The sequence below is a fragment of the Lactuca saligna genome, chromosome 9 (genome assembly GCF_052625555.1).
Source record: "Lactuca saligna cultivar CGN05327 chromosome 9, ASM5262555v1, whole genome shotgun sequence".
NCBI lineage: Eukaryota > Viridiplantae > Streptophyta > Magnoliopsida > Asterales > Asteraceae > Lactuca > Lactuca saligna.
Window position 1 is genome coordinate 11,557,575 of NC_136425.1, and position 63,465 is coordinate 11,621,039.

A 63,465-nucleotide genomic window follows, 5' to 3' on the forward strand; every position below is an offset into this window, starting at 1 on the left:
AGTAAACTTAGATTTTTTATGTGTTGTGTGCACATCAAAATTTTACAATTTTTTATCTTAAAAAATATAATTTTTTAAACAATTAATTCATTGTTATTAATTTTCTTAAGGTTATTACTGTTGGTGTGTATCAATTATTTTTGGGTTTCATCAACCTCTTATTTTTCCTAACACTTAATTAGATATTTAGATTATACACTTTATCCTTTATACATTTATTAGCGTTCAAAATGGCACAAAAATATAATACTAAAAACATAATTACCATATAATAATTATATTGTCTTTTATTAACTATATTTTTGAACATACATATTATATCATAATGAAACAATTATTAAGTATAATTCCGACTTAAAACACAACAAATTAAATCATAATATTTTATCATTACAAACAAGGCATAATTTTTAATAACATATATATTGTATATGACTATAAAGTTTAATGGTTTTATAATCCTTAATATTTATATCAGTGATATTCATATCTATTTTTGACATAATAATCTAAAATGTCACTAAAAATTAAGTCTTTTATGTCATACAAATTAGGGCGGTCAAAAAATATCACAGAAAACCACCCAATTTATTTCTAACACACATACACACACAACTGTCGTGGATTTTATTTGTTCGCTGTTTATTTAATAATGTTTGTTATGATGATGTTCTTTCAATTACCTTTTCGTAAAATAATTAATAAACAGAGAAAATGATTTAATAAAAGGAAATTGAAGTAATAATAAAAAAGATAGAAACTTAATTTTCCAAATATGTAGTTGGTGGGGAAGCTCATGAAAAGCAAGGGTTAGACGTGACGTGGCAACAACCATATGACCGCACATGGTTTCCATTGACCATTTCTGGATTCCTTGGTGGGCTGTAATTAGTAATTACTAATTACACATTTTCAACCGACCGTACATATTTTTAAATAGAGAAATCAAAATCCACATACTATGTAATTAACTAATGTTTGAAAATTTAACTTTTCTCAATTTTTTCACACATAAATATCGAATTTTAAACATTATTAAAATGAGAATTAATTTGTACGCAATATTTTTTTTTCAATATAGAACAATTTGTATATTAAAGTATTATATTATAAAATTTCATAAAATATAAATTGTTATGCATAAAAAAAAATATTATGTACAAAATAATCACATATTTGTGTTATTTTTTGGAATATTTTTCTTTTTGATATATAATACTATAAGGTCATCTACAAAATTATCCTTTTGATACACAAAATTGCAAAAATAATCTCTGTGGTTGTCAAAAATCTGTAGTTTTGATCCAAAAATGTTTGGTGGTGTATGACTAGTCCAATTTTGGATCTTTTTAGTGATTTTGATCACTCTACAGTTAAAAAGACAAATATACGCTTACAATTTATATTTTCCATTTTATTTAATTGCTGAAATACATAATTTAATTTAATTTATTTTTATTAACTTAAAACAAAAAAATAACCCAACCCCCTCTCAGCTTTATAGATGAGAGAAGCCCCTGTGTCACTACTTCAACCCTTCATCTCCCTCACATTGATTCTCTGATAAACTCTACCACATTAGAAAACCACCACTACAAAATCAGTTTTCATCGGAAATCAGTTCTATTAAAAGCGACTTCCACTTACCTCATCTCTCATTTTCTTTGATGAACTGTCTCGTCGATCTAGGAACGGACGGGTGGCAGATGTATGTAGCAACGAAGAAAGCAAACAGAGGTGGAACTAAAGAACGCAGATAGAGGCAAACGATGCAAGTGGAAATGAAAAGGAAGGCGGCGACGATGTTGGACCGTCAATCTAGGAACCAAAACAAGCGAAGGTTCATCCGACGGTGGCAGGAGACGCAAGTGGCGATGAAGGGGGAAGGTTTCGACGTCGTTTCTACCTTCACATGAGCCACCAGATTTGCATTTTGCCACCGGATATCTGCCATCAACAACCTCCTTATGCCACGATCTGAAACCATTGGGCCTCTTCTCGCCGTCGGATCTAAGGTAGCGGGAGTCTTCATACATGTATCTTATTGTGGATCTCGCAATGGAAGCTGCCACCGGAGCTAGGGTAACAGAGTTGTCGCTGGAGTAGTGATGATGGTGGTCTTATTTTAGGGTGTGGTAGGTGTGACTTAATTTGAATGGGTGGTCCGGTGATGGTGTATAGAGAGAGAGAGAGAGAGAGAGAAAGAGAAAGAGAGAGAGAGAGAGAGAGAGAGAAAGAGAAAGAGAAAGAGAGAGAGAGAGAGAGAGAGGGGGGAGAGAGAGAGGTGATGATGGTGGTCTTATTTTGTTTTTGTTTTTCAATTTATTAAAAGAAAAATAAAAAATAAAAGAAATTAAAATATAATTATTTAAGGGGCATATTAGTCATTTTAGGTGAGATGTGGACCAAAAACACAAGAAAATACAATCACATGGACCAAAATCACACAATGTATCTAAAATTGGACTAGTAGTGCACCAACATTTCGTTTTGGACCAAAACTATAGAATTTTGACCATAGGGACCATTTTTGCAATTTTATCTTTTTGATATATAAGACTATAAGGTCATCCATAAAATTCATCACTATTGTTGGGTGTCACCTTATCGCCACTACAACAATGAGATAAAGCACATTATTTCACATTATTTTTTTATATTTTTTAAATTGAAAAATACATTAAAAACATATATTTTTTTAAACTAGTTTTTCAATGAATTAAAATACCACATTACATTAAAAAAATTACATCACTTAAAAAATGCAACGTTTAAAAATAAACCATAAAGAACTACCATTTGTTCCTATATCGGGTTCGAACGAATTCTTTAATTGCCAAAAATATCTTCAAATTGTCGCCTTCGAGATCGTCCGCTTTCATTTTCAAAATATCTATATCGATTTTTGTTTGGAGCGTTGTTTTGCGCCGCCTGAAATGACGTTGGCGCGTCTATCATTCTAGTTCCACCCGACACATAATCTACCTCTTCGATTCTTGAATTTGGACATATCGTTCAATTTTTTCTCCAAAATGATTGATAACGCTAGATCACGAAGCCGACGAACACGCTTATTTGCTTTTTTTCTTCCAACTGGCCGACGAAGAGGTTGTTCGTCTTCAAGATCCATCGGATCATCGTTGATGTCGATGTGTATTCGTCCATCCGATTGTTGTGAAGTTGCACCAGGGTTTCTTGAACACTTTGAATCTGAAGATGTTTGTGAGTTCCTTCTGTTTGCTCTTTCCATTTCAAAGCATCTTGCAATTTTAGCCACAGTTTCACATATGGAAAACCTTTGCGGGGTGATGTTATTTTTTTCAAGTTGATCCAAGGTCGCCTTAAATATATCGAAATCGTTTGACCTGCTTTTCTGTAAGTTTTTGACGTTTCTCAAATTGTGCCACTTCAAGCTAATTTGGTCGGGATTTCGAGTTTTGACCTCCTACTAACTCATAGAACACACTTCGAACTTTCTCCTAAAAACAATTATAGGTTTGTGAATCTCCTTCAATTAGGTCTTGAGAAGCCGATACTCGTGCCTCCGCTAGCTTCTCTTCTTCCTCTTTTGTACATGGTACCCTTTCGAGTGTATTGGTTCGGACCAGGTTTTTCCTTTTTTTAGTTGAGGTGGTGGTGGTGAAGGTTGTGTTTTCGAAAAAAATTTCGATGAATGAAGGGGTTGTTACGCTTGTGGTTGGAATTATTGATATTGTTGGAATTGTTGTTGATAGACCGGGAAATGTTAAAATTGTTGTTAGAAAATAGATGTTTGTTGAATAGGGGAGCCGGTTTGGACCAAATTCACCATACCACCTTGAGATGATTCCATGGTCGGGAATTGACGAGGAGTTGTATCTAACGCAAAAACATTATCGGGTTTGTAGTTCAATCGTTTTTTTTTTTTTTTTTTTTTGGGGGGGGGGGGGTGGTATTTTCATTGGGATCCATGGTTCTTTGTTGTAAAAATATTATGTGTGATTGTGTAATAGAGAAAGAAAAGAATGGTATAAAAATGAGGTTGTATAGTAAGGTATTTATAGGTAAAATTGTAGTGTAAAAAATCATTTTTTTGAAAAATCGGCTACTGGAACCGCTACTAAAACGATCAAATTCACCAAATGATCTCATTGGTCGTTGTCTGGCGTCTTCCCCACCAGAATCCCCACGAAAACGGCCGACCACGATTAGCCGGGTTGTAACGCCCGCAGATCCGGGATAGTCAATTTAGAGACAGTGAGCATCAAAAATGAGTGTTTAATGGAAGATTATTTTGAAGGATTAATCTTATCCAAGTTTTATTATATGTCTCAAGGGCTCCGTACATATAAAAAACGCTAAAATCTGAGTTATAACGAAGAAGTTATGATCCGTCGAAGTTTTACGGCAAAACCGGCATGGCACCGGAAGACGTAAATAGTGAATTTTTGATAAAGTACTTTTTAGCCTTAGTGATCTAAACAAAATTTGTAGTATACGTTAAACTGAGAACATACAAAAAAAAAAAAAAAAAGAACGCCCAAATCTCACTTCGTATGAGGAAGTTATAAATTTTCTAAGATTTGGCATAATAGTGCACGATCTGAAACTCGAATTTTAGTTCGAGCAGTTTTTGGCTTATGCGAACTAAATGAGAGTTTAAAATCTCATTAATAGGAACTCAACGGTAAAAAGACAAACGAAAACGAAGTCTGTATGAAGGAGTTACGAATTTTTCACGGTTATTTAACAGTCTAATCTTCTCGTACGGTTAAATTTTAGATCGGTCGAGAATTAGCCGACGAAATCAAAATGAAAGTTGTAGATCTTATTTTTACCTATGCGTGGATATAAGGAACGTCAAAAACGGAGCTCGTATGTGAAATTTATGGATTTTAGAAGTCGGAAGTGTGTTGTGCGAAAATGAGTGACGTGGCACAATCTTGGTCATTGCTTTCTCCCCAAGTCTTGACACTAGATGGTGACATGTGGCACCAAGTTCATAAATATTTCACCCTATAAATAGAACCTTTCCACACCCTCATTTTGTTCACATATTTCCCATTCTTTCTTCTCTTTACTTTCTCTCTATAACCTTTCTCTAGCCCCGAAACCCCCCGAAAAGCCTAGGGAACCTCCCTAGCACGAGGCGGAATCCCTAGAGTGCTCAACGGCTCCGAGAAGAAGAGTTTTTTTGGCTAGGGAACGATTCTCCAAGCAAAGTCCGATTTTCTATAAAACCCGTTGTAAGTGAGTTACGCCTATGCTATTTTTAATATAGATTTTATTTAATTATAGTAACGTTAACAGGAACTTATAATAAGTACTTGGGCTACTATTATGGGTTATATAAGTATTGTTTAACGCTTATATAATAGTAATAATAACTAGACTATTAATTAGTCTCGACGAATAATAGACTAAACTCTAGTGGTAATAATACTAGGTTTCGTCGAAGGAAATTATTTTTTAAGAAGCGAATCGCTGTCTGAGTTCGAAATCACCACCTTTTCAAGTGAGTGCATAGTTACTTTCATCTGACACATAGATATGAAATATTTTATATAAATTACATGTTATGTGTGCATATTATCTGTATACTTGTTATCTCTGTTGGATGAACGATTTTTTATATGTTTTATATGATTTAAAATGTATATGTATTTATATCTACATAATATGTTGGCTAAAACATGGGTAGATGAAATATGAGTTAGATGATGAGTTGAGAGGTGATATAGACCATGAGGTAAGGGTGAGAGGTGGACGATGTGAAAAGCCTTGTTCCCAAATGTTGGCCCCGTCATCTAGTAGAGTATGGATAACAATCACAGATTATTCTATACAGTCCAATGGAACACTAGTAGGCTCGCAACCTGTATGTGTTGTGAACGATGTGTTCACCGGTGTACTCTAAAAACCCATTGACATGTATTGCGAGTGGACTCTCGAAAACGATATTATCAATAAACGAGATAACCATAACAGGTGTGCTCGAAGGAAAATACTGGCAGTTACGCCTCATATAGAATGTCACAATTATGGCAGTTGCGCCTAAGTGATAGAACTAGCAGCTGTGTCATTGACAACGATGGACTTCGTATCTATTCCTTAGGTAAATCCTTAGGAATGAATGAACGAGAAATAGCTGATTCTTAGGGTAGATCCTTAAGAGTAAAGAAGATAATGGGGATGGGTAATTGTGTTAACTGTTTGATGATTAAACATAATAATTATATTATTGTGGGTTGAAAACCCTATGTACTCACTAGGTTTCCCAACCTGACCAACTCAGTTTGTTTATATCACAGTTTGTTTATAATCAATGTAAGTTCTGTTTATGCTTATGTCTCTATATTGACGATGGCATCCCAATGTTTTAAATGAATAAAAGTACATTTCTTCGGAAATGCTTTGATAACGAATTTATCATGTTTTATTGGGTACAAATTCCGCAACATTTTTTATTAAAAGAAGTACTCTGATTTTTAAAAAGCATAAACAAAATCGGTCTTTTCTGGCCGTGAAAATGGGGATGTCACACGGGTGGTGTGCACGAACAACGATCGTGGCCATGTAGACCACAAGACAGTTCGTGGTCGGTGTTTCGGATGGTCTAACATGTTCAAAATGGAACTTAGAAATGCACATCAAAATTGTTAAAAGCCATCCTAAGTATAAAACATGGGTAGACTAGCAATTCCCAAACATGCTATAAGATCCCAAAAATCAGAGTAAAATTTTCATTTTTAAAACCAAGCCCAAAACCACAATTGTTTACAAAACATTGTTTCCAAAAGTTATAATTACAAATCAGAGTATCCCAAAATCGAATATCATAAAATCTGAAGGATGTGGACGATCAAGCCTTCGACTTGCCTTGATCATATGAAGTACCTGAAACCATAACAAACAAGTGAGCCCCCTCTCCCCGAAGTACCACCACACTTCATATTAAATATACAATCATGCATGATGGGTCCAATCAGTCATTATATTGGAATACCCTCGGGTCCACAACCTCCCGGTTGGATTACCCCCGGCCCACAACCTTCCAGTTGGAATGCCCTAACCCAATCAATCATCATACTAGAATGCCTAGGTGTAACGGGTCCAATCAGTCATCATACTGGTATACCCTCAGGTTTACAACGTCCTGATTGGATTACCCCCAGCCTACAACCTTCCAGTTGGAATACCTCGGCCCACAACCTTTTGGTTGGAATGCCCGGGTTTGTTGACTAGCAGCACAAAACAACACAGTCTCAAACCCAACCACACTATGGTGAAAAATACATAATATATAACACACATCCAGTAAACAGATAATCACATAACCAGTCAACAGATTAACAAACAGATATATAGATCACTACTACATAGCAACGTCCTATATACCAGGATACAGATCTAACAAATCGCTACAACATAGCAACATCCTCTCTACCAGGATACATAATCTAGTGGGATGAAATTGGTGCCTTCGACCCACAAGTACAGTGAGGAAAACTCACATGCGTTGAAGAAACTTGAAACACTATGATACGCTCCCTTCTACACTACTTGTTCGCTAGAATCAACTAACACCATAACCATATAAAATCTTAATCAATATTCCAAAATCCTCAAGGTTGACCCTGAATCAAACTTGGTCAAAAAGTCAATGATCAATAAAATTCAAAGTCCATGGCAACTGAGTACGACCAATGTACTTAACTAACGCCCAACGTACTCGATCTCAGCCTAATACGCTAAGCGTACTCCCAGGTACGCCCCCATGTACACGAACCGATTCTAATATTCCCATTAAGCACTTTATCCTTTAAGGCCTTTGTCCAGAGCTTAAATCTAGACTCAAAACATCGACTTAAGTCATAAATTTTCCACCTTTATGACTTTCCATGGCAAGAAAATGTCCAAAAGCTAAAGCCTTAACTTCTTTATCCATTAAGACAACTTAAATCTTGCATGGAAGGGATAGAAGGACCAAGATCACATTTTTATGGTTCCTAATAGCTCCATAAAGGATAAATTTTCCAACTTTATCCATTAGAATGATCCAAACAACCAAGATCTAGCCTTTTAAGTTTCAAAGGGACCAAAAATGCAGCTTTCTTAATTAATCCATTAAGTCCAAGTCTCTAACCTTCATATTTGAATCAAAATGATGTTTAGATGGATAAAGTTTCTAACTTTTTCCATAAGGAGGTCACAAAGTTTCAAGATCTAAACATTATGCACTAAAGTGACCAAAAGCTCATAACATCCAAATCTAGCTAGATCTAACAAATGCATCATCAAGATTCAAGCTTTATACCTACATAAGAAAGATCAAGGCGAACAAGGTCTGGATGTACAAGCTTCAATGCAACTAACATTTCTTCAATGAGCTCCTTCCTCTCCAAGATGCATCAAGAACAATCCAAAGCACTCAAAAACTCAAGGATATCATAAATAAGGCTAGGATTTCAATATTAGGGTTAGAGAGGATGTAGGCTAAAAGTAATAAGGGTTTGGGGGAAGTTAAGGAGCTTAAATAGGGCTTAAAACCCCTGAATTAGTGTTTGAGTCTTGGTTGCGTATGCCCAACATACTCCTAGTACTCCCAGTGTACCAAGTTAAGCCTTCGTGATCTGGCTTGCCTATTACACACAATGTACTAGGCTACACCTACAACCCTCCAAACTTTCAATGGTCAAAACTTCTTTGTTTCAACTCTGATTTTGACGATCTTTATATCTATGGAAAGGTATTGAAGAGACCCACAATATTATCTAAATATCTTGGACTAAAAACTTCACGGAAAAAAAATGCATATTTCATGCAAGAAGTTCGAAACATCACTTTTCGAGTTTTACACTTTTAATCCAAAACACAAACCAAGGCCTTGGATCGCATAACCAATATTATCCACATCCATCTTGTCTTCCACGTGTCGAACCTAAAGAAGTGTCTCTCCGATGAGACACTTGTGATTCCTCTCGACGAGATCGAGTTGGACGAAGGTCTACAATTTGTGGAGGAACCTGTTGAAATCATGGACCGAGAAGTCAAGCGTACGAAGCAGATCCACATCCCGATAGTGAAGGTTCGCTGGAATGCCAAGCGAGGTCCTGAATTCACTTGGGAGCACGATGATTCAATGAAACATAAGTACCCTCACCTCTTTCCTAGTTCATGATTTGTACTCTATTGTTGAACTTTCGGGATGAAATTCCCTCTAACGGGGGGATGATGTGACAACCCGGAACTTCTCTCTTGTACATTTAGTCAAACCAATCAATATTCAACTTGTTTTGTTGATTTCTTGTACTGTTTAAGGGTTCATTTAAGTGATTCTAAGATCGAGTATGATGAAGGTTGAGGTTAGGAATGAGTCAGCATGTCGTATAGCGAGAAAACTGGGCCATACACACCTCTAAGAGGAGTGTACGGCCGTACACATGGGTGTGCGGCCGCACACCCCCTCCTTGGCCACACACTCACTTTTTGGCAGCACTCTCTCCCTTATATAAAGGGTAGCCCTTTTCCTTTCATTCCTTTGACACCTTGGCAGCACACAACACTTTTCCTCTGAAGTTTCTCCAACCACAAACCATCCAAAGCTTCAAGAACGTGAGTAATTCATCCTATAACTTGATATCCATGAAAGATCACTCTATCTAAGCCTTAAGTGTGCAATAATTGACATGTTCTTCGTGTTTGGAAGTGAGTGCGGCTGCACACCCTTAAAACACCCTCCAAAGTGAGAGTTTAACTTCCATATTGGAGATAGACATGCCCCTAGCCTTGTTGCACCTTCGAAAGGACATTTTGGACATTATTTTATGGGGTATACGACCGCACACACCCTTGTGAGGCATCACACTCCTTGTGTGCGGGAGCACACTCTAGTGTGCGACCACACACTCATTCTAGGGTCGCAAACCCACTTATAGAACCCTTAACATGCACTGCAACTGAGTATAGACCTAGAATACTTCATCGATGCAAGTATGGACCTTGAGAACACTTCAAAGGGACCCTCTTTCATGAGTGTATAGCCGCACAACCATTGGGCCACACACCCATGGCCGCACACACACTCAAAGTGGACATACACTTCCTTTACTCAATCCTACAAGGTTCTATCACTTGGTGCAAGTAGTTCCAAGTCCCTAGAGCGATTCTCTATCGTATCTAGTGGTGAAATACCTTCGTTTGACTCCTATGTGTGTCATTACATGTTATTAGGTTCGAGTTGAGTTTGAGGTTTCACTTGACAATCAACATCCCGTACCGGTCTTTCGTTCAAACCACTCGCTCAAGGTGAGTGGTGTTTTTTATGTTTTCAGGGGGGTGGGGGGAATACAAGCCAAACTCAAAGTATTTTTTAAGATTTAAACTTATTAATACAGTTAATGATTTCCATGTGTAATAACATATTCAAATATTTTATCCCTTTTTCTAATATGATTTGGAAATCTTACTTCATCAGAAAGGTTTTTACAAAGCATTTTCTATATCAACTCTAATAAACTATAATGGGTATAGTTTGGGATAACACTCTAGGCAGTCTCTACCAAATCATACTTCATAAATGAATATGTATAAACTATGGCAGATTTAGTTTATGTTATATATTTTATCAGGAGTATAAAGTAAAATTATTCATGAGTAATTATTGTTTTCGCGCTAGTGAACTAAATTATACCAAATTGTGAGGCGCTACTTCAATACTGTACCCTTAGGTGTATATGGATAAATCATTTTAGTATAACCAGAGTCTCCTGGAGTGAGATTTGTGAATAAATCTATTCGGGACTGACAATCCCACATCTGAACTGCTAGCTACAGTTAGGCAGGCATGCCTGGGGTGAACAAATATCATTTTGCTTAACACCTGAAGAACGTTATAAAGGTCTCTCGGTCATATCAAATATGGTTATACGACTCGCAAATAAGTATAAACTAACTTTGGTTTACGGACTCTACTCTTCTTTGTTTTATTTTGAGTAATAAAACTATCTTCATAAATACACTGATAGTAATAAGGGATTTCTAAACTTGCATCTCTACCTCTAGGACGATTAACCTGTTTTTAGGAAAAATATGGGATTTTTCCAGGATAACACCGGTAGTTCTAAAATTGATGGTTTATTTCCTACTAATAGATACTCTCTCAACACTACTTTTCATAAGAAAATATGGGATTTTCTTGAGGAACTCCTTTCAAAAGAATCAAAGAACATTTTTCCATTAAAACTAAATGCTTATGAACTCACCAGCTTTTTGCTGATATTCTTTCAAACTGCTTGTATTCTCAGAAAATCGGTAGACAGGTACTTCTTGGATTTAGAGGAGCCAGAGCAATAAGAGTCATTTTTTTATATATATATTCTACCTACTTTTGGTGTAATTAAAACAAGTTTGAGACTGATGTAAACATCTTTCATATATATATATATATATATATATATATATATATATATATATATATATATATATATATATATATATATATATATATATATATATATATATATATATATATATATTCACTGTAATGGTCGTGTTACTATGATTGCTATTGTACAATGGTTGTGATGCTAAACATGACGTCCTCCACGCCGAAACAATTCCACCATCCTAGTTTCGGGGTGTGACAGATATTGTTTCATTAAGTTGTTACGGAAAATGACAATTTCATGGTAATGAGAATGGATTATATAACTACAAATTTTTAACAAAATTCATTTAGTATTTTCAATATTTAAACTCTTTAATAATTAATAACGTTTTAGTTTCCAAAAACATTAATTATCAAAGTCTATGATCCAAGTTGCAAATCCAATAAATGGTGAAGTGACCTTTATCTAGAATCCAACCCAGTAGATATTGATTATCAATTATATCTTGCTATATAATTTTTAGATTTATGGGAACACTAATAACAAATTTAATTAGACATGTTTGATCTCATCTATGCCTCAGAACTCTCTATCTTAGATAACCTTTATCATAAAAGCTTTCCGATCAAATTATCCAATTTGAAAAACATGTGTAATCGGCCTATAACTTGGTTATAGAAATCGCGAAGATATCATGACCATAAAAAAAATAACACTAAGTGTTATGTGACCTTTATCCCACTAGTGCATACAAGAGACGTGAGAGTGTTTTTTAAAATATAGTGCATAGATTTGAGGTTTGCAAGGGGTCTTTTATGTTTTATAATTATAGTTTTAAAAACATATGATATCATGATTATTACATACATATAATAAGTCATGGTACCAATTTTCAAAAAAAAAATCACTTTTAAAGGTTCTATATAAAAAACTAGTTTTTATATAATTTTAACACAATTCAATTTTAATAATCGGTATTAAGTTTGAGTACATTTGAACTTTTTATATTTTTAATAAAACTTCCTTTTATTACTTATATATTTGGAGTTTGTATAAATTACAAAAATCATCATTTTAAAACTTATAATTGAGTATTTCAAAATTTAACGTTATTAACTTTTTTATAAAACCAAATTTTATTTTAAAACAACTTGTTACATTTTATATCCACATTATAAATTTTAAAAAGCAAACTCCATGTGATGTTTATTTTGTTAAAAATTATTTCAGCATGTGAAAAATTAATTTATCAACCACACATAATATTTGTATAAAATAAACAACACAAACATGAATAAAAATATATGTGCATAAAAATAACTAACTAATGACATTATTGTGAGCCAACACAAAAATACCAAATCCATTCCTAAAGGGACATTTTAAGGGACAAAAAAAATCTTCTTGTAATGTTGTTGTAGAAGCTCCCACTCGAGAAAAAAATCATTGCTTGCAAAAGATTGGAAAAGCTTCTTTAAAGCAATATTTCAACAACTGTAGCCAAAAGTCCAACAACCCTTAAAAACAATATTAGTGACACTTTTCAGAAATTGTCACTAACTTTCAGCATGCTTTTTAATTTCGAAAATTGCTCTTTGGTCTTCAAAAAATGGCTCCAACTTCATTTCTTGTTACACTTTTATATAAATAAATTATTTCTAACAACTGATCTAGTATTTACAAAAAACAAACCAAGAAAACTAACATATTTAATTTATTACATACCATACGAATAAATAAACTATTACAACCATTTTTATAATGAAAACAACAAACACAACAACACAACAAACACAATGGTCATTTGCTAGTTTAAATAACAAAATATGCATGAAACTTTTGTCATATAAAAAATAACAATAATATTGTTGTCATAGAAATATGTATCAACTTATTTTTAAACAAAACCAAATTATCCATATTCTCTAAAAACTATGATTTTCAAAATCAGAAAATCTAACCAAACTTGCAAGGTGTCTCTTTTACCAATTGTTGGTTTTTTATTCAAAATTTGTTTCAAAAACATAAGATTTAGCAATAGAAGACTTTATAATTAATAAAATCATTCTATACCCACCAAGGATCTTCGTGGAAAGTTCGGAAAGAAAATAAGCACCAATGACGAAGAAGAGTTTAACGACCTGTGTAGACTTTGGACCCTCTAAGGGAGACTTGGAAGTTGATGGAGAATGTGGAACATTTAAGACACCAACATGAACTCAATTTGATTTAATATGTTTCTTTTAAAACTCTTAAAACTCCAAAGCTTAAAGTTCATATCCAAATATGAACTTCAATAGAGCAAAATGCAAGCAAGTGATCTTCAAAAGATAAAACAAGTGTGAGAGAGCGCATCTACACTACCTGTTATGTTTTTTTTTTGCATGTCCAAAAGAGAAATGAAACTGCAAGCCTCATAAAACCAAAACTTTACACAAAAGGTTTTCCACTTTTATTCAAACCATGCACATAATGTTTCTCATGCTTTCTTAATTTTAATTAAACTAATCAAAACACCATAACTTGTCTCTTAAAGAGAAATCAATCTTTTTGACTTGTAAGAAATATTTAAAGTCTGTAAATTTTATAAACTCTTTTAGAAAATATAAACTTTAAATTTTTGGTAAAAGATAAAATAGTCTTTCTAGTCCAAAATAATTTCCAATTAATTATAAGATTGTATTGAATATTTATTAAAATCAATTTCTAATAAATAATCAATTGTATCAAATTGTTATTAGTGTGACTCATTAGTATTATATGTTATTTAGCAATATCACTTTAATATGATTCTTGAGCATACAAGATCCTTGACCAACATCCCGAAAAAAATCACTATTTGGAATCAAAGTTCTGTTCTCGAATTTATTAACTTTTGCAAAAATTTCTATAAGTTACGCATCACTTTCTACATTTTAAGTGTAAGTTATATTTATGTTCATAGTGGTTACTATGAACCTGTAAATAAGATTTATTAGTGATTGCAATCATAATACTGATCAATCTACTTACGGGAGTGATGTTTAGGCTAGATCTATGAAGTGTTTAAAGTGGATTTTCCAAACGGTATACTCTGTATACCAAACATATCCTACCTCCAAAGCAATCTTACCTGATTATTCCTTATTTGATAGAAATCGGTATTTCTTGGGATTATTAAAGAATCCAAAAATAATGAGTATAACCTTATAAATACGAACAAATACTAAGACATAATAATATTCATATTTATGTTGTTTTAAAAGAGAAAAAGCTTAAGTGTTAGGCAAAGAACTAGCCTAACCGCGGATCTTCCACCTCAATCAAGTGAGTACATAGTTACTTTCATGAGCATAGTATAATATAAGTATTGAATAGTTAAATAATTATAGACAAAACTTCAAAAATGGTCCCTGTGGTTTTCGAAAATATCAAGTTTAGTCCCTAAGTTCAAAAAACCTCACAGATGGTCCCTATGGTTTCAAAACTTTTAACAAATGATCCTTTTCGCTAACTCCGTTAACATTTGGCCGTTAAGTGAAGGGCATTTCTGTCATTTCACAATCACAGGGACCATTTATGAAGTTTTGCTTTATTTATTTAAAAAAAAAAAAGAGAAAAATATATAATTATTTAATATTAAATGGTCTCTCTCTCTCTCTTTCTCTCTCTCTCTCTCTCTCTCTGTGTGAGTGATAGCTTATTTTATTTCCTTATTTTTATTAGTTTATTTTAGATTTTTAGATTTTTTTATCATTAATGCATTGTATTTTATTTATTTTTCTTTAGTATGGATCGTACCGGGTGCTTGTTATGTTGCACAAGATATTTTGTAGGTTTTTCGGTGCTTGTTGCGGTTGCGGGTTGATTGGAGACGGGCTTAGTGGGCTCTCGAGGCATTATTGGGCTTGGCGGAATCAAAGAGGAAGAATTGGGCTTTGAAAGATATTGGCTTGGATTATTTGGGCTTGTGAAGATGGATCATAAAATTCAAATTTTGGGCTTGGAGCATCCATTTGGTGGCTAAATGATGATTGGTGCATTTCAAATTACATGGACAAGGAGGGGGGACCAAAGGAATCTTTGGTAGTGGAAGGGTGTAGTGGCTTGGTGGACCAATAGCATTACAGCAACATTTGCGCGGGTGGAATTTCCGTCGCGCGGGTACCCGCGCAACTGCCCAGTTTGGGCATTTTGGTCATTTGGCTTGCCATAACCCTTGGGGATCAGATCTGGAGGCTCATTCACGATTTTCCACCATTGGAGACCTGCAAGAGGCGATTTTGGGAGCTAGAAACCATTTCCTTTCATCTTTCCAAATCTTAGGTAGTTTCTTTATGCAATTAGATTATTGTTCTTGTTACTTTGTTGCCATGAGTGGCTAATACTCTTATTTGGTTAACTTTGGCTGAAAACCAATGAATGTTTGTGGGTTTTGAAGGATTTATGTTGATTATCAATTTATTCCATGTTTATGATTCTAGTTTGCAATTCTTATGCTTATTTGATACTTTGATCATGAGCTTAGTATTTGATTGAGCAACAGTTGATTTATTTCATTGATTTTGCATTGGATCATTGAATTTATCTAGAACAAAGGCTTTATGATGGTAGAAATCATCTCTAGCTTGTGAATCATATCTCCTTTATGGATGTGTAAGCATTTGACATCCTCTAGGAGTTGGGGATTCCTTCATTCTTAAAGCTAATTGATTTCTTGGGATTAATTGCTTCAATTGACCCTTGATCTTAATTAATAAGGTGTGTTGTGGGCTTCCCCAACCTCCATACTACCTATGAGGAATCTTGGCATATCATGCTTCATGATTGCTATAACTAATTTGGGATGAAGGATAAGCTTTGTATTAGATCCTAATGATAAACACACAAATGTTCATTGTGTTGAATTGCGTTAGTTAACCAATTATTCACAACCTTTGAGCATCTCATCAACTTCCTTAATTGCAAGGTTTTTAGTTATTCAAGTATTTTAGTTTTCAAGTAATCAAACACCCCCCTTTTATTTTAATTGTAGTTAGTTAGTTTAATTTCACTAGTTCTATTGAATTGCATTGGTGATTGAATACAACCATTTCCCCGAGGATCGATACCCCTTTTTACCATTATATTACGTTTATTTAGCAATCAAAGGGTGTAATTTGCTTGGTGGGCTTGACATCCCGACCAAGTTTTGGCGCCGTTGTCGGGGAAATTGGTTTTTGTTATTTGATTGTTTATGCCTAGGTCTACAAGAACCGGTGAACTACTCTACAATCCGGAAATTGAAAGAGAAGCAAAAAGGTTGAAAAAGTTAGCCAAACAAGCAAAGCAACAACAACTAGTTCAAGCTTCTTCCTCTTCTCCACTAATCAACATAGAAGATCAAGTTCATACTTCAAGTGATACCGACACCGAACCGAGTTCTCCAATTGTTGGTCATTCCTTTGAAGACATTCCATTTGAAAACCACATAGCCATGAATCACACTCCACCTCATAATCCCAACCCAAACCCAATCAACCAAGATGCCAATACCCCTCCCCATCAACCAAGACAACAACCACAAGAACCTCTCATTGATATGCCACCTTGGAATCAAGCCCCTCCTCAAAACCAACCCAAATATCAACCACCACCACAACTACAAAACCAACACTTCCACCAAAACAACCAACCTCAAAACAATGATTTTCAAGTTCAACGAGTACATTACCCAAATCAACCTAATTACCAACCCCCTCCAATGTACCAAAACCCAATGTACCCACAACAACAACCTCCTTACAACCAATACCCTAACTACCAACCTTATCCACCACCAATCTACAATCCCCAACAATACCCATATCCACCTTACCAGCAACCACCCAATTACTTGCAACAATATCCCAATAACCCCAATCCACCCAATCCTCCTCAAGAGTTGACACTTAGACAAATGATGGAAACGGATGTTACTCATACACCTCTTGCTATTGTTTATCCCGCAAACCGCCGAGGGATTGAATTGAAGTCAAGTTTCATCCATCAACTTACCAAGTTCCATGGGTTGGATAGAGAAGATCCTCAAAAGCATTTGAAGTCCTTTCATATGATATGTGTTAGCATGTTGCCCGACAATGTGACATTGGATGATTTCAAGTTAACCGCATTCCCGCTCACATTGGAAGACAAAGCTAGAGAGTGGTTATTCAACTTACCACCGGGATCTATTCACACATGGGAAGAGTTACTCAAGGCCTTCAATAGCAAATTCTATCCCACCTCCCGGATATCAAGTCAAAGAAGTGACATTTTGGGGATTCGTCAAGGGGAAAATGAAACATTTCATGATTTTTGGGAGCACTTCAACAATTTGTGTACAAGTTGTCCTCAACACAATATACCCGAAAAACTACTTCTTCAACAATTTTATGAGGGTATGAATGAAAAAAATCGGAGGATGATTGATGCTTCAAGTGGTGGTGACATCTTCAACAAAACCCCTCACGAGATCCGATTACTTTTTGGTACCATTTCTCAAAATCAAAGGAATTTTGGGTGTCGAAATGACATGAAGAGAAATTCTACACAAGTAGTTGGTGAGGCTAACAACACTCAACATTTGGAATCAAAGCTCTTGGATTTGACTAATGTATTAAGTCAAATGGTGGTGGGAAGTCATCAACAATTGATGGTATGTGGTATTTGTGCAATGACGGGTCATTATACGGATAAGTGTCCCACACTTGGAAGTGAACCGGAAGATGTGAATGCAATGGGCGAATATCAAAGTCAACCAAGACCCATGGGATTTCAAAATAACTTCAACCCAAATTGGAGGAATACCCAAAACAACCCTTATCCACCAAAGCAAAATCCACCAAATCTTTTGATGAGACCCCAACATCCACAATACCAATCCCAAAAACCTCCATATCCACAAAATTCTTATAACCCTCCACATTACCAACACCCTCCACAACAAGGTCAATCAAGTGGTAACCCTCAAATGAGCCTTCAAGAACTTGTTACTTCTCTTGCTCAAAGTCAAACCCAATTTCAACAAGAAACCAAGAATACTTTCTCCAACATTCAAGCACAAATTGGAGACTTGACAACCGCTCTCAACAAGATAGAACAAAGGGGTAAACTTCCATCACAAACCGAGAAGAACCCCAATGTGAATGCCATCACCTTGCGAAGTGGGAAAACACTTGGAGAAAGTCAACCTAAAAGAGTTTCAAGAGAAGAAGAAGATGAAGTGATCATCGTGGAACCTTCAAAAGTTATAACTCCCCCAAAGGAACCGGTTGAGCCAAACGTTGATCAACCCGACTCTTCCAACAAACCCATCAAACCATTGGTCATACCACCTCCCTTCCCTTCCCGGTTAGCCTTTTCCAAGAAGATAGAGGAAGAAAATGAATTATTTGAAACTTTCCGCAAGGTCCAAATCAACATTCCACTATTGAATGCTATTAAGCAAATTCCAAGTTATGCAAAATTCCTCAAGGATTTATGCACCAAGAAGAAAAAATTCAAGGCAAATGAAAAGATTCAAGTCAATGAAAATGTGTCTACGATTATCCAAAAGAAGTTACCTCCCAAATGCAAGGATCCAGGAATATTTGCTATCCCTTGTACCATTGGTGATTTGCATGTCGAAAGTGCTATGTTAGATCTTGGAGCCTCGATCAATGTGATGCCATATTCGGTTTTTCAATCTCTCAATGTTGGACCTTTGGAAGAAACTGGAGTAATCATTCAATTAGCAGACAAGTCAAGTGTGTCTCCAAGAGGAGTGTTGGAGGATGTGTTAGTACAAGTTAATCAACTTGTTTTTCCGGCGGATTTTTATGTCATTGATCTTGAAGAGAAGACTCCTTCCAAATCATCTATGATCCTCCTTGGAAGACCTTTCATGCATACCGCTCACACAATCATTGATGTCCATAAAGGAAAGATAACTATGGAGTTTGATGGAGAAACCATTCACTTCAACATCTTTGAAGGAATGAGGTACCCTAGTAACATTTCTCCATTGTATCGGGTTGATGTGATTGAACCAATAAACAGGATAAGCCCTAATGTATGCACAGACAAGATAATCATGGAAGATGATTGTAATCCTAAGAGGGAACCTCAAAGAAGATTGGATCCTCTAATGATGGAAGTGGTCAAGAAGAAGATAATTAAAAGGTTCAAAAGGTGCAAAGAGAAGAAAAAGGCATTTCATGACAAGCATATAACCTAAAAACACTTTATTCCAGGTCAAAAAGTTCTTCTTTATCATTCACGCTTAAAACTATTCCCGGGAAAGTTGCGATCTCGATGGCAAGGACCTTTTATTGTCATAAAAGTGTTTGATCATGGTGCGATTGAAATTAAGAGTTTGGAAACAAATCAAATATTCAAGGTGAATGGGCACCACTTGAAACCATTTTATGAAGGCTTTGATACGGGAGAATTCGACAACATAACATTGGAAATACCAAATTACGAAAGTTGATGGAAGCGGGACTATGTCTTGGCAAAGACGTTAAATAAATGCAATGTAAATAAATAATGTCCGTTTGAAGTTTTGGGTGTTTCTACATTTGAATTTGACCATAAAAAAAAGCATATAGAAGCCTTCCAGTGATTTTGGTGAAGTTTGAAAAATTCCAAAAATTTGACTTTCGCGCGAGTTCCAAGTTACACCAACATGGGGTGCTTTCTGATTGCTGCGCGCGGGTGCCCGCGCAGCCGTTGCGCAACCGGCCCCCATCCGCGCAGATTCCGATTTCCAAATTACCCCAACATGGGATGTATTCTGACATGTGCGCGCGGCTGCCCCCCACCCGCGTAAAGTTTGCGAGGGTACCCGCGCAAATATGTCATTTCATAAGAAAATTTCGAGCCATTTCATATGCGTCCTTTGCACGACCAAGCTTTCATCCATATGTATTTAGGCGGCCAAGAACTCTATCCAAGCATCATTATGTGATCCATGTGTTGCTTCCATACCATCCTCGCGGGCCTCCTCCACCTTGATCCCGGTATGATCCTTCCTTACTCTCATCCTAAGCATTGAGGACAATGCTTAATTTTAAGCTTGGGGTGAGGTATTCTAATCTTTTATTTTTATTGCATTTAGGTTGTATATAGTTGCATTTAGAGTTAGTCATTTAGGGCATTCATAAAAATTGCATAAAAAATTCAAAAATATTGCATATTTTCTTTCTTTCTTTTCTAATTTTCATACTTTTTAGATGCATTCTAGTTTAAGTTCATGCATTTTTGTTCTCTCTTGTCTTCTCATCCCTACAGGTACCATAACACTGAGTCATAAGTATTGAATCATAGATTGGTCCTGGGTCTTGATATGGAATTCCTTGTATTTGATTAATGGGGCACGTTTTGAGCCTCACAGACCACTTTGAGACCGCTTGTGTGGGGGTCAGATGCAAGTAGCTTGATTGGGTCTAGGTGCGGAGGGATGTGGTTGGTCATGCCAGTGTGTGCGAGCAAAGACTAGCCCGGTAAGGTATTTTGAAGACATTAAAGATATTGAAGACTCGCATCTTGGTTTTGGAGGGAGTACCCCTTAGTACTCCCGAGTCTCGTCCGAGCCTTGTTTAGTTAGATTCTCACCGCCTTTTTAGGATAGGTTATCATTTTTCTAGGGGTCTAGAATAGATAGTTAGATAGATTTTCTTTACCACACCTTGCATTGAGGTGTTTGATGAACTTTGAAGTGGGTCCCCCAATTCACATCTTTTGGGACCAAGTCTTTTCGGTAACACCCATTTTTGAGTCATTTCCCACCCTTTTTAGTTGATCTTGGCACATTGTCAATGATCATTAGGTGTTCATATTAGCCTCCATCTATCACTCAATTTTCACTATTGGAGTCCTATGTTACTTGGTGAAAATCCTTAGACCTTCCAAGAAGCAACACAAAGAATGAAGAAATTTGAAAAAGTGAAGAAAATAAGAGCCTATTAAAGATGATTCAAGAAAAGCAACAAAAAAAAACAAAGAAGAAGAAAAAATGAAGAAAAAGAGCAACACAAAAAGAAGAACAATATTCCAAGTTCAAGACTTATGTTATATATCTAGTTTGAAAAAAAAAAAAAAAAAAAAAAAAAAAAAAAAAAAAAAAAAAAAAACTAGATGTCAAGCAGCAAATGTGACTGAAGACCCAATAACAGAAGTTCAAGATTGAAGATTTAGGTTGTTAGGTTTAGATTTAGGTTAAGTATAATTTTTATTATTTTATTTTATTTTTGATTTTTGGTGAGAAAAGGCCCCGACGATGAGACGGTAGACTGTAAAGGACAGTACAAGGGAGAAGCCTCTAAAACCGGATGTTTGCCCGGAGACCGTGCTACAAAACCCTATTTCGTTATTATACACTTTGGCCTGACAAATGTAGGAATCATAGTGTGTGAAGAGGCGCCTTTCCTTCGTGCACTATGGTCTACATTGGTGATTTAAAGTGCCCCCACTAGGCGCATCTCTGTTTCCTTTGTCTTGCACACCGCGACCGCATCCAGCCCATGATCTATTTGCCCATCAAGTGGTTGAGAATGTGGTTTATGGCTCTAAAGCGGGGAACATTTTGAAGATGCGTAAGGTCCATTGAAGGACTAATTCTGACCATGTTGACTGATGTTGACCAAGTTCTATGGTATCTTTCTTTTTCCTTTTTAGATAGTTCATCCCGAGCTTATTTTTAGTCTTGTTCCAACTTGAGGACAAGTTAGGTTTAAGCTTGGGGTGATTTGATAGCTTATTTTATTTCCTTATTTTTATTAGTTTATTTTAGATTTTTAGATTTTTTTTATCATTAATGCATTGTATTTTATTTATTTTTCTTTAGTATGGATCGTACCGGGTGCTTGTTATGTTGCACAAGATATTTTGTAGGTTTTTCGGTGCTTGTTGCGGTTGCGGGTTGATTGGAGACGGGCTTAGTGGGCTCCCGAGGCATTATTGGGCTTGGCGGAATCAAAGAGGAAGAATTGGGCTTTGAAAGATATTGGCTTGGATTATTTGGGCTTGTGAAGATGGATCATAAAATTCAAATTTTGGGCTTGGAGCATCCATTTGGTGGCTAAATGATGATTGGTGCATTTCAAATTACATGGACAAGGAGGGGGGGACCAAAGGAATCTTTGGTAGTGGAAGGGTGTAGTGGCTTGGTGGACCAATAGCATTACAGCAACATTTGCGCGGGTGGAATTTCCGTCGCGCGGGTACCCACGCAACTGCCCAGTTTGGGCATTTTGGTCATTTGGCTTGCCATAACCCTTGGGGATCAGATCTGGAGGCTCATTCACGATTTTCCACCATTGGAGACCTGCAAGAGGCGATTTTGGGAGCTAGAAACCATTTCCTTTCATCTTTCCAAATCTTAGGTAGTTTCTTTATGCAATTAGATTATTGTTCTTGTTACTTTGTTGCCATGAGTGGCTAATACTCTTATTTGGTTAACTTTGGCTGAAAACCAATGAATATTTGTGGGTTTTGAAGGATATATGTTGATTATCAATTTATTCCATGTTTATGATTCTAGTTTGCAATTCTTATGCTTATTTGATACTTTGATCATGAGCTTAGTATTTGATTGAGCAACAGTTGATTTATTTCATTGATTTTGCATTGGATCATTGAATTTATCTAGAACAAAGGCTTTATGATGGTAGAAATCATCTCTAGCTTGTGAATCATATCTCCTTTATGGATGTGCAAGCATTTGACATCCTCTAGGAATTGGGGATTCCTTCATTCTTAAAGCTAATTGATTTCTTGGGATTAATTGCTTCAATTGACCCTTGATCTTAATTAAGAAGGTGTGTTGTGGGCTTCCCCAACCTCCATACTACCTATGAGGAATCTTGGCATATCATGCTTCATGATTGCTATAACCAATTTGGGATGAAGGATAAGCTTTGTATTAGATCCTAATGATAAACACACAAATGTTCATTGTGTTGAATTGCGTTAGTTAACCAATTATTCACAACCTTTGAGCATCTCATCAACTTCCTTAATTGCAAAGTTTTTAGTTATTCAAGTATTTTAGTTTTCAAGTAATCAAACATCCCCCTTTTATTTTAATTGTAGTTAGTTAGTTTAATTTCACTAGTTCTATTGAATTGCATTGGTAATTGAATACAACCATTTCCCCGAGGATCGATACCCCTTTTTACCATTGTATTACGTTTATTTAGCAATCAAAGGGTGTAATTTGCTTGGTGGGCTTGACATCCCGACCAGTGAGACCATTTTTTGGTGAGTACTTTTCCTTTGGTATCACCAACAACCACTGTTAGTCACCTCCACAACCACCATTAGCCACCACCTGAACCAACTCAAACAAAAACAAAACCAAAGAAAAACCTGCAATCAAAATCAAACTTGTGTGCATTTTGGGCAGTAAAAATCAAACTTTAAACACTTGATCCACCACCTGCATCTAAAACCCACTACTACCTCCATTCATTATGCCTTATCACCGCACTTCAAATTACCCACTAATGGATTTCTCAAATTTCAAAACCCATCAACAAAAATCATTTCTCTATACAGGCTTATTCACATTTGATCTGATTTAATGAAAACAACCCCAAGAAACGCACACACACAGATGATGGAGAAGGTGTATGTTAGTATGTAGCAATCGGAAATGACGTACCAGAAGGGTCAACAACTCTCAAATGGACACTATGAAAATGGTCTTCTTCTCAAATCTTCATTTTTATCCTTCATTCAGACATCAACTGGGACTACGTTTACACATACTGTAAGTTCATCGTACAGTTCTTAATTTTCACTTTTATCTATAACTGTTTGAGGTTATGATTTAGATGAGATTTTTCTTTCGAGCATTTCATCGAACATATCTTGTGCAAGACTCGTTTTCCCTTCTTTTATCAGTTTTATGCACATGTGTTGGATCCATCCTTGTCTTTAAATATTCAATTTAGTAAACATATGTTGATCTACATATTCAATCTGATTCCAAATTGTGAAACATCAAATCTAAATTCGTATTAAGAGATTTTGGGTTATTTTTTAAAAACAAAATTTGATTATGAATGAATCAAGTATGAACTAGAATCACTGGAAGTTGATATATTCAATGAAATTACCCAGGAGAACAAGTGAGTGAGGAACGGACAACCACGATCCAATAAGCAATGTTTGAATTAACTGGTTGATCTAGTTTTGCAGGAATAGTCATTAAACCAGTCGATATAGTTTTAATCCAGATTTGATATGCGAGCTCGAGACCATCAGATTAATTAAGATCTGCCTTTATTGAGCTTACGATGATCAGGCTCTGGTCGATGGTGGCTCGTCCGCTTAGGTTCACGTGTAGGTGCAGCAATCGGCAATGAGGATTGGGAGGAAAGAGAGAGAGAGAGAGAGAGGGAGAGGAGAGAGAGAGAGAGAGAGAGAGAGAGAGACCATCTAATATTAAATAATTATATATATATATATTTTAAATAAATAAAGCAAAAGTTCATAAATGGTCCCTGTGATTGTGAAATGACAGAAATTCCCTTCACTTAACGGCCAAATGTTAACGGAGTTAGCGAAAATGATCATTTGTTAAAAGTTTTGAAACCACAAGGACCATCTATGAGGTTTTTTGAACTTAGGAACTAAACTTGATATTTTCGAAAACCACAGGGACCATTTTTTAAGTTTTGTCATAATTAAATATGTGTTGAAAGTTTGTTTATTTGTATTCTATGTTGATAGTATACTTTATATGTGAATTAAATTCCTTCTATTTTGGAATATGTGTAAGTCTATATTTGATAATACTACACACTTTATGCGAGGCAAAGATAATTATATAAGTGCTAAAAGTATTTTTAGTTATACCACGTGACAATCTTATTACATGTATTATTACTTAAAAAGATATAAGATATAGCCAATACTTACTAGTTGAACTCTGTGTTGATTATAAATGCATGTAAGATAGAAAGTATTTCATAAAACAAAAAAAGGATTTTGGAAGTTAATTTCATGCATCTTAGTCCTGTCAAGATATAAAGTAAGACTTATATAGGATGATTCGTTTGAACTATGTTGAAAACATAGGTAGTAATCATACAATGGATGTATGCGATATTGGAACAAGTAGTATAGCTCTTTTCTATGACCGTATTATGTGTTGGGGTGCGGGTTACATACCAGAGTTACCTAATAAGTTTAATATTGGATAGTCATAATTTGGGGTGTGTGTGAGATTGGAACGGAGAGGAGAGTTCTGTTTCCGTGTCATTATCACAAGCCCGGGAATAGATTCGGTACAAGTCAATTGTCGGAGTAAGATGAGGACCACTAAGCATTCTAAACAATCTAGTGGAACACTAGCAAGCTCATTACCAATATGTGTTATGAATCATATTATGTGGGAGTATGGATTGTGTGTTAATCCGGGTACTTCATATCTTTCATGCTTTTCTTTATGATTTACAACGGCCAATGAATCCCCAAGCTGTGTAGTCAAACCGTTGTTTTTAAACGATTCATCAGGTAATGTGATTCTTCCAAATAATCGTTGATTAGGATTCATAACAATTAATTGGGCTGGGTATGCAAGAGTATATTTTTTTTAGAGATATCTTCATTGGGGTATATATCTATAGTGTTTGGTAAGAGTTGGTTTTGTAGTTTTTATGATTATGAATTATTATCACAAAATATAGTGGGATTAAAAACTCTATGTATCTTACCAAGTTTTCCAATCAGGCTCACTCAATTTATAAACATCACAGGTAGATGTGTTAAGAGTTGAGACTGTTGGAAACTGGAATAAGATGTTGAGCGATTAAAAAAAGGTTTGCAAGAGTATTCATGATTGTTAGGTCTTTACGTCGTAACTTTTGTTATGTATTTGTTATGACATCCTTAAGGGTTTGATATTTTAAAACAATCATTTGTACTAAAAATGTTCTAATATAATAGGATATTTTGCAAACAAAGATATTATGATTTTGAAAACATAAATATATATATATATATATATATATATATATATATATATATATATATATATATATATATATATATATATATATATATTTGTTTGTTTTAGAAAATAAAGGATATCACAGTTGTTGTTACTATGTGTATAAACAACATTTTAAATATGCACACATCACAAAAAGTACACATGTACATTTGAGTTTATGCATATGTGTTAGTTGGCTTTTAATTTTTTCTAGATATTTTTTTAAAAGCATCCTAATTAGCTAAATCACTGTTATAAAAGGGGATTCCTTAGAAAAAATAATTCAAAAAAAATATTTTTTTTTTCAAGTGATTTGCATATCATGCAAATTTTTTGTTATACGTAAATGAGTAATAAATAAAAAATAAATATGATTTGGAAATGGCTTAAAAAATTATAATTTTACATATTTTTAGTTATTTTTTCAATAGAAGATAAACATTCAAAAAGTGATTTTAACGATTTTAAAATAGTTATTAATCTAAATAGATCTCTCTCTCTCTCTCTCTCTCTCTCTATATATATATATATATATATATATATATATATATATATATATATATATATATATATATATATTAAAATAGTGATTTAACAAGAAAATTTTATGATTAATATATCAAAAATAAAAGATAAACTGATGGAGAAAGAGTACCTCATGCAAGGTGGTGAATGAACAATTATCTTCATTTTCATATTTGAATAATTTATTGTTTACATTTTATTATAATATACAAAGAACTGAGAAAAGAAAAAGAATAAATTTTAGCATTAAAACGGGACCACAATCAAGTGGACTAAAAAGATTATAGAATTTGTCTTTTTTTGATAAGGCATATAACTCACGAGTTTATGCTTATATAAAATTTAATTATTGTTATATATATATATATATATATATATATATATATATATATATATATATATATATATATATATATATATATATATATATATATATATATATATATATATATATATATATATATATCCGATAAGATTTTTTTTAGTAGAAAGGTAAGAAGTTTTTTTCTACATGTTTTTTTGACAAACAAAACAATGAATTACTAGATGAATAAAAAATAACATGATTTATAAAAAAAAATTCTCAAAAAAACATCTTGATAATTCATTTATACAATGATTTTGTTGTTATTCATTAAAATTATCATAAAAGTGAACTTTCTTAAGATCATATCTCATGTCGTGAGAAGTGTGGAGCACTCTCACATCGTGATGCTTACTATTTGTATTCTAGCCTTGAGAAGTGTCCTGGAGCACTCTCACGTCGTGAGAATACATACTCATGTCGCGAGCTATGACAAATTCGGGTTTCTGCCACGTGTCATGTTCTCAGACTGCTAGATCTTCGGAAGATCATATCTTTTGCATACGAACTCCGTTTTCTACGTTCTTTATATCCACGGATAGGTATTTCCAAGTACTACAACTTTCTCTTAGATTCCAATAACTAATTCGCACTGTATTTTAATTTCTTCTTATTATAGAGATTTATAGTGTTAGAGTTTATCATAACTTCTTCATGCGAAGTTAGATTGCGATTTGTTAAAAAAAAAAAATTGGAATTTTATGGATGTGTACTTTGATTTATACCATAAGGTATGTACGAAAGTTCATATTTTTATTAGAATTTGCCATGAACTATAAAGTAAGTTTATTATATTACTTGTTTGATGTGATCATATGTGACACTTGTCGACCTATTTTGACTGGTGTTACAAAAAGAGGTTGGAGTTTTCTCCGTGCAATTTCCTGGTTTTCGCTAAAACCTCTATAAGTTAAGATGCACTTATTTTACTTCAAGTGTAACTTATATTTATATTTATAGTCGTTCTTAAAAATTTATAAATAAGATTTATTAGTAATTCCAAGTCATTATAACTTGATCAACTTACGGGGGTGATGTTTATGATAAATTTAATGAGATGTTTAATGTGGGATTTCCAAACAGTATACTATCTATAGTTGTATACCAAATGGATCATACCTCGATATGATCTTACCTCGTTGTTTTTACTTGATAAATTTTAATGTATACATTGAGATTGTTTAGGAATTGTATTTAGATGATATTTTTATGATTATATTAATGATATTTATTAAAGAGAATCACAAAAAAAATCCCAAAAAATGATATATAAATTATCATTATTGTTTTTTTTTAATAAAGAAAATATATGAATTTTTTAGTGAAAGGAATATAGATGATATATTTATTTTATGCTTTTTAATAGGATACACCATGATAGTGAATGTTGTAACATCAATTTTTTCTTTGAAAATATATTGACATTAATCTAAATGTAAAGTATAAAACTTATTAATTTTGATATGTTTCATTATTTTTTAAACAATAAAAGTGTACAAAACCAAAAATATTAATTAATTTCTCTCTCTCTCTCTCTCTCTCTATATATATATATATATATATATATATATATATATATATATATATATATATATATATACACACACACACACAACCTTATAAAAGAAATCTTACTATTTCTATAAATAGAATCAATATAATAATAATATTTTTTTAAGAAGTTCAAGCCTTTAAACTTAAAGTACAACCAACTATTAATATAATAATATTATAATATATATATATCTTACAAATGATAATGTTAGGGATACAAGTATTAAAAACACATTTAAATTAGTATTTCCTTATTTTTAGGGATTGAATTAGTATTTTCATCAATTTTAACCTAACTTGTACTCCTAAAATATCTCTTCTCTGGTATCTGGTGCATTCGAAATCTGAAACACTTCTTTTCGAGAAATCGTTTGAAATTTAAAAGTTCATTCAAATTGGAGTCCCTAATTTTTTGCATAAAATATAGTTGACTGCAGACTAATTCAAATCTTCATCTCCTTTTCGTCCATGGAATCGACCACTACAAGATTTTTTGGTTTTGACATTGCACTTTTTATTTTTGTGAAACCGATCGATAATGGTGCAAGTGTTTTTAGAAATATAACATGTCTCAGAATGGAACTAATTGCTTGAAAAAAAACTATTCGCCGCCGCCGCTTTGCGCGGGCAAACGGCTAGTGTGTATATATATATATATATATATATATATATATATATATATATATATATATATATATATATATATATATATTACATAAATTGTTTTTGGAAATTCATCATTATATTTCTCCTATATCTTTTCATTTGTAGCGGTAGGATATGAAGCCCATCAGGTGGTATTCGATAGAAAGACGTGATGTAAAAAAAAGATATTGTTGAAAGTCCAATGATTTTGGAAGTAATCAAGTTATATGGTTGAAGTTTAAAAACCTTAGGCAATTACAATGTAAATATGATACAAACCGATGTAAATTATGGAGTTAGGTACCTAAGCTTATATAAGGTTGTTACGTATATTCACTTTATATATATATATATATATATATATATATATATATATATATATATATATATATATATATATATATATATATATATATATATATATATATATATATATATATATATATATATATTTCATTGACAATATGTACCATGACTAAGGATATAGTGTTGATGATATTCCCTTAAGTAAGATACACTAAAGAAAAATTCAAATTAAGGCGACTTCACTATCATTTCACTCGGATCCAATAGCCACGCCATTTATTTTCATGGAATTCAACGAGAATTCATCTTCATTTTAACTTATTTGATCAAATGAATAGATCTAAACAAATTTGAGATGCAACTAGATCAAAAAAAGAGGGCAAATTAATATTTTTAATTTTGTACCCCTTTTTTTTATTGTTTTAAAAATAACCAAACATATAAAATTAATAATCTTTGTATTCTATAATTACATATTAATATCGATATATTTCTTCATGTAAAACAAAACTTTGTTATAACACTCATAGTTTAATAATTATAGTTTTTATGAATTTGTTACTGCTGTAACATAATATTTTTTATGAAAAAATATTGATTTTGATGTGTACTTAATAAAATTACAAAATTAATAGATGTCATATGTAATAGACAAGTGCTAAAAAATATGAATTAAAAAAAATGTGATTTCAAATTGTGAACTAAAAAAGTTATGAAAGATAATTAACTATGTAAAATGTCTTGAAAATGTCATTAAACTAAAAAAACATGAAAATGTAACAAACTATCATTTTTCTTTTTACCCGAAAAAAAAGGCTATTGCATGATACAATGATATTTTAAAAACAAAAATTAAAATTTGGTACCTTTTAAATACGTTTTTTTTAATTGATAATATTTCTAAATCAATTTCGATAGTTGAACCTATAATCTGTAAAAACCACGGTTATAAAAATAATTAAACTTTTATAGTAAAAACTCATAATTATTAATAAATTATTTTCAATAAACTATTAAATATTAATTAAACATGATTTTGTAGGATTTTCAATATAAAAATATAATTAATTATCGGCAATCATAATTGAAACTTATTCGATACGAATTTAAATTTATCCTAAATATCAGGAATCAAATAAATAATTGTCTAATTTATTATCGACCAATACTTTTTAAAAAAATAAAAAATGATGATAAAATGATTAGTGTCATTTTTATACCAACATTTGATAAAATGATAACTAGGAAAGTAAAATATAATAAATCTTGAACTATTGTCATAAGTAAGACATAATTACTATTATTATACACAGCTACAGTTAAATAAATCGTGTCACATCCTTGGCAACATTTACTTATAAACGAGTCATACGTTGAACTAATTTCTATCATGTAATTACTTACTATCTGGACCATATAAAGGGGACACTATCCTCCCCGTGTTTAGCTCTTCCCATTGACGCACTAAAAAAGTTACTCAAATTTAAAAATCACATTTAATCATTCATGGGTTGACACTCGAATCCGTTTGTGGGATGACATAATACAGTAAGTCTCTGATTCGATAACCACTTCCCCAAAAGGACGCCAGACAGAGTCCCATTATTGCCATTGCAACAACCGAACACGCTGGCGGGACCGCTTGGGTGCTCCCCAAGAATTGCGTAGCAAGAAGCCCCGCCAGTGTGGAGCTTTGCATTCCCGTGCAAAGTGATATTGTTCTGCTTACATCTTCCTCTTGCCTACAAAAACATTGATGAATATCGTGAAACAGACCTTATGGATACAACACTTTATCCAGATAGACATTATTGCTGATTCAGCCACTTTACCCATACAGGAAAAAGAAGAAACAGCCGTGTATATTTATTTACCTACAAAAGGGAAGTTTGGAAATCCAATAACCGAAGGTAAATGCGGCAGTGTGAAATGTCAAAACAGGCCAAATCAACTTGAGACCTTCTGCAGAAAGAATTTGGCTCTGGTTAATAGCCAGAGGGCTTCCAATACAAATGGAAGTACAAAACATAGCAACAAATGGCATCGCAGGTTGAACGATAGATACAACTGGTTTTGCGTATGTGTTGAGTACTAAACCAAGTGTAACTGGAAGAAGAACAACCTGAAAAAACTCGGAAATCAGAACACGTGGAGATCAAATTGGATCATGTTCATTAATATGTACGTATTAAGTACCTGCAAGATTGATTTGGACATTGCAATAGCGTCCACTGGGACAACTGATCCGATGAGAAGACCAGTTAAAAGAGGGGTAACAAGAACAGAGGCCATAGTACTTGAACTTGTTAAGAGAATGCTTAAAGCCACATCCCCTTTGCTTAAAAAGCTAGCATAGCTGGACAACTGAGCTCCTGCAACACACGACATCAAGACAAATCCTGCATAGAACATAGGAGACATCCCGAAAGATCTTGCTACAAACACACCCAGAACAGGTTTCAATACGTATTGAGCAAGAAACCCTATAGATAATGGTAAAGGTCTGCAAACACAGATGAAAACAATCAAAATCCAAAACTTGGAATCGGGATTGATTTACAATTGTTAGTTATTGGAAGCAGAGACTGACCTCTTAAACGCAAGTTTGAAATCTTCGATTGAAAGCTTAATGCCAATTGACAACATGATTCCACCAAGAGCAGGAGCATAGAGTTCCTTTGACACCCTGTAATCAAGAACATTACATGAAGTAACTAAAAAAAGATTATTTCCGATTAAAATATATGGTAAAACCCAAATATTAAACCTCAGAAGAACAAATGTTAAAACCCCAATACATAAACCTCAAAACTGGATTAAACAAGTAGTATTTTATTGACATTTATTAAGCGTCATGATAGTGTCAGTGGTTCATGTAAAAAAATACTAAAACCTTTTTAAGTTGACATAAAGGAAAGAGATAAAAAGTGTGTGATTAATAAACAAATGATTACCAGGTGAAGGTTAACGGTTGAGTTAGTGCGGCAATTGCGGTGAGCGCCACCACAAAGGGAAGCATCGCCGAGAGAATTTGCGAAACATCAGCTTTTACGGCCATCACGGATCCAGTATTAGGGTTCGTGCCGTAGGATAGTAATATGAAGTTGCCTTCTCGTCTATGCAGCCCGACTTTACCTATAAAAGGGTACGACGTGGAGCATGCGGATGCCGCAGAAGCACCGGCGCTGATAGAAGAGGATTTTCTAATTACGGAAGAAGAAAAACGAGGGTTTTGATTGATGGGTTTTAACGAGATTGAATTTGTGGGATTGGGGAAGAAGATGAGGGGGTTGTGTATTGGAGTGTTTGTGTGTGAATTGAGTGGCGGCGTTACTGGAAGGTAGGGGATTGACGATGCCATTTTTAAGGGTTTAAAGGTAACTGTGGTGAAGGTTTCTCGCCGGTAGATAATTTGGGTTTTTTCCGGCGAAGATGGGGGGAGGGGCGAAGAAGAATGAAGAAACGACGATAAGAAGATAAAAAAAATATAATAAAAAAATATTCAGTTTAAATTATTCAGAATTTTGATTGTATTATTTTTGGTGCTAATAAGGGAAATTAGATTCATAGTATGGACACGGAAGGTGCTTCTGTCTATGAGAGAAAGGTGTACACGTGGTCGATTTATGTTGGCACTTGATTGAAGGCGAAATACATGCATTTTTTTAATATATATTTTTAATTAATATTTAAAATCTATTTTTATAAATTTTCATATAAATCAAAGAATAAAGATGCAGCAATTTAAAGTAACTTTTAGAATATTGGTAACTATATAATAATTTCACAAGGAGTCATTGGTATATATTGTTATGTCGTGGACAGTTAAACGATAGTTTTCAAAATACAGTATTAAATTATAGAAGTATATATTTTACATACAATTTGATTTTCACTCTAGCATACCAAAAAAACGATCTACGAGATTTGCTAGAAGTATCTTAAGGAGTTATATGTTAGAGTTATACGCAATACTTATGTTTGGTCGTTTTTTTTTTTTTTTTGAAACAGCAAATCTAACCTACTCCTAAACTACACCTTAAATCCACCTATGTCCACGACAGGACTTGAACCCTCAACCTCAAGTAGGGAGGGCAACACCGGATACCGCTGGGCTACAAGCCCTTTGGTCTATCACATGTGTCTGAACCATTGTAGGCGGAACAAACACTCTCAAATTGAATGAGCTTCATAATTAATGGGTGTCTTCTAGCCCTTATATCTCCATGTTGTGTATGGACAATATTTATGATGAAATTTAAGAAGGGATATCATCGTGTATGTTTTTTTTAAACGATTTTGTGTTGGTGGCGGAGGCTATTATATAGCTAAATGCTAGGTTTGGTACTAGAAGATGTCTTTGGAAGACTCTTTTGTATGGGTGCATTAACGATGATGGAATGTTGATCTAACTCTCATCAATGGTGTGGATCCAATTGACACACCACCCCCTTAAAACACTTTGTTGTTGCTGGTTGTATGCTCAAAGTCTCTAACCAGCAAAAAAATGGTCCTTTAACCTTAAGTTTTTATTAAAATAAAACTAAAAAAATTAGTTCTTCCCTGAAAATAGGTGTGGTGGATGTCTTCATCATTTTCTACAACGGTGATAATATGACATGTGAAGTGATAATTTTTTGGTGTTATAACACCGACCCATACTCACCAACCGAAGTGAATAGAGTATGGATGGCACACTTAACTCTCTCTCTCTCTCTCTCTCTCTATATATATATATATATATATATATATATATATATATATATATATATATATATATATATATATATATATATATATATAGAGAGAGAGAGAGAGAGAGAAAGAAAGATTCTATGGAAAAAAACCCCTAAAAATGTATAAAAAAATAATTAGATATCACAAATCTTTTTTTTAGTTTATATTCATAAAAATCGTAGGTTTTATTATAAATTCATTGAAACTTTTTTTTGAAAAAAAAAATCGATTTTTTAATTTTTTTTCCAGATAATTTATAATAAAACCTACGACTTTTAAGTATACAAAATAAAATAAAATAAAATAAAATAAAAAAAGATCTCTAAGTATTTCTTTTATGTATTTTTATGATTTTTAGGGTTTTTTAGGTTTTGTTGTTTTCATATAACCCTTCCATATATATATATATATATATATATATATATATATATATATATATATATATATATATATATATATATATATATATATATATATATATATACTAAAACAATATTTAAATAAAATTGTATTTATGTTTTTTTAAATGCTATTTTTATATACATTTTTTTTGCCTATTTATACATCTAAAACATAAAAAATACTTATTTACATTTTTATAAAATGGTGAAAAAGTAACATTATTAAAATCGTTTTGTTATGTAATTTAGAAGTAAAAATATATTTTTACATATTTTTTTGCCTTTTTAGAAGATACAAATTATATTTTTTGAAGTATATATATATATATATATATATATATATATATATATATATATATATATATATATATATATATATATATATATATGTTTATTAGAAGTAGAAATATATTTTAGAAGCGAAATATAAACTATTTACAAGTATAAATACATAATTTTATGTTTTTTGAAGTTAAAATAAACATTTTTTTTGTCTTTAGAAGTAACAAAAACTTACGTCTTTAAAAGTATAAACATGTTTTAAAAATAGGTATTTAAATTCTAAAAATATAAAAAATATGTAAAAATGTATTCATACTTCTAAAACCGTAGAAAAATATTTTTAAGAATTTGGTTTTTTCACCATTTTATAAAAACATAAATACGTATTTTTATGTTTTTTTAGAAGTAAAAATACATTTGTACGTCTTTAGAGTTATAAATATGTTTTAAACCATATGAATAGACAAAAAAAAACATATATAAAGAAATAGCATTTTTAAAAAGAAAACATAAATATGATGTTTAATTAAACAACTTTTAGCGTATAAATATATAAAAATACATATTTATGTATTAATACATATGATATGAAGAAAACAAAACATAGTTAAGATAAAAACTTAAAAAAATTGCAAACTTGACAAAGTTTATTTTATGATACGATGGAACATATAATAACATATCACATGGACAACAGTAGAAAACTTCCCATTTTAATGCACTTAAAAATGACCCACCCATGACCCATCAATTAATCCGACCGGTATAACCCCATTTTCTTTCATCACCCCTTACTTTTACATTAGCTCCCACCAAAAACCTAAACCATCGACTGTTAATATGTTATGAACACCTCCCTCAAAATCACTAGTCAAACACCCACCAGCAACTGTTAATGTAGTTGAGGTTTGTTCTAAATCAAAAAATCAAACAAAAAATAAATATCTCTATTGTATGGATAATACTAAACTAATGGTTATTGATTTGTTTCACAAATTTAAATAGACTTTTAACTGTCCAAAGTACCGAATAATATATTAATATTACACCAAAAAAAGGTTAAGTGTACTTTAACAATCTAAATTTGTGAAATAATATTCATGATTACAATCAAACACACTTCATAAAGTTACTCCAGTAAATTAAATAATTACATTAAGCACACTAATTATCATGTGTTAGTGGTGCATGCTAAATCGCTAATCATTAATGGTACCCGATTGTTACTTTTGGTGTACATAATTTCCTTTCTTTTGACAACAATCATAATGAGATTTACATAAGAATATCAAGACCATAAACCAGTTAACGTATCTTTATTGTGAGATATTACAAAAACAACATAAATAAATATTGTTATTGTACTTAAACTTAAACTTCAATTGCAATTTGTTTTACTAAATAAAATCTCAAATATACTTTTCCGTCCCCTTATTTATATAATTTGAAAGTAGAGTTGCACCTGAAGCAACAACCAATTGTGTGGATACCTACAAATATAGTAAACAATCAACAATTGGCAAGCCACAAGTAGGTGAGTATATCTACTAACCACCCACTTTTAAGCTCTAATTCTACATCACAACAATTTTCTACATAAATTTCACATCACTCATGCATTAAATACTTTTACATCATAAGTAAAGAAACATGTAGTAAATGGTTGATGATGTAAACAAAATATATATACTCCAATATATTTCTTATTTATTCGATCAAGAAGTAGGTATGACTTAGCACTTAACATTACAAAAACAGAATTCATACATGAACGAATGGTTTTATGATTTTAAATATGAATTAAAATAAACTCGTATGATCACCTGATATACAACCTTTGATCCCTTGCTCCAATATGTATACTTTGAAATTTCACTTTCTTCTGCATTGTGTTCTTCATATCCTTTCAAAAATGTCGATTTGCGACTTGTTTGCAGACTCTATACTATTATATATATAAAGAACACCCAAAACCAAGAACACCACAAGATCTTCGGATCTTCTAAAAAAAACATGTACATACAAGGAACGGAAATACCCATAACTTGATTTGAGCTGTTGTGCCATTTTTAAATTTAATCATCGTTATGCAGCCAACAACTTCAAATTCACAAAACTGCCATTAAATCTTCTTGAAGGTGGTGATTTGGGGTCCGGAGTTTTCTTGATAGCCTCTGAAAATCAGAAACATGATAAGAATTTTACTTCAAGTGCAATTCGTAAGCTTTCAAATTTCGAATGCCAAGTCAAATCAAGCTTTTGATTAGGCAATTGGTTGATTATTAGAAAAAAATAAAAGATGTTTTAAAGATTCTTTCAAAACCCAATTCTAATCAAGAAAATCAAGAGCATGGCATTGAAAAAAACAAAGTCAAAGCTTTAATTAAAACCCATTTCAAAATTGAACATATTACACAACCCAGATTTCAAGTTCTTGAAATACATTGTAATCGGTGGTCAAAGTATCAAACTCTATAGCAAAAAAAGTCCAAATTAGAAGAAAGTCAAAGAAAAGTTAATTCTTTTTACCTTAGGCACACTTTGAATGATGAGCTGATTATCAACAGATATAGTAGAAACCAAACAATCCCTTGGTGTATCAAACGACGACAAAGAAAACTGTTTATGCACCACACCCACATCAAAATATATCAAACCGGTACTGGGAATATCGACCCGGATTTCCTTAACGGTAAACCACATGAACAAATCCTGGGCTGAAATACCCGAGACTCCGTCGATCTGGCCATAAGTCAACGTGCCGGAAACATTCCGATCGTAGTGAAATTCATTCTCGAACTTGGAATTACAAGCTTGATCCAAGTGAACCTCAAACCGACCCGAATCGTCAAAAGTGAAATTGGTGATGCCTTTCGGTAACAAACCCATTGGTAATCCGTTTGATCTAAGGATATCGTAGATAGTTGCCGATTGTTTAGAGGATGAGAGACAGAAATGAGTTGAAAGTGAGAGAGTGAAAAGGGCGCTAATGAAAAGTTGTTGAAGAAGAATGTTTGCCATATTTTTTGAAGTGGGGTTTTCTAGGGCATTGGAGTTTGGGGATTAATTGTAGTGAAAAAAATGCCTTCAGGTGTTGGTGATTTTATGAGAAGATTAGGGTTTAAGGGATTTTGAAGGGGAGAGGGGGCGGAGGGTTGCCAGCAAGAATCCAGAGTGGATTAGGAGAATGATCAATTATTGGCCTTGTAAGGAGGGCCGCCTCCACCCAATCAGCTGTAGCCATGTGGCTGGTGGTGCAATTACATTCTTGATTTTTCAAACAATAATTATAATTATATTGTATGCTCTTTGCTGTTTTTTTGGCTTAATTATGTGTGGTTGGATTTTGATTTAAGGAAAAAAAGAGTTCATATTCTCAATAATCTGAGTCCCTTTCTTCTAGTGTGTGTATATATATATATATATATATATATATATATATATATATATATATATATATATATATATATATATATATATATATATATATATATATATATATATATATATATATATATATATATATATATATTTATATATATATATATATATATATATATATATATATATATTTATATATATATATATATATATATATATATAGAGAGAGAGAGAGAGAGAGAAAAAAAAAAAAATGATCATTTGAGAACTCATAGTATCCCGATAACTAAAAGTTATTCGTTAGATCAAAAAAAAAAGATGATCAAGATGCTTTGTGACATTTTTGTAAATAAATGAGAAAGTAAATGAACGGGGGTACTGAAACAAAATTGAATTGGGGGTATTTTAGGGATATAAATATTGACTCTGTTTAGAGAAAGTCATCCAAACGCCTTGTTCTGAGTTTTGAAGATGATACCTTCTGGTGGATGATTTCTCTATCAACCCTTACATGACTGCCATGGAGTTCGTCAATCTCCCCTAGAAACCACATCATCGCCATCACCTCTTGTAAGACCTACACCATCGCCATCTTCTCCTACAAATTGACGATCTCTTCTCCTTCCTCCCTACATCGGTCTACTATTCTTCCAGTCAAAGATCTTCCACATCAGCCTCCTTCCCTCTCCGTCGACCATTAACAATTCATCATTAATCACACGGTGAAGGTAATTTTCTTATGATCATTGAATTTTCTAGTTTTTGTTCGGTTCCTAAGATCCAAAAATGACAGCTAGGGCATATATCAGGTTTCAAAGTTCTGAATTCTCTACCTTGCTTTATGCATATATCACGTTTCAATTGATCGATTTCGTTCCATGGATCAATTGATCTAATTCATGCCTGAGTCTCCATTATCGCGACACACCTGCACTTCACTCACTCTCACTTCTTCCTCCCTTCTTACAAACTCCTCTTAACCGCCGCTCCAGAACCTCGCCTTTGTCAGTTCGGCGTCCGTCACCACCGGTGCCTCCTCATCACAGATTGTGCTTCGTCACCGAATGAAACAAGGTTTGCAATTTGTTGCTTCATTTTCAATTGCATGTGTCTCTGTATGTATTTGTTCGTGTTGATTTTTTTACCTAATTCGAGGTTCGTTAAACGAATTTTGTGCTTTAGAGTTGCCAGCAGGAAACCGACGAGGACCAATGCAGATCTCTGCAACGATTTACGAGAATTTATGTTCGATGTTGGGTTTCCTGATGGACATGTTTCTTCTTTGAATGAGCTTTCGCACCATAGCAGGTTTAGTTTTTGTAGCATTATATTACTCTTCTTTATTTCCAATTCCTTGTTCTGCACTTGAATACATGTCTGCTGACATGTATGCTTTACTTATCATGGAAAACATTCCTGACACTAGAAATTGCTTGCATCCTTAGTAACAAATGGTTAGTAGGAATCAGTCAAAAAATTCGTAGAGCTGCGACATGATATAAGGGTGTTTGTAAATTTTTCTATGATGAAAATCACTTCTTACCTGGGTAATCATGGAGATTCAATGGAAATTTATCATATTAGCTTAATAAATCTATATATCATTTGATTTTAGGTCTATCCTCACACTGTATTAAAACATACATTTCATTAGAAAGAAAATTATATGTTTTATGTGTAACATCCAAAAAATTTCAACCAATTTAAACTTTTCAAAAACAACCCATATTCATTAATTCATTACAAAAAGGTTTTCAATTCATTGATTATCAGATTATTTCCCACAACCACATCATAAATACATATAACACAATGAGCGGTATGATCACGCCTTCGCCTTGCCACGATCTCCTGAAGTACCTGAAACAATACACTGAGAACTGTAAGCCCGAAAGCTTAGTGAGTTACCCTTAAAATACCAACCACATATACCATACACATAACATATCATATCATAAACGGAACAGCCATGCACTTCGGGTCTACTGTGTGACTAGTCCGCCGCACCGGGCCTTCAGTCCACCTGGTCCACCCTCCGAGTCTAGCCATATACATCGAGTCTGCAGTGTGGTTAGTCCGCCCGCACCGGGCCTTCAACCCACCTGGTCCACTCTCTGAGTCTACAGTATGACTGGTCCGCCCGCACCGGGCCTTCAGTCGGCCTGGTCCACTCTCCGAGCGTCGGCACATCCGGTCCGCCCTTATGGGGCCTACAGTCTATCCGGACCGCTCGCTGGGCCTTCGGGATATCCGGTCCGCCCTGGGTATGTTGGCCTACAGCACAAAGCAGGACCAGCCTCAACCTAACCCCAGTCAACCATGTGCACATAAACATATAATCATATAGCAATTCATCACTAATCAACCGATCTAACAGATCACATACATAGCACACTCTAACCAGGATACCGACCTAACCAGTCACTAATATAGCATCATCCTATATACCAGGATTTCGACCTTAACCAGGTCTCTAACATATACCATCCTAACTACCAGGATGCAAACATATAGCAAAGGAATAACATAACAACTACCCGGATTTCCATCTGATAAAGGGTCGGCCTTGGTGCCTTACACCCTGTCGATATAGTGAGGATAACTCACCTGCAACTGCCGACTTGAAGAAATAAGACCACGCTGCTCCGACCACCGGCACGAACTCCACCACTGATCATTACCAAATAACCAAAACCAATAAACACCATTAATTACCAACATACCCGTGGAAGTCAAACTGGTCAACCCTTGGTCCAAGTCACAGTCCTCAGTCAATGTGACATCCCCATTTTCACGGCCAGAAAAGACCGATTTTGTTTATACTTTATAAAAATCAGAGTTCTTTTTTTAATAAAAATGTTGCGGAATTCGTTCCCAGAAAAACACGATAAATACGTTATTAAAACATTTTCGAAGAAACGTATTTTATTCATTTTAAAACGTTTGAGATGTCATTGTCAATACAGGAACATAAGCATAAACAGAACTTACATTTATTTACACTAGTGATCTACATCTCTTTAATCTCTCAGTGTAATGTGACTTCATATCAACACCTGTGATATAAATAAACTGAGTGGATCAGGTTGGGAAACCTGGTGAGTACATAAGGTTTTCAATCCACAATAATATAATTATTATGTTTAAACAATCAAACAATCAACCCAATTACCCATCCCCATTATCTTCTTTACTCTTAAGGATTTATCCTAAGAGTCATCTATTCTGCATTCGTTTATTCCGAAGTCCCTTACTTCCAGGGTTATAGGACTGGCACTAAATCCATAGTTGCCAATGTTCGTTCATAAAACACTAATTCCATAGCTGCTATAGTCTATTCATCGGGTACTAAATCCATAACTACCAATGTTTATCTAATAGGTACTAAGTCCATAGCTACCAATTCCTTAAAAGGTACTAAATCCATAGCTACCGGTGTTTGTCCAATAGGCACTAAGTCCGTAGCTGCTGATGTTTATTAGTTAGGCACTAAGTCTATAGCTGCCAATGTTTACTCACATCATCTTTTGTCTCTCATCATTCATCTACCCGTATCATACCCAACATATTCGTGTATATAAAATACGTATACAGTTTAAATCATCTAAAACATGTATAAAAACGTTCATCCAACATAGACAGCAAGTATACAGATAATATGCACACATAGCACGTAGTTTATATAAAATACTTCATATCTATGTGTAAGATGAAAGTAACTATGCACTCACTTGAAAAGGTGGTGATTCCGAATTCAGACAACGCTTCACTTCTTGAAAAAAAAAAAAATCCTTCGACGAAACCTAGTATTATTACCACTAGAGTTTAGTCTATTATTCACCGAGACTAATTAATACTCTAGCTATTATTACTATGATATAACCGTTAAATAATACTTATATAACCCATAATAATAGTCCAATTACTTATTATATCTTCTTAATAACGTTAATATAATTAGATAAAAACTATATTAAAAATAACGTAGGCGTAGCTCAGTTACAACGGGTTTTATAGAAAACGAGGCTTTGCTTGGAGCAGCATTCCCATGCGGAAAATCTCTTCTTCTCGGAGCCGTCGAGCACTCAGGGGCTCCCGCCTTGTGCTAGGGAGGTTCCCTAGGCTTTTCGGGGGGTTTCAGGGCTAGAGAGAGGTTCTAGAGAGAGAGTAAAGAGAAGAAAGAATGAGAAAGGTGTGAAGAAAATGAGGGTGGGAGAGGTTCTATTTATAGGGTGAAAATGGATGAACTTGGTGCCACATGTCACCATCTAGTGGCAAGACTTGGAGAGAAAGCAGTGGCCAAGATTGTGCCACATCACCCAATTTCGCACAACACACTTCCAACTTCTAAAATCCATAACTTTCACATACAACCTCCGTTTTTGACATTCTTTATATCCACGCGTAGGTAAAAATAATATCTACAACTTTCATTTTGACTCCATTGGCTAATTCTCGACCGATCTTAAATTTAACAGTACGAGGCGTTTAGACTGTTAAATGATCGCGAAGAATTCGTAACTCCTTCATACGGACTCTGTTTTCATCTGTCTTTTTACTGTTAAGTTCCTATTAATGAGATATTCAACTCTCATTTAAGTCACATAAGCCAAAAACCGCTCGAACTAAAATTCGAGTTTCAGGTCGTGCACTACTAAGCCGAATCTTAGAAAAATCATAACTTCTTCATACGAAGTCAGATTTGGGCGTTCTTTTTATGGATTTTCTCGGTTTAACATATTATACGACTTTCGTTTAGATCACTAAGGCTAAAAAGTCCTCCATTGTAAAATCACTATTTACGCTTCCCAGTGCCGTGCCGGTTCCGTCGCGAAACTTCGACGGGTCATAACTTCTTCGTTATAACTCCGATTTCGACGCTCTTTATATGTACGAAAACCTTGTGACATATTCTACAAATTGGTTAAGATTATTTATTCTAAATAATATTTTTTCGAAAAGTCATTTTCGGCCCCTATTACCTCTAAATTGACTAGCCCGGATCTACGGGCGTTACAGTCAAAGTCAACCTTCCTGGTTGACCCTACTCGTCGAATCAACCCATTGACTCGTCGAGTTCCTATGCTCTGAAACCCTATGCCACGACTCAACTCGCCGAGTCGCTCCAAGACTCGTCGAGTCCAACAAACTCATAGTCCCTTCCTGCTCACTAAGTCATCCCCCCCCCCCCCCCCGACTCACCGATTCACAGCTCAACCAAAGTGGTTAGGACTTCACGACCAGACTTGCTGAGTCCAAGAACGGACTCGCCGAGTCCAAGGCAATATTCAACAGACTCGCCGAGTTGTTCTTTCAACTCGTCGAGTCTACCCATGTGACTCGCTGAGTTACTATGCGACTCAAGACTGATATCAAGCCCGACTCGCCGATTCATCTCCCAGACTCGCCGATTCCATACGTAATATCTTCATTCAGACGATCACAGGCCATTCCATTGCTTCCAATACATAGATCTGGACTCCTAGGGCCAGATTCACACGTAAAGTTTCCAACTTTACGTGCATGCAAGGCTCAACAAGCTCTAATCAAACTAAAATGGAGGTTTAAGGCAAGGACACTCTCAATCAAGCCCTAACGCTATCACTTCCCAGGTTCAAGAGTCAAGACCAATCTAGATCTGTAGTAGCAACCACAGATCTGAGCCCAATACTCGAAAAGAGACTCATACATGAAAATTTGGCCTTAAACTTCATCCATGAACAATCTAATCACAACAAGGTCAAGGAAACAACTTTTTACCTTCAATTTGATGCCAACAAGCAAGGAAATCAGGTCCACTTCGCTCCTCTATGATTCCACCAACTCTTGCTTTAAGTATCCTTCTTCTCCAAGCTCCAAACACACTTAGATCCTTCTCACTCTCAATTTAGGGTTTAAAATCGATGGGGAAAACTTCTGGACATCAAAGGGAGTGCAAAAGATGCTGGGGTGGGTTATAAGGTGCTTTATATAGGGTACAACCCCCGGATTAGGGTTTTCTTCCTTCAGCACCAACTTGCCGAGTCCAACCGCCGACTCGCCGAGTCGGTCACTTAACACCTGACCAGAATCGCGACTCGACTCGTCGAGTCTATCCATCGACTCGCCGAGTCGACCTTCCTCATTTACACTAAGAACCCTGAACTTGCACTGCTGAACTCGGGGTTTTACATTATGGAAATGGCTTTCACTTGTTGAGAATTTTTTTGAATTATTCTTTTGTTCTTACATTACTATATAGGCAAGATCTTGCGAACCTTGTGAGAAGAAGAGGATACAAACTTATTAAAGAGCTTCTTGCAGCCTCACAAGAGGTCAGAAGTAAGATTTGTTATTTAGTTCATTAAAAGTAGGATCTTACTATTTCGTCAATGACTATGTTGAATTTTGTTTTTATTTTTTTGTGTTAATTCATTTGATTATCAATTAGAGATAAGTTTGAAATCGTGTTGAACTGGTTGAACTTTCCTGAATTGGTAATTGAGTTTTTTTTTTTTTTTTTTTTTGGGGGGGGGGGGGGGGGGGGGGAATTAGTTAGTGGGTTTGTAATTAAGATTGTAATTAACTTGTTAATTGAATTTGGTTGTAGATTAATCATGCAAATGAGTAATTTTTATTGGAGATCTTGACTTGCACCTTTCCTAACGAAACATCCTCAGGTAATAAAATCCATTTATCAGATATTGTGATTTAAAAGATGGCCAAGAAAATGTCCATTTATCAGATATTGTAATTTACATGTGCATCACTTGTGACTCACATGTGCATCACTTGTGATTCAAATGCGAATCACTTGTGACACATGTGAATCATTTGTGATTTACATGTGAATCACATGTAAATCATTTTTTTTCTAACTATATAGTTTATTTTAATTGTTTCTATATTGAGCTTCATGGATCACTTGTGATTTACATGTGAATCACTTGTGACACATGTGAATCACATGTAATTTACATGTAAATCATCTTAATTATTTATTTTTTTCTAACCATATAGTTTATTTTAATTTGTTTCATTTTAAAAATATATCACAAGTGAATCACATATGAATTACATGTGATTTACATGTAAATCACAAGTTAATTATATGTAATTCACAAGTAAATCACAAGTAATTCACATATGAATTGCATGCGATTCACATATAAATCACAAGTGAATCATATATGAGTTATTGGTTATTCATATGTAATTTACATATAAATCATATGTAATTCACATATGATTTACATGTGATTCATATGTAAATCACAACTAAATCACATACGAATTACCAAATATAACTCACAAGTAAATTTTATATGAATTACATGTGATTCACATATAAATCACAAGTGAATCACATATGAATTACATCTATATACACATATGTGTTTTTGTGAGTTTTTCTTGCATTAATCAATTTTTTTTTTTATTTTTCTTGTAGATTTGGAAGAATTTGTGGAAAATATTGAAGAAGTGAAAAATAATAAAGTAAAAAAAATATAGAAATCTTGACACGAAGACATGAAAATGCTTTGAAATTTTGTAGTATTTTTTGTTTTTTTATATTTTATTTTGTATTGAATAAAATACTTGTATTATTGTGTTTATAGATTATTAAATAAAAAAGGCTTTTTATATGATTACTTACGAATATTATACTATAAGAAAGATGCATATATGTATTTGAAAAAAATGCATATATGCACCTAAAACGTTGATTTTTTTTTTGTTAAAAAAATTAGGTTTTATTTTTAAATAGTTTAGTTTTTTTTTTAATTTATTGATTTTTAAAAAACTATTTTTTTTAAAAAATGCAGTTTTTTTTAAAAAAAAAAGTCAGTTTTTTTTTTTTTTTTTTTTTGAAAAAAATGCAGTTTTTTGAAAAAATTGCAGTATTTTTTTTGAAAAAAATATGATTTTTTTAGATAAAATTGTAGTTTTTTTTTAAATGCAGTTTTTTTGAAAAAAAATTGCAAAATTTTTAAAAAAAATATTCTTTTTCAATTAAAAAACGAAAAATATCCATTTTTTTATATAAATTCGAAAATTGTTTTTTTTTTTAATCGAAATTTGATTTATTATGTTAATTTTTAGAACTTTTTATTAATATTTACAATAACAAAAAAAAGAATTAAACATTAAATGAGATCGGTAAGATAATGATCATGCCCTTAATGAATTAGTTTTGATCTAACGTTCCACTTTTAGTTCTCGGGTTCTCGGAAAACTGTGAGTTCTCAACCGATCTTAACCCTATATATATATATATATATATATATATATATATATATATATATATATATATATATATATATATATATATATATATATATATATATCGAAGGGTATGCTAGCAATTCAAAAGCATTTACGGTCAAATGGCAATGCCACACCGTGACACCATTCCTGGTGTCACGATAGTAGCGGTTTGTTGTATTTAGCACGAGAGTCGAGAGGGCACGACCAATGAGAAAGTTTAGAAGCTTTAATTCTTTGACTTGTGTTTGACCAACTATTTGAATGGTAACATGTTTAAAAAAATGCAATTCACTAAATAGTAATCATTCCATTTTTTTCTATAAATAGTTAAATACTAAACGTTTCACTATAACTTTTTTTTTTTGCGTATGTAACACCAAAATTAGGTATGAGTTAATACTATGGAAGGTTAAAGTTTTAACTTAGGTTTTGGGGTTTTTGCCTTCCCGCGACGTGGTGGTTGGGCTACCATGGCATGGTGTTGCCACATCTGAGAGGTGTGGTGGCCATTTAATTGTCGCGACGTGGCGCCACACTGCGCACAAAACCGTATGTTTCGAGTCTTGAGCTAGAGTTTCGTCCACCCTCAGCCTCCATCACCTCCAGAGAGTCCTTGTCAAACCCTAATCCCTCCCCTGTAGCATTTTGAGCCATTTTGGGTTGATTTTACCCTTTCAAGGAAGAATAAGAGTACTAATGGAGCAAGGAAGTATCAAGTTAGCACGAACCAACGTCTTAACCATCTTTTGGACTTATATATGTCTCCTAAGCTCATCTTTTTGTGGCTATTTGTAACATCCCAAAAAATATTAAGTAAAAAATTGCTTTTAAAACAACCAAAACATTTATTCACTCACTCCCAAATATAATCAAAGTATAATGTGTTATAAAAACATAAAATAACGGTCATAAAAGATAATGCAGAAAAACTCTAGGGGATGCAGTGCGACCAAGTTGGGCCATTCCCATTCAAACCAAAAGTACCTGAAACATTTAAACATAAAACCATAAGCACAAAGCTTAGTGGGTTCCCCAAACTACCATATACCATACATAACCATTAACATGTAATACGACCAGTTTCAACCATCGGACCTACTTCATTCCAAGTCAAATGATATGGGCAAAATCATAGACTTATAATCACTAATGCAACGGCCTATTTCAACCAACATGCTTATTTCATCCCAAGTGAATGCACCACGCAAAATTTGTAGTCTTACAACACTTCTGCAATTACCATGGACTTTCATACAAACATAATAGCAAGAGTCACAAAGACAACAAGCACATCCGATACCTAGTGTCCTATATAGTATAGTGAGAAGACTCACCTAACAAATATAGCCGACAGCTAACAAGCTCACACAGTCGAAAAGCAGTTGATACACACCTCCTAGTAAAACATACAAGGTAAACCCTTAGTCTACTTTCTAAACTAGCAATATTACCAAAAGTCAAACAAGTCAAAGTCAATGGTCAAAACGTTAACTCAGAAGATCACCACGCCATGGCAACTAAATGCCAAAACAGTCGTTCATACTATGCTCTTCACAACATGGCGAGCATCATGCCACATCATGGTCACTACTTCCAAACAGCATAACGAGTTAAGCCCTTAATCCGTTTAGTCCTTCGTACACTTTTCCAGACATTTTCGAGGGCATGACATTCATTTATGTTTATCTTTAGTGTTTGATTTCAAAACAAGAACTCAATTTTCGCTTTTGACAATGTTTTTGTAATACTATGTTTTATGTTGTTATGGATGAAACCCATGTTTTCGGAAATGTCATACTCTGATTAGACATAGTCATTCATCCTTAGTCTGAGATTATGGAGAGGGCATAGTCATTAATCCTAGAACATGGAATAGACATGGTCATTCGTCCCTAGTTTGAGAGTATGGAGTGGGCATAGTCATTTGTCATTGATTCGAGAGCATGGATTAGACATACGTAATCTGGGAGTATGGATTAGGTAAAGCTGTTAATTTTAGATCCGAGAGTATAGATCGTGTTGTTGAGAGGATCGATGGGGTGGGGTAAATTGTTTATATGCGGTGATATTATATATTGTGAGTTCTAAAATATATATATGATATAACATCGTGGGATTGAAATCCCTATGTACACACTAGGTTCCCCAACCTAACCCACTCAGTTCATTTGTATCACAGGTATCGATGCGAAAGTACATTACACTAAGAGATTAAAGGAGTTGTAATCCATTAGTGTAAATGAATGTAAGGTCTGTTTATGCTTATGTTTCTGTATTGAAGATGACATCTCAATGTTTTAAATAAAAAACACATTTCTTCGGAAATGCTTTGATAACATCATTATCATATTTTCTGGGAACAAATTCCGCAATACTACTTTTCAAAAAGGATACTCTGGTTTTAAAATAAGCATAAACACATCGGTATTTTCTGGCCGTGAAAATGGGGATGTCACACTCATCTAACCTATTATATTAACTTAAACTTGTTCTGACCATCTTCATGATGTTACAACTTCATATTCTCATCTTTTCCTTATAAATAACCAAATTGCCATTTTGGTCAATATTTCACTAAAAGGCAAATCTTTTTAAATTTTTGATTGTTACACCACTACTAAATTGTATTGCTTTAAACTACTACTTATGCAAAAATATGAACATAGGTGAAAACCGTGCACAAATCTGAGTCTGTATATGTTACACCCATGTTTCCTGCTAGATTAGTCATCCTCTATAATCATTTTGGCCAGGTATTGTAATCTTTTTATTAACAAATAAGAAATTATTATTCATATATTTATGTGCTTATGTGTTTTATATGATATTCTACAAAAATTATAAAAGTATTTAATTATAAAATAAATAGGATTAAAATACGCGTCGAAAATAAAAGATTATTTAGGACAAATAATCTTAACCTAGTTGTAGTATACATAATAAGGATTCTGAAGATATAAGGAATTTTCAAATCTGACATAGAGCGAAAAAAAGTTATGGTAAGTTGAAGTTCCGTGTAAAATCCGGTACATCTACAGATGTCACAAAATAGTAAATCGAAGATAGATCACATACTAGCCAAAGTGATCTAAATGATAGTCATAATAGTCGTTACACCGAGAGCGTGCATATAGAAAACGTCCAAATCTGACTTCATTAGAGGAAGTTATGAATTTTTCTAAGATTCAGCTCAACAGAATGCAACACTAATATTGAAATTTAGATCGGTTGGTTTTACCCAAAATAATTTAAACAAGAATTGATGATCTCGTTAATAAGAGTCGAACAATATAAAGTTTGTTCAAAACGGACGCCGGATGAGAAATTCATGCATTTTATACGGGCTTTAACATTCTAACCCGTGTGAGAAAAATGAAGTCAAAATTTATCGACGAAGTCTAAATGAAAGTTGTAGGTCCCTTAGATAGCTATATTGTTGGATTAAGTGTCTATGTTCGTAACTAAATTAACATAATGTTGATGAATAGAGTAAAGTCCTTTTTCGGTTGACTTCATAACTAGGAAATGGCTGGATTGATCAAATGAGTTAGAGATAAAATGTTTTGTTAATATATTATATGATTAATATATTAATTAGAAATTGTTGATTAATTGTTTGTTAAGTTATTATATGAATAATAAATTAATTAGAAATGGGTAATGATTGACTAATTATTAGGCATAATTAATCTGGAACTAATTTAGGATTAACTGAAATTAATTAAAGGTGAAATGGTGAATTTTAATTATTCAATAATTGAACAAAAGATGCAATTCTTGAATAGTCCATGTCATGGACGGTTTTGGAGCCCTTCTTAGGGTTTCCTGAAACCTTCTAATGGTAAATAAGGAAATGATTTGGATTAAGATTAAATCTATTATCTAATCCTTTAGATCTTGCTTTGTCCCTAAGTTACGTTGGACTATCAATAGGACACTTGGGCATCCAAAATTCGTAACTATCGCATACCTTAAGGGGGAGAACAAAATTCTCCACCTCCCCCCACCCCCCATTCTCTCCATAAATCCTAGGGTTTCTTGTGTTTTAGGTGTGAACCATTAGAGGCTCGCACACTATTAGATCTAGGTTTTCCAAAGAGATAAGAAGAAGACTTTGATTAGCTTGATTGGGATCTACAAAAGGTATGTAACCCTCTTTTAATATAAATTTCGATTTCATCTAGGGTTTATAACTTTTGTTGTTCAATAGTATGTTGCTTCAATAGTGTTATGACTTAGGATAATTACGTTCTGTTCAACGATTTTTTTTTAAATAATTAAGATCTAGATTAGGATAATTACATTTAAAGACATTGTTTTTAATTGGATAAAAACCGAATATTTAAATTGGTTATTTGATCTCATAGTATCTAGAATCTATGAATTATCCTCGTGATTTAATTAAATTTGATTATTTGATTAATTAAATGAAAAGGATTAATTTTGAAATCATCAATATAATTTATGAATATTATTTTAAATGTTTAAAATACACACACACACACACACACACACATATATATATATATATATATATATATATATATATATGTTAAAATTTTACTACTATATGTATAACATGAGTCAGTCGAATCGCTAGTACGTCTCATTAAAAGTATAATGATATTAAGTACTAGAATCTTTTTTTAAAATCTCACTCTAGTTATTTTAGGAAAATGTGAAATTGTATGCTAATCCATGAAAAATCACATCAATATTTATGAGTCGTTAGTGGAGCGTGTCTGGTTAACTGACACACTAATTTGGGACTATAAAGTTGTTATGATGACACAACTCGAAAATTATCATTAATTAATTGAGCATGTATGATTTACCGACACATCAAATTTAAGATAATAAAAGCCTTCGAGGTTGTCAAGCGGTTTTATATGGTTATTCACATCTTAATTGTGATCATCGGCATCCCAGACACAATTAGTAACAACATAAGCCGAGATTAACACACCATTGATTGTTTAATGATCTCATAAGATCTAGGAGTTTCATTATGATTGAAATTGGTAAAGTGGTTTACCTACATAAAAGAGATTCGTGATGTGATTATAGTATCCCTTTTTATGTTATGAATAGCCTTAATTTAAAATTAGGTTAATAATTAAGGAAAAAATCGACTAATTTAAACTTTCTCTTTTAGGTTAAGTGGAATCCTCTCCCACCTCTTCACTAACTTTCTAATTCTAGCTTATCTTTGTTCTCCCTCGAGAGCTCATTTATTATGGGATATTCCTCGATTCTTATATTGGGAAAGATTTCCATAGTAATCATATCTCTAAATCAATAATGTGTCTACTTTAGATAAGTTGTTATTACCATAAAATGAAGATTTGTCAAATAAGTTCTCTTGAGTCATTATGTCTATGTCCTTAGTGTTCCAAAATGATATTTTGTGAACATGTAAACATATGAAATGAATTTGCATTTGAGTGAAATGCTTCACCAAAATGCAAGACAAGAACAATTTGAAAATCATCAAAAAGTTTCCTAACTGCATTTTAATTGAAGAAAATATTTTTGTATGTAATCAGTAAGAGCTACATAGACAAACTCGAGAGTCTCAATGTTACCCTTGACAAGATCCTTGCAATAGATGTTGTGCTTGGATCTTTCATTAGTTCTTTTGATAATCTCACTTTGATTTATCATATGAATAGTATGGAGAAAACATTGATGAGATTCTTAAAACTAAGAAAATGGAAAGAAATTAGAATTCTTATCCAATTCCAATTATCGCTTTTGAATGTTGGTGGAATGAATTGGAAATGTTCAAATACTAAATGGGAAGGAATGGCTTCAGCCAGAACTTCCCATTATGAAGGAATGTAATTGTTGTGTCCTCTATTCCACACAAATGTGATTCAAAAGAGGCAATTTGCAATTATTGTAATGACAGGGATCATAGGAAACGAAGATTGCCCTAAGTATTTTGGGATGGTAAATTGAAATGTGTGAATCTACATCAAGTACTTAAATAACCAACCTTCAATACATCCAATTTTTCGAAACTTGATGCATGATGCGATAATCACATTTGAATGGAATTATAAAGTCTGTAGGAAAGAAGAAAGTTGAGCATAAAGAGCTAAATCTGATCATTGGAATGGACAAATGTTGCATGTATCAATGATTGAGGATTTCGAGCTTGTGTATTGTAATGGAGTTAGGATTAATAGAGTCGTTTGATATTACTCTTCGGTGATGTTTAGAAACAAAGTTTCATTCTATGCGTTGTATAAACATGAATTCCAATTTTCATTTGAAAATGGAAAGGTGATAATCCTAGTTTATAAATATGACAGTTTTATTTCTAAAACATCTACTTGCAACTGGCATTATGAAATCTTAGTTTGTGTTTCAAATAATAGAATTTATGACTTGAACATTGATTCCTGTAAATAGTTTATATATGATCATGCTTGTGGCATGATTTCCTTGGCCACATATGTGAGAACCGCATCACCAAGATCTAATTGGACCAGACTTGGAATCATTTGACTTTGAGTTGGATGATATATACAAGTCTTATATGTTGGCAAGACGACTTAGTCACCATTCACATGAACATTTAATGGAGAAAAAGTATTGTTGGATCTTATACACACTAGTGTGTGTGGACCCATCAGATCCACCACAAGGGATGGCATATATTACTATATTTATTGATAGGTTCAATAGATGTGGTTATGTTTATATGATTAAGCATAATTCTGACACTTTGAAAAGTTTCAAAAAGTATCAGAACAGAGTAAGGAATCAAGATTGGGCATGAAGATAAAGATTCTTCAATCTGAAAGGAGAGGAGAATGCCTTAGTATCGAGTTATATGGTCATCCTAGAGATTATGGAATGGTTCCCATAATTGATTTCTCCAAGGACATCATAATGTAATGTTGTTACTAAAAGGATAATCGAACGCTATGTAGTTCGATCTATGATGAGTCGTGCTTCGCTACCATTCACAAAATTTTAGGAATATACACTTGAATTAGTAGTGAATTCTTAAACATTATATCTAATTAAATAGGTTTTGATGACACATCATGAAATTTGGAGTTGGAAAGTTCCATTACATTTAGATTTGGTGTTGTGAGGTATTTCGTTGGATGAGAAACCAATGACCAACTTGAATCGAGATTTATGAAGTGTTACATTGTCAGGTATTCACTGAAGACTTTTGATATTTGTGTTTATAGCTCAAAAGGAATGTTCCTTAAGAGAAAAAATCATATAGATATCAAGAAGTCAATGAGAGTCACATTGAACTTGAAGAAATTCGAGATATGATCAACAAAAAACCTATAGCTGGCACTAGCTCTCAACCTGAGGTTGATAAACCAGTAGAGTCAAATGATATTACCTTACCTCTTCACAAAATATAGTAGAGTTAGAACACCTCCCAAGTTTAATGAGTTTCATCTAACTATGGAAGGAGACTTGTTGTTTAGTGATAAAATATTGATCAATTTGGATAAGTCTAATATCTATTAGGAAGCAATGAGGGCGCAATGGTTGCCATTAGAAGAGTCTAAGGATAGCGAAATTCAATCCATGAAAGATAACTAACTTAAAAATTGGTTGATCCAAAACCTCGTCTTATGACAATAAGTTGCGGTTAGATCTTCAATGTGAAGACTAAACATGGATAGGAATGTACATGCATTCAAAGCTAGTATGGTAGAAATGGATTTTGCATGGAACTCAATAAATTGATTATGAGTAAACATTCCTACCGGTAGTTGAGAAAGGTCTATTTGGTTATTTGTTACCATTATTGCCTTCTTTGGTATAAGATATGATGAAGTAGATGTTTATACGACTTTCCTTAATAGGAAACATTTCAAAGAATATATGACATATTATGAAAGGATTTAAACATACAAAGTATCCAAATAAGGTGTGTAAGCTTGAGAAATCTATTTGTGGATTTAGACAAGCGTCGCGTAGAAGGAAAATGTTCTTCCATGAGAAAGTCAAGAGTGTTGTCTTTATAAGTCCACATGGTTCTTGAGTATATGTCAAAGCTATTGGGAGTGTCATTTTCATCATGGCATTACATGTAGATGACAATACCCCTCATAGGAAACATTTTCCTAAGTTGCGAGGTGCAAAAGCTCAGGAATTGTTTCACTATGATGGACAAGGAGAAATGACATTGATACTTGGCATTTGGATCTAAAAATACATATTAAAATGTTCAATAGGATTTAGTAAAAGCACAATATCTTGAAAGGTTTTGATATAGAAAATTCCAAGAAATCATTTATTCATATGCTTCATAGCAAGGAGTTGAGTGAATCTCAAATGGTCCTTTATACTTGTCATGAAAATGAAAAGATGAGTCTAGTCCCAAATGCATTAGATATAGGATCGATCATGAATGCTATGACTTGTGCTTATTCTGATATCTCAGTTGACTTAAGCATCATGAGATTGTATTATAAATTTGTTTGACCAAATCGCTAGACAATTATCAAGAATATTCTAAAGTATTGAAAGATACCAATGAATGGCTGCTTGTAGAAAGTAAAGAACATGATTGAGAGGATTTAGAGTAACATAAATTATATAGATGACTTTGAGTCATTGTCTAAATGGATATTCATTTTGAGTTTTAGTATGAAAGGTTACATGTAGGAGTTTTTGTATGAAAGGTTACAATGTGGGTTAGACCACATTAGTGCAAGTGAAGTATCCATGGAGCGTACCTCGACTAGAAAACTTAACACTTGACCTTGGATTTGTTTTGAGTAACATGAGTAACAAATTGTCACTAGAAACATTATGTGAAAGTGCAGTCATGTTAACTAAAGATTCTTGAGATCATAGAAGGTCAATGCATAGAAGGAGGAAATTCCACTACATCCAAGATAAAGATAAGGATGGATTCCTAGTTGTGAAGTGAATATCTTTCTAATGATTCATTCATAATAGTGATAACCAAAGGAAAACATGATATGCATCTTAAGAGCATTGGAAGGAGCATTTTTAACAAGTTTAGTTGTCAAGTCGATTACCTCGAAACATTTATACAATAGATAAATCTATAATTGTCATAATGATTAAATAATATGGAATTATTTATATTCAAAGAGTATGAAGCTATGGAACAATTAGTTTGTTATTGTTTTTTGTGACATCCCCAATTTCACGGCCAAAAAAGACCGATTTGTTTATGCTTTGTTTTATAAATCAGAGTAATCGTTTAAAGAAAACGGTTGCAGAATTTGTTCCCAAAACAAGATATGATAAAAACTTATCAAAACATTTTCTCAAAGAGAATGTATTTTCATTAAATAATAAAACCTCGGGATGTCATGTTCCGATACAGACACATAAGCATAAACAGAACATACATTCATTTACTCTAGTGATTTACATCTCTAATCTCTCAGTGCAAAGGAGCTTCGTATCGATACCTGTGATACAATTAAACTGAGTGGGTCAGGCTTGGGAGCCTGGTGAGCATATAGGGTTTTCATCCCACAATGTTATATCATATAAATATATATAGAACATCCAAAATTATATAATTTCACCATATAAAAAGCAACTCTTATCCCACCCCATCGATCCTCACAATGCCACGATCTAAACTCTCGTATCTAAACTTTTCCTCTTTATCTGATCCCTACTCACGGATCTAAACTAATCTCTCCACCTGATCCATACTCTCGGACCTAAAACTAACCTCTTGGTCTAATCCATACTCCCGAATCTAAACTAATCTCTTGGTTTGATCCATACTCCCGGATCTAAAACTGTGCCCAATCCATACTCCCGGACTAGGGACAATTTACTATGTCTTAATCCATACTCCTGGATTAATGACAAGTTTACCTATTGGTCTGATCCATACTCCCGGATCTAAAATTGTGCCCAATCCATACTCCCGGACTAGGGACAATTAACTATGTCTTAATCCATACTCCCGGATTAATGACAAGTTTACCTATTGGTCTGATCCATACTCCCGGATCTAAAATTGTGCCCAATCCATAATCCCGGACTAGAGACAATTTACTATGTCTTAATCCATACTCCCGGTTTAATAACAAGTTTATCTCTTTTCCTATTCCATATTCTCGGATCTAAATCCAATCTCTTTATCTAATCCATACTCACGGATCTAAAACTAACCTCTTGATCTGATCCATACTCACGGATCTCATCTACCCATGTCCTACCCATCATATTCGTAGATACAAAATATATATATATATATATATATATATATATATATATATATATATATATATATACAGTTTAACTCATTAAAACCTATATAGTTCATCCATTCCATACTCAATCTCAAATAAACAAACAATATATAAACACATAGCACGTATTTCATAAAAAATACTTAATATTTATGTGTTAGAAGAATGTGACCACACACTCACCCAAAACATATACTTAATACATTCAAACAATACTTGTATTATAATCGTGTTTATGAAAGGTAGTATACACTCACTTGATCAGAAGATGATCGGACAGTACTACGACTTGTAGAAGTAGTATTCTTCGGTGAAACCGGGATCACTTCACACATCGGGTTTATCGCGGGCAGAGCTTCGGCTCGGAAACTCTTTTCTTCTCGGGATCTTCGGGTTTCGGAACTTGCTTCGGGTCTCGGGGTTGATACCGGGGCTTCGGGGGGTTAAAATAGGGCTTAGAGGGTGTATCGGGAGTGGGAGAGAAGGGATGGAGCAACCATAGTCGGCTGGCCCTTCAAATCTATTTATAGGGAAAATTTGGCCCATGCCACATCGTGGGATCCTTTTTCCACGTCGTGGGCTTGATCGTCACTGCATGCATCATCCCAAGTTGCATCTGGGGGACTCCCGGAGCTGTCAGGACACTTGCCACGTCGTGGCACTGCTTGCCACGTCGTGGTCTCTGACAGTTTTGGGGTTTCGCGCCCCGAACTTCAGAAATTAATAACTTTCGCATATGAACTCCGTTTTCGACGTTCTTTATATCGACGCGAAGGTGAGATTATGCTCTACAACTCTCTTTTAGACTCCATTGGCTAGTTTTGACTTTATTTTTAATATATTATAAGTATATTACTTATATATTATCTATAGTAGGCTTGGACAGGAAAACTCCGTTCGAAATTCATAACTCCGTTTTCGTCTGTCTTTTTATCGTTGGACTACTATCGAATAAATATTCAACTATTGTTTAGATCACTAAGGTTATCTATCTATCTACCTTAAGATCACTATTTACGTCGCGCTGGGTCGCGCTGGGTCGTGCCGGTTCTGTCGTGAAACTTCGACAGGTCATAACTTCTTCGTTATAACTCGGATTTTGGCGTTCTTTATATGCACGGAAACCTTGTGACATATACTAAAACTTGGTTAAGATTAATCCCTCTAAATAATCTTCCATAAAAAAGTCATTTTTGATGCTTATCGTCTCTAAATTGACTAGCCCGGATCTACGGGCGTTACAATTATCTCCCCCTTAGGATGATTACGTCCCGGAATCATCAACGAAAATAGAACTTGTATAATGATTCCACACGTTATCTCTTCATCCTAGGTAATAATCATAACTTCTATGTTTCCTCGATAGAGTATTTAACTCTATGGTTTTCTTGATCGCAAACGATGCCTAATCTTGCATCTGCTTATCGTACTATGTTGTACTTTCAATCATAACTTCCAAGTTACAAAATAAGTCCTTATTGTGGACTCCTTCTTCTTCTCAGGATAAATACTTTCATTTATCTATTGTAACAAACTGATGGGTCGTGTTCTAATGACCTCTCATCATATGATGCAACGCTTAGACTCAAGTCTCTTAGAGTCAAATTCCAGAATGGAATATACCTTCTTTCATATTCTAACGTGATATAATCACATTTTTACATGTAGCATCTCTAGCTACAAGCTTCCTTAACAACGAGCGCGATGCTATCAATCGCATTGATTTCAATCTTTTGACTTAGGTCAGATGTTACATCGAACTTGGTTCCATGAACCATGTAACAAACTCCTCGTAGTCGGACTCAATTTGATATGATCACTTGGGTCGGAATAACAACCATATTACTAGTCACTACCGAAACAAGGGTAATGACACACTTGAACAAAACGGAATCAATTACTAGCTTCTTGGTAACCTTGTGACTTTCCATGATCCAAGTGCGAGTCCTGTGCTTCCGGTAGTATATGCATCTACTATCTTTCACACCTACTCATACTCGTCCCAAGTATTGTCCCGCATTCGACCAAGTCACCATACAAGAAAATCACAAAACAATTTAACACATACGAATGTGTCCAAATAATCATAAACAATTTCCCTAGACTCTACTAGGACTTCTTCATTGCTCAATCTTCAATCATCAACTCTACTTCAACTCGATTGGTGATGGAAATTCCAAATGATAAACAACTTCAAGAATTTCATCAATCGTTCCATCATCCTGCCAATCGAAAGTGTACTTCAGACGTACTGTACTCCTCTAAACGTATTGTTATTTCATAAGACATACTCTAAAGGCAAGATACCACTCTTATGATATCTTCTGATAGGTGTCATCCACTATCATAAGCCTTCTTCATTTCCTCCATTTACTCAATGTATCTACGAGTCTTCACCATGACCTCTTGTACATCCAAGCAGACATTTGGTGTACCAAGCGAGATTTTGTTTTTAAGATAAGAAAGTTTTTTTTAATGACGATAAACGTATAAATCTCCTTATCACCCCGAAACGTTTACATGCTAGTTCTAATTTCGTAGCCGTACGCTTGGAATCCTAAACACATAAGGTTTCCAGATCCGGTCGGCAACAGACCATAGATCCGAACAAATAATAGCATCAATTTAGCTATCACACAAAACAATTAGCACATAAGAGCATTTTAGGCATCATTCCTAAAATAAACTAGTGCTTGTGTCAATTTAAGTGTACTACCTAACATATTTTAGACACACTCCTCACAATCATTAATTAGCATTCTAGGTTTAAGTCTAGAAATTTCCTACAAATTCCTAGTTCGCTTAAACTAACGCTCTGATACCAACTGTGACATCCCCAATTTCACGGCCAGAAAAGACCGATTTGTTTATACTTTGTTTTATAAATCAGAGTAATCGTTTAAAGAAAACGGTTGCGGAATTTGTTCCCAAAACAAGATATGATAAAAACTTATCAAAACATTTTCTCAAAGAGAATGTATTTTCATTAAATAATAAAACCTCGGGATGTCATGTTCCGATACAGACACACAAGCATAAATAGAACATACATTCATTTACTCTAGTGATTTACATCTCCTTTAATCTCTCAGTGCAAAGGAGCTTCGTATCGATACCTGTGATACAATTAAACTGAGTGGGTCAGGCTTGGGAGCCTGGTGAGCATATAGGGTTTTCATCCCACAATGTTATATCATATAAATATATATAGAACATCCAAAATTATATAATTTCACCATATAAAAAGCAACTCTTATCCCACCCCATCGATCCTCACAATGCCACGATCTAAACTCTCGTATCTAAACTTTTCCTCTTTATCTGATCCCTACTCACGGATCTAAACTAATCTCTCCACCTGATCCATACTCTCGGACCTAAAACTAACCTCTTGGTCTAATCCATACTCCCGAATCTAAACTAATCTCTTGGTTTGATCCATACTCCCGGATCTAAAACTGTGCCCAATCCATACTCCCGGACTAGGGACAATTTACTATGTCTTAATCCATACTCCTGGATTAATGACAAGTTTACCTATTGGTCTGATCCATACTCCCGGATCTAAAATTGTGCCCAATCCATACTCCCGGACTAGGGACAATTAACTATGTCTTAATCCATACTCCCGGATTAATGACAAGTTTACCTATTGGTCTGATCCATACTCCCGGATCTAAAACTGTGCCCAATCCATAATCCCGGACTAGAGACAATTTACTATGTCTTAATCCATACTCCCGGTTTAATAACAAGTTTATCTCTTTTCCTATTCCATATTCTCGGATCTAAATCCAATCTCTTTATCTAATCCATACTCACGGATCTAAAACTAACCTCTTGATCTGATCCATACTCACGGATCTCATCTACCCATGTCCTACCCATCATATTCGTAGATACAAAATATATATATATATATATATATATATATATATATATATATATACAGTTTAACTCATTAAAACCTATATAGTTCATCCATTCCATACTCAATCTCAAATAAACAAACAATATATAAACACATAGCACGTATTTCATAAAAAATACTTAATATTTATGTGTTAGAAGAATGTGACCACACACTCACCCAAAACATATACTTAATACATTCAAACAATACTTGTATTATAATCGTGTTTATGAAAGGTAGTATACACTCACTTGATCAGAAGATGATCGGACAGTACTCCGACTTGTAGAAGTAGTATTCTTCGGTGAAACCGGGATCACTTCACACATCGGGTTTATCGCGGGCAGAGCTTCGGCTCGGAAATTCTTTTCTTCTCGGGATCTTCGGGTTTTGGAACTTGCTTCGGGTCTCGGGGTTGATACCGGGGCTTCGGGGGGTTAAAATAGGGCTTAGAGGGTGTATCGGGAGTGGGAGAGAAGGGATGGAGCAACCATAGTCGGCTGGCCCTTCAAATCTATTTATAGGGAAAATTTGGCCCATGCCACATCGTGGGATCCTTTTTCCACGTCGTGGGCTTGATCGTCACTGCATGCGTCATCCCAAGTTGCATCTGGGGGACTCCCGGAGCTGTCAGGACACTTGCCACGTCATGGCACTGCTTGCCACGTCGTGGTCTCTGACAGTTTTGGGGTTTCGCGCCCCGAACTTCAGAAATTAATAACTTTCGCATATGAACTCCGTTTTCGACGTTCTTTATATCGACGCGAAGGTGAGATTATGCTCTACAACTCTCTTTTAGACTCCATTGGCTAGTTTTGACTTTATTTTTAATATATTATAAGTATATTACTTATATATTATCTATAATAGGCTTGGACAGGAAAACTCCGTTCGAAATTCATAACTCCTTCATCTGAACTCCGTTTTCGTCTGTCTTTTTATCGTTGGACTACTATCGAATAAATATTCAAATATTGTTTAGATCACTAAGGATAGATATCTATCTACCTTAAGATCACTATTTACGTCGCGCTAGGTCGCGCTGGATCGTGCTGGGTCGTGCCGGTTCTATCGTGAAATTTCGACAGGTCATAACTTCTTCGTTATAACTCAGATTTTGGCGTTATTTATATGCACGGAAACCTTGTGACATATACTAAAACTTGGTTAAGATTAATACCTCTAAATAATCTTCCATCAAAAAGTCATTTTTGATGCTTATCGTCTCTAAATTGACTAGCCCGGATCTACGGGCGTTACATTTTTCATTGCGTTTTACTTCCTGACTATTAATTTATTCAAAATTCGACAGTTAATCATACTTTTGGGAGTAAGTATTGATTTAAGACTATCATGATTTGATTGTAGATTGTCCATATGGATTGGACATTACCTAGGGATTGCTACAATATTCATCAGTACTTTGAAAACAGGGATTTTAAGTATTGGTTAAACCCGCACTTAGAAAATACTTCATGGATTAAATCATGCGTAACTCTAAGATGATAATATCTTATATTCTTCAAACAAAAAATATATAAGTCATGTTTTGCAAATATGTTGTGCATTGATTTACTTCAACGCATCTCGTAACTATATGTTATAAAGTGTAATTCCATGAATGATTTGTTGAGTGAAATCAATGATTATATAGTCGAAGTTTATTCGTTCCTTTTTCCTTAATAGGAAAAGCGATATCTTTGGTCCCCTTGATGATTTGTTACCGACTATGAGATGTATTCTAAGCAATATCTCGTGTCCATATGATATCTTGTAGGACGATGTGACATCCCTAAAATCATGGCCAGAAAATACCGGTTTTTGTTTATACTTTATTTCAAAATCAGAGTAACCTTTTAATAAAAGAGTTACGGAATTTGTCCCAAAACAATAATATGATAAAGAGTTATCAAAAGCATTTCCTTAGAAATGTATTTCATTAAAAGACTCGGGATGTCATGTTCGATACAGTACATAAGTATAAACAATACAATATAAGCCTTACTACATTATTTCAAGCCTATATCCACAATCCCTCATCCCAACACATCACAACTATGCTCGAGCGCCACTACCTGTAATACATAAAACTGAGTGGGTCAGGCTTGGGAGCCTGGTGAGCACATAGGGTTTTCAACCCACAATAAATAAGTTTATTAATTTCCTCGACCAACAATAACCCGATTACTCGTTCCCGTTATCCTCACATTACGTCCCTAAACACCTATCATAAGGGACCTATCCTATGGATCATCATCGGGATGGACACTACTGCTAAGGGGGTTCCTTAACAATAAATGTCCTAAAGGCAACCATGAAGGGGATGGAGTACACCGGTGAACATATCGTTCACAAACACCTGCAGATTGCGAGCTTGCCAGTGTTCCGGTGGACTGTCTAGAAGAGTCTGTGATCATCATCTATACTCTGCTAGATGACTGGATCAATAACAACAACATCGAGGCCTCTCATCATTTTATCACACATCGTATTATTACATTTACCCATGTTTTACCCCAACATATT

The 63,465-nt window shown here is 33.9% G+C and overlaps 2 protein-coding genes and 1 long non-coding RNA gene across 3 annotated transcripts; 1 reads left to right on the plus strand and 2 right to left on the minus strand.

Annotated features, from left to right (window-relative positions):
* Positions 1–17,769: 17,769 nt before the first annotated feature.
* LOC145015995 (uncharacterized) lies at positions 17,770–19,584 on the plus strand. The gene has a single exon (XM_078974445.1). It carries the CDS (start codon positions 17,770–17,772, stop codon positions 19,582–19,584), a length of 1,815 nt encoding a protein of 604 aa, XP_078830571.1.
* Positions 19,585–30,985: 11,401 nt separating this feature from the next.
* LOC145017890 (Sodium Bile acid symporter family) lies at positions 30,986–33,273 on the minus strand. Its single transcript, XM_078975843.1, has 5 exons — positions 32,698–33,273; positions 32,334–32,429; positions 31,940–32,246; positions 31,618–31,865; positions 30,986–31,485 (listed from the first exon to the last, which is right to left on the minus strand). Exons 1-5 carry the CDS (start codon positions 33,102–33,104, stop codon positions 31,248–31,250), a joined length of 1,296 nt encoding a protein of 431 aa, XP_078831969.1. The 5' UTR covers positions 33,105–33,273; the 3' UTR covers positions 30,986–31,247.
* A 3,562-nt stretch (positions 33,274–36,835) lies between these two features.
* On the minus strand, positions 36,836–38,455 carry LOC145018525 (uncharacterized). Its single transcript, XR_013667055.1, has 2 exons — positions 37,693–38,455; positions 36,836–37,337 (listed from the first exon to the last, which is right to left on the minus strand). It is a non-coding gene; the product is annotated as an uncharacterized LOC145018525 (long non-coding RNA).
* Positions 38,456–63,465: the final 25,010 nt, after the last annotated feature.

What these genes read in the sequence shown, in the direction of transcription:
- LOC145015995 (XM_078974445.1), top strand. Translation starts at nt 17,770, where the DNA reads ATGAATGAAAAAAATCGGAGGATGATTGATGCTTCAAGTGGTGGTGAC.
- LOC145017890 (XM_078975843.1), bottom strand. Translation starts at nt 33,104, where the DNA reads ATGGCATCGTCAATCCCCTACCTTCCAGTAACGCCGCCACTCAATTCA. An exon ending in TTCAAACTTGCGTTTAAGAG is followed by an intron (nt 32,247 to 32,333) that starts GTCAGTCTCTGC and finishes CTGTGTTTGCAG; the next exon opens with ACCTTTACCATTATCTATAG. An exon ending in TCCAAACTTCCCTTTTGTAG is followed by an intron (nt 31,486 to 31,617) that starts GTAAATAAATAT and finishes ATGTTTTTGTAG; the next exon opens with GCAAGAGGAAGATGTAAGCA.